Source organism: Carassius carassius, chromosome 48 (genome assembly GCF_963082965.1).
Source record: "Carassius carassius chromosome 48, fCarCar2.1, whole genome shotgun sequence".
NCBI lineage: Eukaryota > Metazoa > Chordata > Actinopteri > Cypriniformes > Cyprinidae > Carassius > Carassius carassius.
In genome coordinates, this window is record NC_081802.1 from 6,625,004 (window position 1) to 6,697,092 (window position 72,089).

At 35.5% G+C, this 72,089-nt stretch overlaps 2 protein-coding genes across 2 annotated transcripts; both read left to right on the plus strand.

Annotated features, from left to right (window-relative positions):
- Nucleotides 1-2,406: 2,406 nt before the first annotated feature.
- Nucleotides 2,407-31,880, plus strand: LOC132131159 (SH3 domain-binding protein 4-A-like). The gene is made up of 5 exons (XM_059543148.1): nt 2,407-2,685; nt 16,347-16,539; nt 16,653-19,015; nt 30,176-30,364; nt 30,462-31,880. The coding sequence occupies exons 2-5, from the start codon at nt 16,422-16,424 to the stop codon at nt 30,684-30,686; spliced, it is 2,895 nt and encodes a 964-aa protein (XP_059399131.1). The 5' UTR covers nt 2,407-2,685; nt 16,347-16,421; the 3' UTR covers nt 30,687-31,880.
- A 13,931-nt stretch (nt 31,881-45,811) lies between these two features.
- LOC132131756 (ADP-ribosylation factor-like protein 4C) lies at nt 45,812-47,068 on the plus strand. Its single transcript, XM_059543850.1, has one exon. It carries the CDS (start codon nt 46,376-46,378, stop codon nt 46,952-46,954), a length of 579 nt encoding a protein of 192 aa, XP_059399833.1. The 5' UTR covers nt 45,812-46,375; the 3' UTR covers nt 46,955-47,068.
- Nucleotides 47,069-72,089: the final 25,021 nt, after the last annotated feature.

Here is a 72,089-nt window from a genome sequence, read left to right on the forward strand (position 1 = left end):
GCATCACAGCATTACCTCAGAGCTCAAACAGAAGTCCAGATAAGGATGTGGCTGCTTGAATACCCCTGTGTGTTTCCCAGAGTTCACTTCCCAGACTGAAAAACCTCTGAGTCAATGCCTGAGAATGCAGAGCGGGCATTGAAAACTACTGCAGTCTGCACAAATACCCTCTGTGTGACGATACATGCAGATAATATCAACAAAAACAGTTTGAATCATTCTCGCTGGTTTAGAGATACAGCACGTACTTTTAAGGGAATGTATTGGGTTAAATACAAGATGTGACATGCTGTCAGTAACCACAGAAGATCATTCCAACTACTCATTGAAATTTTGCATTCATTTGCTTAAAATTGAATTCAGAAATGTGCTGCTATCATTTTTAAGCACTTACATTAATTCTCCCATATACAATTTTGAAAGTTGGAAATTATTTGAGCTATATCGTTGTCTAAAACATTGCTAAGTGGCAGGACTGTTGTTCTAGGCAGATTTTCTCATTTAAGTAGCCATTGTGAAACATTAGCATGTTGCTATGCTAACAACATGGCTCACTTCTGTAATATCTAACATGATTTGCTTTCACTGAACATTCATTTAAAGAGAGTTTTTGTTTCATCATTTATTTACAGTGAAAGTCAATGGGATCCTTTTTTTTTCGGACTGGATATATGGACAAAAACTGTTTAAACACCGTAGAGAATATCTTCTTTTGTGTTCCACAGAAGAAACAAAGTCATACAGGTTTGAAATCACATGGGGGTGAGTAAATGATGACAATATTTATTTTTGGGTGAGCTGTCCCTTTAAAAAGAACACAGATTGAAGTTGATTGTCTTGTGAGTTAGTGAGCTAATCAAGTACTAAGAGGGACATGAATGGTTTTGGACATGTACTATGGTAAAACACCTGAAACTTTGACACCATGTCAAGGAGACTAATGAACTGTGTAGTATCTCTTTATGCGTAACGATGGGTGTCCATCAAATTAACGCAAGACTTAACTCCTCTGAACAAAGTACATCACTGTCTAATGACTTTATTTCGTTCCTTTGCTACTTTTAAGACTTTTAAAAAAGGTGGGCGGGGGGATTTGTTCCACGTACTGTGAAAGCAGATAACATGGCTTTTCATGTTTTTCATCTCTTCCTCTCCCCTTTTTGCCTTTCAATTCCAATTGCATTCTTTTCTCCCTCTATCACAAAACAGACAACAAGCCCTCACCATCTCCGGAGAATGCAGGGTATGATGCCCGCAGTGAAGAGGAGTCTTTGTTGCAGTCTCAAAGATAGCAGCGGCTCTCGCTCCCTTCCCGAGACTGCAATCAAATTAATCCACCGTCCCCTTGAGCATCACTCCACAGACCCCCGAGAATTTTTGTGGATATATATATATATATATATATATATATATATCTAACACTGCATCCGTAAGCAATATTATCAGTAGGGACTGCCTTAGTTGTTTCGCGGCCTATGTGACATCAGAGCTCGGAACTGGGAGTACAACGATCTAATACGAGTGCACAGGTGGGAAGTCACGAGTTTGACTGCCGTTCCACTGCACTTTCACGGCTAGAAGGTTGTAAAAACACAGGTTACGGCTGCATTAGAATGCAGGCACTTCCTGAGACCACTTCCTGTTCATAGTCACACGACAACAAAATGGCTGCCTTCATGCTGGTTATACTCAACAAACTCCATGGCTGCATCCAAAATCGCAGTCTCTGCGCAGTTACTTCTTTTGAATAAATAGTTGCTTTGTGACCGTTAAAAATGTAACATACTACTGACATACTATGTTCCTCATGTTGTCAGTGTCATGTGACCTATTAGAGTAGGGGCACACAAAACCGATGCCAAAGAACTAGTGCTGAGGAAAGCTGACTGTGATATCACCTTGCATCGCCTGTATCAGGACAAAAAAAGTTGCGCATGAACACACCAAACAGTCTACAGAATTTTTTTTTTTTTTTTTTTTACATTTGCTTCACCTTTTTTGATTCTTTTAATGAAAGACACCAAAATATCCCTTTTCAATGATTCCAGCATTTATTTGGTCAAAATTGTAAATGTTATCTTATTATTATTATTTTATTCTTTTTATTACCATGTTTATATCATTATACCACCTTGACAATTTTAATGTATGCCCCAAAAAATAAATATAATTTTAATTACAGAATTAAAATATGTTCTTCATTGAACAGATTAGATTTGTTAATAAATAAATGAATCCAATCCCACTAAAATTAGTCATTAATATGTTTTATATTTAACAATACATTATTTCAGAACTGATAGGCTACTATATCATATTTCATATATCATATTTGGGAGCATACGTATTAAAGTGATGGAAAGCTTGATGTAGGGGATAGAATGAAAACCATCCGCATCATCACTCAGTGAAATGAATAATTGATCAGGAAAACTCTAGACGCGAGGGGAAAAGTGATTTTCATTACAGGGCCCGCGGTGACAGATGGCGAACCACCGGCTTCCAGTCTCCGCCCAGCCGTCTCAGAATCCCCGCCCCTCTCTGTGACGTCACCTGGGCTCCGGCCCCGCCCAGGTGCGATGTGAGCCGCGTTTGCCCAAGAGCCACAAAGGAGCACAAAGTGAAGTGACCAACTCAACACCACAACTGCGCGCTGCTTTGGATGAACAGAACAGGAATGCAGAGGTGAGTTTATGCCATCGTTGCGCTTTTGTGTCTGTTAGTCCTCTTGGCTGCTTTTGAATATACTCGGGTTATATTTCGAAACCTCCGAAATGTTTGCTTTACTGTCTCAGCACTCAGTGCTTTGTTGAACATGCGTTTCTTGTAACATTTCAGCTGCTTTCACAAACATCGAGTTGAACATACATCAGATGTTTTCAGATTTTAAATGCTTAAACTTAAATGGGCAGATTATATTAAGGCAACGTGAAGTGTAGGCTATAGGCTACTACATAAATAGTAAATGTTTTAGAACAAAAAAAAACAACAACTTAATTTATTGATTGAATAAACCAGTTTAATTGATGGATTGTGAATATTAATTAATTTTGATTGTGAATAGTCTCATTACTTGATATGGAATTGGACGTTCACAGAATTCCCCTTATGAACCGCTTATTCCTTTAAAAATACATAAAAATATCTGCATTTTTGATTATTTACATTGATTTCTTCAAACTTGTTTCTTTCAAATTGCCAAAAACCGTTTTAAATAAAAAGGTTTATGCCAAAATACTATAATAACTGCAGTTGCTACTACTGAAAAGTTATTAATATGCATTGTAAAAATGATTTCTCAAAGATGTAATTAAAACAAAGATTGTAGTACGCTTTACAAGTGTGTAAACTAGTAAAATTTATTAGTTGTTTCTTAGTGCAAACTATTCCTACACCATTTTTTTTCCCAGTGGTGTATAAATTTGAATACAGTAGCTATTACAGAAACTATTACCGTGGTTCAGTTTCATTATGGTTATTTGTTACCGTGGTTATCAGTGTTTGATAGTCACAACCACCCTGGTAGTCATTTCTAATGGTGAGGACATCCTACATCCCCCTCCCTCTCTGCTCCCATTCCCAGCCGTCTATCCCTTCTCCCTTTCCTCTCTCCCCTTTCCACATTCCTTTCAGACTTTGAATGGAACGGGATTGACCTGTGGCATAACTCGGCCTCGTTTTTCCACAAGCCCTCAGCTTCCCCCTCTTATATTAACAATTTATTTTCAAGTTACGTGGCGTATTAAACATTCATGGCCTGCAGAACAAATGGCTGCTGCTACTTTAGATCACGGTGTGTGTGTGTGTGTCTTCTTTTTATAATAACTTGCTAACCTTGTATGTGCTAATTTATAACCATGTAAGACGTCATGTCAGTAAAACTGATAGCATTTGTATGATACAAGGATGAAAGAGTGGAACGTGACGTAAAACATTGTTATTTGCAAACTCCACTCTAATAATAATTATAATGTTGCTATCTCATAACAGGAGGTTCATCTAGTTATGATAAGAAAATACTTTACAGCTCATACAGCACTTTTTGTGTAGGTTTTGTGGTACAAGTTTGACATTTTTGCTTTTAAATATTAGTAATGCCCCATGTTGTAAACTTTTGTTGTAAGTGCATTATTGTAAACGTAATGAAAAATGTATGTTTTACGAACTAAGTCAAAATTATTGTCTCTCGTAATTGACCCGCAATTACATGTACATGTATGCATTCAGTGCATTCAGCCTAAAATTTTTTATTTTACTAATCAATAATCGGTCTTAAGGAAGTTGTGTATGTTTTCATTGTTCAAAGTCACCTGATCCCGATCGGACATGTTTCTCAGTGAGAAGAGTTTTTGCTTTAAAAAATGAGTTGTAGAGTTCTTTTACAAGATACGTCATAAAAAAAAGACATAAAATTCAAAATTATCCATCTAAAATTTTAAAGAAGCGTCTTTAGCTACATTTTTGGTGCAGCATGCTAATTTCATTAAAAAAAAGTAAATAAGTATATAAAAATAAATAATAATTATCATCGTTATGGAAAAAACTAAACTCTGAAATGAGTATGACTACAGTATCTATATATAATAAAATAACTACAATGAATGAAATTTCACAGATTCTCTCTCGCGTTGTTCAGAAAAAACCTTTAGCGCAGCACAGAAATTTAATTACCACTAAAAATACCAAGAGTGGAGGGAAAAAAATGTATAAAAGAGCGGTAAAACCACAAGAAATAAATAATAAAACACATTTAAAAAAATCACCATTCTGAAATGTATATGGCTGTAGTCTCCTTTTTTTATGTGATACATTTAACAAAAACCTTTAACACAGGGATGTCCAAACTCAGAGTCCTGCAGAGTTTTGCTCCAACTTTCCCCAATACACCTGGGGTGCGTTTCCCAAAACAACTGTCGCAAGTTCCTTCAACACCAATAGAATTCAATGGAACTAACAACTAAAGTTAGCTAACAATGCTTTTGGAAAATGCACACCTGCATGGAAGTTTATTTTATTTATTTATTTATTTTTGCCTAGTAAGACCTTGATTAGCTGCGTCAGGTGTGTTTAATTGGGGTTGGAGCAAAACTCTGCAGGACTGAGTTTGTGCACTCCTGATTTAACGTACCCTTTAGCACGACATACTAACACCAAAACTAAAAAAATATATAAATATATAACATAAATTATCACATATTCTGTCTCTTATAGAAAAGTAAACTGTGCGATACTCATTGTCTAAAATCGTCCATGTGCAATGGACGATGAAAAAGTGATACTTTTTAAATGACAACCTTTAATGCAACCTTTAGCACAACTTGCTAATTTAAGAATCACCACTAAAAAATCTAAAAGTCAAAACTAACAAAAAATGATACACGAACTGTAAAACCACAATAAATTAAAACAGAAATGTTAAAAGTCCACATGTACCAGATGCTGCCTGGTGTGAGACATTGTCCAAAGTATCAAAGTGTATAAAATAAAGTACAACATGCTGTCCAGGGCTAAGCTTGTAACAAAGCCCAAACATGGTTTTTAAAGAAGAACCCATCATTCTGTTATTTGTGTAGTGTCCACTGTACATAACGCCATATTAGTCCAGCTTAGAACAGCAGTGTTAAAGGTCCTATGACATGAAAACTTCACTTTTTTGAGGTTTTTTAACATTATAATGAGTTCCCCTAGCCTGTATATGGTCCCCAAGTTTCTAGAAATTCTAATCGGTGTAAATCGAGATCTTGCTATCTTTCTCTGCCTTTGAGAAAATGGAAGCTCAAATGGGCTGATCTTGAATCTCCTCCTGTGTTTGCTGTTAGTTGTGGTGAAAGCATTTTGTGACAGAAAACGTGTTGCAATAATGACGAGATCACTGCATTCACGAGATAAACAGACTCTGTCTACTCAATGCTCATCACTGCAGCCTTTCATGTGATAGGACAAGATCGAAAAAATAATGATATAATCAACACTTCCACGTTTCGTTAATCTCGACAGCTGTAATAGTAAAAAAAAAATATATATATATATATATATATATATATATATATTTGAGAGGGGTTCCACATGTAATACGCATTTCGAATGCAAAGATGTCAGCCAATCACAACAGTTGTCGTTTAGTTTACTCGGAGTCTCACAGCAGACACGCCCCTTCAAACAGAGCATTCAAGCCAGAGGGCTAATATCAGGATATAAAAAATGCTTTTTATTTCAAAATTTAAAATGTAAAAATCATACTAACAATATAAGTACACCTAAGGAAACATTAAAAAGCATTTAAAGAAAAGGAAATAATCCATGTCATGGGACCTTTAAAATCCCCCTCCAGTCAGATGGCAGCAAACTGTGGAAAAAAGGCCAGGGCATAAAATGCCAGATTTATGGATTTATGTTTCAGAGTTGGCCATGAGGAGAGAATACATTGTAAGTAAATTGTGGCTTTTACAGCATTTATCCTGAGGCAAGCAGGCCTGATCTAGTTCAGCTCACATCCAAATGGCCTTTCCATTCCCATAGCTCTCCAAATATGAATGACTGTTATATACGGTTTGCGTTATGATACTATATTTAAAGAAAGCCGCTAGTTTCAGTTGAGCTAAGGGTAAGTATTACTCAGAATACCCTGGAATTATACACTCTCTTTAGCTTTTTCTGTGTGTTGGGATGAGGGAGTGTATTGTTGATGTTATCAGTGGGTGTTTTTAGCTGGGATCAGGACCAAGACCTGGGCGGTTTGTTTTCAGGACTCGTTCACACATGAGACGTTCGAATTTAAGCCTGTTGTCTAACCCTCTGATTCCTGATGATTCATCAGCCGCAGATGTGTTTATATATAAACTAGCCATCTTGGTCCATTTTAGTTCAATTTGAAGGATGAGACGAATCAAGAACTGCTCTTTTGTGTGTGTGTGTTTGTGTGCCTGAAATGTAATTAAATAAATAATATTTAGCTGGAAGAAAAAAAAAAATATATATATATATATATATTTATTTATTTATTTTTTGTAATTTTTTTTAATTGTAACATTATTTTCAAGGAAATAAAAAAATTTCTGCTGTTAAATTTGTGATTTTAAATTGTGGAATATGTATTGTTGTTTATGTATAATTTGTGCTAATTAGATATTTTAGAGATATTATTTCAACCAGGGGTCTGTGCAATTTTCATGTCATTTTTGAATATTCATACCTGTTAAATTGGGATTTAGAATTTAAATGAATTTACAAATTACAGTAACGAGGTGTAATATATACAATATAATAATACATAAAATATAATTATATAAACATCACAATCTTACCAGAACCTGCTTTAAAATAGAATTATTTCATTTTTAGCATTTGTGGGGAAAAAATAATAAATAAATTGTATGAAATACTAATATATATTATTTTAAAAGTGATTTTATTATAAGTGATATACGTTTAAATAGTTTGGGATGAAATGTGACAGGTATGTGTTATAGTGCTGTTGTTTTGTGCTTGCTTGTAGTTCGTCTGCATTCTGTAGCGTTTCTGCTTCCTGTATTTGGCCCAGAGGAAGCTCAGGGTTATGAGGGAGAATCTTGTGCTGTTTATGTTCTATCAGCTGAGGAATGATATTAAATTCCAGTCTGTGGAAACTGATTTGAAGCTGGTGGGCTTGAGATACAGCGAACAGCAGGAGCTACTCATCAGCAAAGCATTTCCTCTCTTTCTTTTTCTCTTTTCCTCTGTTGCTGTTTCTCTGTTTCTTTACTCTCTGTCTATCCAGAGCACTTCCTGTCATAGTTTGGCCACTTCCTGTTGCTGTAAACAGAGCCGTTGTCCAGACGAATGCCTGACCCTTCCCAAATGGCAATTTTTAGCATGTACTTTAAATTTTTTTTGTGCAAAAATTAATTTCTTGTAGTTTTCCATTTAATCTTTTGAGATGTTCTGGACAAGTTTTGAGAAATTTTGCACTTCGTCCTGTTTTTTAAAACTTTTGTAGTTTTTCTCATTGTGTTTTTGTGGCTATAAATTGCTCTAATTTAAAGCACAAATAATCTGTATCTGCTTCACAGTTATTATAAAATAAGTATATTAAATAAAAAAATAAGCTTAATAATTTTTTTGTCATTTAATTGTTTTATCTGGTAAATAGTTATAAATGAAATAATTAGGTTATATTGTATAAGTAAATAGAAAATATTTCTAATATATTAATATAATTTATATTTATAATTATTTAATGTTATTTATATTTACCCCACATTATTATCTAATGTATAAAAAGAATATTACATATGAAAAAGATAATAAATAATTTTTGCTGGTGTTTTATTATAACAAATAATTTTGTAATTTGTATTATTAAATATTTATAAAAAAATAATAAAATTTACTAGTACTATTAAAAATGTATTTGAATTATATTAAATAATTCTTTATTATTAAAATAAAATGTCAATATGAATTTTTGGGCATGTTTTGAGATATTCGCCCTTAGACCTGTTTTAGAAGGCTGTTGTAATCGAATGCATTAAGTACTCCACACTTTTATAAGGAGAAACGTATGTAATGTTATTTTTTGTGCTTTGATAATAGATCATTTAGTTAATGAAAGCTTCCGATGTTGAATGAATGTCTGACCAGAACAAGCACGCACCATATAATGAAGTGTTTCATAAATAGTCACAGCAAACCAACTCTGAAAGTCAGAGATTCCTCTGTGTGCTCAACTTAGACAATTTTCATTTAATCGGAAAACTTAGTCATTATCATATCCTTTGCATTTCCATCTGTTTTCTAGCCAGAAGGGACATATTGGCATCCGAGAAAGACTCTGCGATTGAAATACAGAGGCATCGTACAATACATGCATTTGAGATGCAGGCTGTCTGATATCTGAGACGAGGAGTCTGATTGGCTGTCACTGTTCTGGAATTTAGCCAATCAGGCGTTTGGTTCTATCCAAATAACTGAGAGATTGAAATGTCAGCTTGAGTTTCATTAATGCTAAACACAATTTATTTTTGACTTTCTCATCAGGGACGCCCTGATACGCCCTGCAGTGCAAAAAATGTCAACATTTGTGGTGAAGCACTGTGGATTTCTAAATGGTGACACTGATATCTAGAAGTGCAGATGGCCAATCAATTACCTTTTCCACTTGTGATTTTGATGAAACTTAAGATAATTTACTATCACAGATAATCTGCATTATTATTATTATTATTATTATTATTATGTGGTAAATAATTATGACAAATAATTTAATAATATTTATATTAAATATTAATGTAAAATGTTTTATTATACAAACTATAAAATAAATAACTAAAATATTTATATTTATTTAATATAATTATTTGACAATAGTTTTTAAAAAAAATATTCAAATAAAATGTCAACATACATTGTTAAATAATTTCAAGATAAATATTAATAACATATCAATTTAAAATTGTAATTATAAGATGTTTCATTATTACATTTTTAATTATAAATAATATATTATTTATAACTTATTTATGTGCATGTAGTTATTTTATGTAAAATTGTACTTAATGCTTATAATAATAATAATTTAGTATCAATTTTACAGCAAAAAAAAAATCAATGTACCTTTTAAATATTAATATAAAATATGAAAATTGTATAAACAATCAGAAATATTACTAAATTATTTGTTTAATATAATTTTTACAAGTTATTTATATTAAATACTATTACTAATTTTATTAATAAAATATCACTATCATATTTGTAAATGATAACTATAAAATATGAAATAAAAATATAAATACTTTTCAATTTAATTATTACTAACTTATTTAACAAATTATTTTGAACAATAATTATATTAAATATAAATCATTTAATAATATCTTTTATTTATATCAAATATTACTTAAATATATAAATGAAACACTCAGAATAACACTTAGATTATTCAACCTAATGATATTTCATAGACACACCAAAAGACACTCTAAAACTATATCCTAAAAAAAAATGTTTGGCACTTTTTGGCACTTCATCACTGCATTAGACACATCACAAATGGTGGTTGCATCATGAAATGGTGAGAAATATCTTCATGGTTGAGTGATGCAAGACGGAGCGAAGACCCCAGCAGACAAATATACACACACCAGAAAATACACACAGACATCATGTGCTTCAGGTTTTATTTAATTTCAGGCCACATTTGGTGTGTAATGTAAAATATGATTCCATTGCACCATGAACATGTTAAATGATGGATGTGCAGGGAGGCTGGCTCCCTGTCAGCACTGGTCTCCAGAGAAGTGTGTGTGCTATAATAATTAGGTTTGACTCGATGGTTTTGCTCTGGTTAGTCTCTGCAGGCTTTCTCCTCCCACCAAGGACTTCACTCTCTCCCAAACACATGCACACACTAGTGAAAACTTAGAATAAATGATTATGTGCTTGCTGAAGCACTGGAATCACGTCCTGTAGGGAGTCTGATGTCCAGTTACAAGAAGAAATATAGCCAGAAACGATACTAATACTCTACGAAGTGCACAAACGTAAACATCGCCAGCGTTTGGTTTTGTTGAGTGCGTTTATATATTCTAGATGGGTCGTGATGGTTGACTACAGTGTAATAAGTTATTTTTCAATGTTGTAAATAGACCAAAGATTATCGGAGTTTGTTTATTTCGAGTGATTCAATATGTAATGTTTCATTCAATGTGGTACTTGCAGTTTCTTCATTACTGCGACTATAGCAAATTCTGAGTGAAAACTTTCTACAATGATATTTTCCTTGTAGTCATCCAACAACATACTTGTCGATTAGATTTAAAACTTCTTGTTGAGTCAAAGTTTAATTTGCTTGTTATACTTTCGTTTGTAGTATAAGTTTATTCAGTTAGCTTAAAATAAAACGGTGAATTCAGCTAACTTTCTTCACAATATTCTCATTAAACTGTTGCCTGCCATGACAAAAGATTATATATTGGTTATATATCAACACATATCAACATGACCATAGAAAATAATAATATATATAAAAATCATATTTCCAATTTAAAAAGAAAATATATGCTGTAAGATTGCTATAGCGCCCCTTGTGGCTACACTGAGAATGCAATGTGAAGAATCTAATTGTGAATTTTCAGATTAGACATTGCAATTTAAAAAATCCAAATTTATGATTTTTTTTTGTTGTTGTTGTTGTTGTTCTTTTTTTAATCCAGGTCTGCTGTGTTTGGATGCCCAATTTTGCAGAATAATATTTTTATACATTACAACTGTAAAATTTCAATACTAATATTAATTATTTACATTTTAGTTTTATTAAAATGTATTATTATTATTTTTTTTTTACATTTTATTTATTTATTTATTTATTTATTTATTTATTTTTACTTTAACCATCATACATTTATTTTGCCTGAAAACCGCAGGGAGACCTCAAATTTGTGCTTCTCATTGAAATTGTAGGAAGGCGTTTATCACATGTTGCATTACCAAATAGATATTAAAACGTTTTATTTTGATGAATCGAGCAGCCCTTCTTGCCTACTCTGAAGCATCAAACTGAGCTTGCCTAGCTAGAATGATTTCATTCATAGTATATTTTGGATCTAACATTGAAAGAAAGATTTGGACAAATGATTGTAGACATGTTTACTGCCAGCAACACAATAAGCATTAGCATATCCATATGAGGAATGGAACAAAGCTAAAAAAAAACACAATCGTCATCATTTTCCACAAGCACAATAGTGTTGCATTGTGTTTCATAATTAATTGGGACTCAACACAGATTCAGTCCTTATAATCCCCCCTAAACGCCTCGGAAAGTCTTGATGTCAGTCGGCTTGACTGCTTATGTTGAATATGCTGGGCTTTATATGTCTCTCGGAGTGTTTGGTGGTGTTTGTGAAGATGGACGGGGGCATGCAAGTCTTCATTGTGTAGAGCGTTTCTTGAGAGAAATGCCCCACCTGACACAAAACAACACAGTTCATTTACAGAGGACTTTGTTTAATCCTTGGCTAATCCAGACCTCCCACCAGAAATGAAATCTGGCATTGCGTTCCTCTGCATTTGGAGAGGTACATTTGGGAACAAAATTCACTGGTCTTGAATTGTTTCTTTTTGTGTATTCATATATGCAAATGAAATTCTGAGTGTAATTGAAATCACAAGAAGATTGCGCTCCTTTGAGAGTTAGTGCACATGCTTTGGCACAGTGAGACATCTCTAAGGTGCTTGTACATGTGGCACATAGTTGAATTTGGCTTGCAACATTGTGTTGACAGCGAGTACTTGTACTTGGACAGCAGTAATCCAATTTTAACATGATTAAGACAATACTCTGGTTAAGAATTTACCATGTAAACAGAAAATTTTGATTACCTTAACACGACTAAAGTTATTATCGAAGTAAACGGAAATCGAATTAAGACGTGGAATATTCCTATTTTAGTCGCGTTATTGAAGTGCAGTATAGCCTTGTAAACACCGTAATCACGTTATTACTGTTGTGTAGGACTTCAACACCGCCATCGTCCGTATGTGCGTACAAATAATGAACTGCACTTGAAGCTTTTATAAAATGTAAAATTAAATACCCAAACCTGTATATAGCATAATCATGAAGACAAACTATGTTTATACGTGAAATTTCTGAGGGGACGTCGGATGGCGTCATGTGGTGATGTAATGACGTGTGCCATTAATCGATCTATGCACTATAACATATAAAATGGGAACATGAGAAGAATATTCTAAAAGCAACTCATGTAAAGACCATAATCATAGTATTGGCTTATTTAGAATAAGGTAAATTATTAGTTTACTGATGTCCATGTGAACGTAGTCCGTGTTGGACGAGAGAGGACCGGGCCTGGATTTTTATATTGTTTTATGCGGCAGTTTTCCGTGAGGGACTGCCGCTTTTACTTTCTTTTTTGTTTGTTTATTTATTTATTAAAGTTTTACGTTTAATTGTTCCTGCTTTCTCCTTCACGATTTACGATCTTTGTTACACATACACTTTTTTTTTATATAAAGTTGTGTGTGTGTGTGTGTGTGTGTGTGTGTGTGTGTGTGTGTGTGTGTGTGAGAGAGAGAGCGAGCGCGTATGTGTGTATAAAAAAAAGTCTAGAAAAAAATTTGTCAACCTTATTAATTGTACAAATTCATTTATTTGTTGTTTTTCATTTGTTCACACACTTAACTTATCCTTAAATCAGAAATAAACTTTTTTTTGGCGGGGGGATATGTTTGATAAAGAGGCCTGTAATGTCAGACTCATTTGTGGTGGTTGAACCTTGTCAGATCGAATGACCTATTCACGCAGAGATTATAAATGTCGGTCATTTAGTCGACTCCTGAAATTAACCTCTTATGGGATCTTTGAAATATTATCTTCAACACACATCCCTCTGCAATTTACCTGAGTAAACCTTTTGTTTTAGAGTCAGTGGTGAAGTATGGACTGCAGGGCAGTGGAGGGAAAAATTGCTTTGTCCTCCGCAGAAGGGTCATATATATATATATATATATATATATATATATATATATATATATACATACACGAGGTGGTCCTATTTACCATGTGATGAGACTTTGGCGGAAATCCTACTCACTTTCTTCACCCAATTAGCTTGTCAAAGTAATATAAAACTCCTTCATATCATCAATGGAACTAATAATAACATCCATTTATAACCACAGGCCATAATGTGCCACACTATCTCAAATATTCCCCCAATGCCATGTTTTGGAAATGTATTAATTTATTTGAAACGACAGTGTTTTAACGCAGGCGGAAGGATTGTTTTTTTATGGATGTGGTTATGCTGCTATGTTTGAATTGATCAATTTATTCAACCAAATACTGCATTTTATCTGTATGAAGCTGTTTGAAGAATGATGATTACGGAGGAGTGCTTGAATTTAAACTCATGAGGTTTCTGCAGAGCTAACAATGTATCTTAAGAGCATCTAAATTCCCTGGCCTCCAGCTTGAAGTGCTTTCCATTCATCTTCTGTGAGTTACGTGCCGCATCCGAGATAAGACTTCTCATTTTATTTGGGACACCCGAGAGTTGTGGATTTTCCAGTGTTTCATGTTGTCGAGGGATGGTTTAAAACATCTTTCTGGCTGATTGTTATGGGAATGTTGCTTTATGGGAATAGGGGGGAATAGGGGGACAAGTAAGCTAAAGCGGGCAGGTATATAGTTAGCTACTTGAATAAAACAGATGATTTAGTACTACTAGGGCTTTTTATCTCCAAAAAAAGTGATCCTTCAAAATGTTTGATGATAACACACACTTACAATTTGAGTGTGACTGTGAGGTTGACAGATCAAAGACTAAATAACTTTATCAGAGAGTCTGTGAAATAAGATACTAAAAAAAAGAGGATAGGAGGATACAGAGGGATTATGGGAAAGAGACACTAGTTTTCAGTCTTTGGAGTGCCCCAGGTGCTGTTATCAGAAACCATGATTACATCCTTGTCAGACTTCTAGGTTTCTAATCCATAAATTGCTCATCCTATGCCTCCTAATACCAACATTGACACATCCAACCGTGCCAGTAATGGTGTCGTAGAATATAAAATGAAATCTTATTTGTGGGTGCTGCTAGTGTTAGAAGAACCATAGAACTTGAAGCACCTCTCCAACTCTGACAGAGTCACAGGAGGTCAGTGCTGTCATTTTTATTTATTTTTCCCCCAATGCACTTTCTCCATCAGCCTCTGATGGCTTGAATTATGAATTTATTATTATTATTTTTTTTTTTGAAGATTGAACTGAAAGGAACAAAGCAAAAGTTGTATTGCTGACCTACTTCAGCATCTGTTAAATGTAGATAAAAATAAATAGACATTTAAAAGGGAATGCATCCTTCCATTTTAAATCTTTTGTGTGAACGATTTTTTAATACATGCATGCAAAAGATGCTTACCTTCTTTTGAAGAGTTCATTAGACCTTTATGTAACAGACATGAAAGGTCCTTCCAATCTTTCCATTTCCACAGAGCCTTCAAAAAAAAATTTCCACAACAAAACTGCATTGCATTCAGCTTTTCTGTACAGCGAAACCCTCATGGTATTTCAAACTTAATTTATCGCATCCTATGGTCAATTGTTGTGTCGAAATTAAATTATCATCACCTTCTCTGAATTACTTGGCCCTTTGGTCTTGTTTGATATTCATGATTATTTATTCCAACCAATTATAGCATGTTTTACATCTCAATGTTGTTTTGCATGTGTGTCACGCAGATTAATTACGCTCATTGTCTCAGACAGAAGTTGAGGCAGTCATGCATGGGAATTGAGTCTGTCTCTTAACTGCCAAAATGTTGCTCTCCTTAAGAGAGCATAAATCATAACATAAAAAAATGGCGCCTCTAATCCACAACAAGGTGCAAAAATGTATCATTTAATACAGTGCTACAGGAGTTTGCAAAAAAAAATATTTTATTTTTTTATGGAACTATGCTGACACAAGAAGTAGCTTATTGATTTTTAGGATTGTATTTATTAATGTTCATCACCCAGTAGGTGTTTTAGTTTATGGAACCAGTTTCATCCAGATATCAAGTCTATAAATTTGAATTTTACAGTGTTGTTTCCTGCAGGTAGAGCTACCTTATATTTATTGATTTTTTTTTTTAAATGACACATCTGGAAATTTATTATCTAGATTCTGATAGTGTGAATTTCAGTCTAAAGTAAACGTGCACACTGCGTAATAACACTGATCCATAAAGCCGTATGTATCTTTAAAACTACAGTAAATATCTTGTTGTGCTTTAGTAAATTATAGTATATTTTACTGAAACACAGTTTACCTTTTTAAGTATAACTGAATATTCAAATTGAAAAAAGAGCATCAGAGGTTAATGGAATTAGCTAAAAAAATTCTGCAGCTTGTTGATGATGTTTTTGGTGGTGTTTGGAGAAAATGCACAATAAGACCAGGAATGTGCATTAAGTAAATTTGGTGAATTTTGATTTAATGCTAGCATTAAGTTATATTAGCAGTCATTAAGTCATCAAGTCATTAAGAAATTTTCTGAGAGATAAAGTAGAAGTTAATTTCAATATAAACAACAATGCAACCTCTTCCAAAACAGATTAAAAGTAATCAACTTTAAAGATCTCTTAATCTCATGCGATACATTTTGAGTTAGCCTACATCTTGTCCCAGTTTGTCCTTTAGTTAAGCCACACTAATCTCTAGCTACAGTTTCTCTGAAGAGTTTTGCATTAATGATCCAATAATCTGATTGCAGCGTGTCTCATTATTCTCTTTGCATCAAGTGTTTATCCTGCCACACAAAGTTAATCAAGATTGTCCCTTTCCATTTTGTTTTCCCAGCAAGAAAAAATGGAAAACTGCCCGTGTTTCATTGTCAGCTTTGGAGCAACGGTGAAATAGCATAACCAATGCAAGATGGCCGCCCACAAGATCAGAGTAACCAACAACAACGTTCTCCCTAGATGTAAATCAGAGGGCACTCTTATCGACCTTGATGAGGGAGTGACTGAGGCGGGTCTCATAGATGTCAAAGGTCAGTTTATTGTACTGCAAACAAACTAAGAGAGTGTTTGATTTGGTTGTGTCATATATATATATATATATATTACAAATTAGAAATTCATATTAATATGTTCATCTCTCTAGTGCCTACTCCAAGTGCCTTGCGTTTGGCCCCCTCAACATCGTTTGGAACTGCACGGGAAGTGGTCGCCATAAAGGATTACTGTCCATCCAGTTTTACCACTCTAAAATTTTCCAAAGGGGATCATCTCTATGTGCTCGATACATCTGGTGGGGAATGGTGGTATGCCCACAACAACCGAGAAATGGGATACATACCTTCGACATACGTCCAGCCGATCAACTACAGGAACTCATCTCTAAGTGACAGTGGGATGATTGACAATCTTGGGGACTGCTCGGAGGAGGGAGCAAAAGAGCTGGACCTACTGGGGGAGTGGACCGGAGTGTCACTGAAGCCCTCCCTGCCTTATGACAACAATAACCCCTTCTCCATGCTCTCTTCAACCAATCCATTCCTAAATGGGTCCATGGATGACATTCTTGATCAGAACAGCAATGAGAAGGTGAACCAATGCAACAGCCTGGATTTACTTTTCTTTGACTTGCCTTCAGACTCCATCTCCACCACCAGCAACACAAAAGGGTACAGCAATACTGTATTTGATGGAACATCCACCAGCACTGATTTTGAAGCCTTGCAGATGCTTCGCAAGGACAATCCCTTTTTTCGAAGCAAGAGATCTTACAGTTTATCAGAGTTATCTGTCTTACAATCTCAGTCAAATCCTCCATTGCCTTCATCAGGTTTTTTTACAGGGCTTAAAGCTCCCTCACCTGAGCAGTTTCAGAACAGAGAGGACTTTAGGACAGCATGGCTAAATCACCGAAAGTTGGCACGATCTTGCCATGACCTTGAGTCCCTCGGGCAAAACCCAGGCTGGGGTCAAACACAACCAGTAGAGACCAACATTGTTTGCAAGTTGGACAGCTGTGGAGGGGCAGTCCAACTCCCAGATACAAATATCAGTATTCATGTTCCCGAGGGCCATGTAGCAGTGGGAGACACTCAGCAAATCTCTATGAAGGCTCTACTAGATCCTCCTTTGGAGCTAAACAATGACAGATGCTCGACTGTCAGTCCAGTAGTTGAAATCAAACTGAGCAACATGGAGATAAAGTCATTCATTACCTTAGAGATGAAGGTATCGGTTTCAACTAGGACAGAAAGTCAAATGGCGGACATTTTGTGTGTAAGAAGTGATTGCAAAGAGGGTCCTTATTCTCCTGTTCCACAAGCTTACATTTATGGTGATACAATTCAGGTTCAGTTGGACAACTTGGAGCCCTGCATGTATGTAGCAGTTACTGTCCAGACGCAACACGTGTCCTTCAATTCAACTGTTTGGGATCATATGATGAAGAAAGTTACATTGGGTCTCTATGGGCCCAAACACATTCATCCATCTTTTAAGACTGTGGTGGCCATTTTTGGCCATGACTGTGCCCCCAAGACTCTTCTAGTTAGTGAAGTTGGGAAACAAGCAAAATCTGCCCCTCCTGTTGCCCTACAACTGTGGGGGAAGCACCAATTTGTCCTTGGCAGACCTCAGGACTTGCAGATAGGTATGTTCTCCAACATGTCAAATTATGAGGTCAAGTCAAATGATCAGGCTAGGGTTGTTCGTGGGTTTCAGATCAAACTAGGCAAGGTGAGTCGACTTATTTACATGATTACGTCTCGGAATGCAGATGAGATTTCAGACTTCACGCTACGTGTCCAGGTAAAAGATGATCAGGATTGCATCCTTGCACAATTTTGTGTTCAGACACCACAGCCACCGCCTAAATCCGGGATACGGAACAACGGCCAAAGGCGCTTCCTAAAGAAAAAGGAAGTTGATAAAATAATTTTGTCTCCTCTGGCCATCACCACCAAATACCCACAGTTTCAGGAGCGTTGCATTACCAACTTGAAATTTGGAAAACTGATCAAAACAGTTATCAGACAGACCAAGAATCAGTACTTGCTGGAATATAAAAAAGGCGATATTATCGCCTTACTCAGTGAGGAGAAGATAAAACTCAAAGGACAACTATGGACCAAAGAGTGGTACATTGGATACTATCAGGAAAAGATTGGGCTTGTACATGTAAAAAATGTTCTCGTCTTGGGAAAGGTTAAGCCTATTTATTTCTGTGGGCCAGACCTTACAACCACAATGCTGATCGAACAAATCCTGAAGCCCTGCAAGTTTCTCACCTACATTTACGCCTCTGTGAGGACAATACTTATGGAAAATCTGGGAAACTGGCGAGCATTTGCTGATGCTCTGGGCTATATGAATCTTCCTTTGACATATTTTTGCAGAGCAGAGCTGGATAGTGAACCAGAGAGGGTTGCCTCAGTGCTGGAGAAACTAAAGGAAGATTGCCTCAACATAGAGACTAAGGAGAAAAAATGTTTTCAGAAGGAACTGATGATGGTAAGATTTTGTGTGTGTTTGTCTGAACTGCATAGTTTGAAAACTATTGCGGTTATGTTTCCTTTTGAATGCAGTAGATGCCCTAGTCCCAAATAGATAACCATTAGAAATTTGTCTGCAAGGTATTTGATTTAAACCCATTTTTATGAAGTCCTGCTTGTATGCATTTTCTCTTATTAATGCTTGGGGCTAATTCTGATGAGAGTGCACTTAGCTGCTCTCTGCTGCCTTTCTTATCTGTACAGCTGTGGAAACCTGCAAGTACAGCAGCCGGAACCCTGCTTGGCTCATTCAAATTCTGACTGAGGAAAGATAGCGCCTGTATTATTATTTATTTTTTTTTTTTTTTTATCACTGGGCACATGCTGTCCAGGGCTGGTAATCTTTAAGCTGTCTCTGTTTAATCTACACAATGTTCAACAGAATATAAACTCTTTGGTGTCTTTAAAGGATTGGTTCATCTAAAAATGAAAATTCTATCATCTTTTACTCGTCCCTTTTGTTCATGTTTTTCCAGACCTTTATGGATTTCTAATGTGAACTTAAATTTTGCTCTGGTCCTCACTATTGTGTGGCTGAAGAAGACTCAAAATATAATGCATATGCAACATGAAAGGCCCCTGCTCTGCACTTTTATTACATTGAAAAGAAAAGAAGTTGACACTTGATTTGATTTTTGGGTGAGCTACTCCTTTGACTCAACCACATTATTGTTAACAGAAACACAATATTGGGAATGAACACTTGGAACACTCGGAACATCACAGCAGAGAGTTTTGAGAGTGTAGCTATTTCTACCTTACATACACTTTCTACTAGCATTGACCGATATCCCATTTATAAATAAACAGGTTCGTGCCCCACTTCTGTCAGCTCGGGGCTTGCAGATCTGAGGAGACAGTGCATGGAGAAGGATATGTGGTATCACATGTTTAGGCTGGATAAAGAAATAGAGAGAGAAGAAAGATTCCAGTCTTATCTTTTGCAAAACTTGAACTTCAGCATCTTATCTTGGATAAACAATACAAATGCAAAATAGGGATTTTGACTATTCCCTGACCTCAGTGTTAAAGTGATATATCCCTGACTGGAATCGTCATAGTATATTTCCTTCCACAACAGGCAGAGCTTTTGTTAAATTTAAATTATTCAAGACTTGAGTGTGTGGTAAACATCTGTTACAGGGCGTAACACCCTAGCAGTCGTTCCCATCTCTGTTTCACAGTGTTTCTGTACATTTCTCCTTGCTGATAGGGAGCTCTATCATTGTTTCCCCACCGTGCCTTAAGTACTGACACATTCATCAAGTAGAGATGAGGCTATTATTCCCAAGGCCTGACGTCATAGGATAGTCAGTTGTCTTTGTGAGAGTAAATCGATTTAAAAAAAAATTGCAGCCTGTAGTCCCTGATGGACACACAGCTTTCCTTGTCTCACTCTTGGTATTATTTAGCGATTTGTCTTTTTGAGTTTGGTAATTACCGCCAATACTTCTGAACCTGGTGACATTTTGAGTTGTGCAGACAATAAGATGGAAGAAATTTTGCTTAGTGTTAAGTCTGACAAGCCAGCTATTAAGCTTAGCATAGCAATTTATGGGTCTTTCAAGATAATACCCGTCTGTATTGTGATTTAACAATTCTGTACACTGCCTCAGTATTTACAGTTAGCATTCCTCACACGCAAATTTGCTTAGCCTAAATCCATAATATATGACTTTTCCTATTAAGCCAAGTTTTATCAAGTCATAAATGGCAGTTTGCCACCTTTATTCAGCAAGTGGTGCATTTTCAAAGCTTGCGTTCTAGGTGGTTGGCTAGGCATTCTGGAAGCTTCCAAAGACTGAAAGAGCTTGGCAGCTGACTCAGCCATATCTAAACACTCCTGAAATAAAAACAAACAGCATGGGGGCACTCCAGACCATCAGGCTAGTAAAAACAATCTAAACTGAGCCATTTCAATGTGATTGGTTTAAATATTTGCAGTGGGTTATCGCCAGCTAACAGTGAGCCATTTTTGGGGGGTTGGTGTGGCTTCTTTTGTATCAATGTCACTACAGTCACATAGCCAAAGCGTTTTGTTGTAATATAGCTTATTTATATTTGTTTGTACTAAAATTACTGGAGAGCTCTGTGATCTCTAGTTATTTCTAAAATCGATCAGGTGTACTTTATCTCAATTTGCTGACAGTTCTGTCTCTCTGTCTGGTTTAAACTGGCCATCTCTGCCCCTAAAGGTTAAATCCTGCATTTAAAATATTCCCAACAGCTTTTGCCTTAAGACTATCTGAACCCTGACATTTTTCTCGAATAGCCATGGTGTGGTGGAAGATATTTTACATGCTCCTTTAGAAATCAGTGTGAAACATGACCTTCCCCTCTCCCTGCCATCTGGTAGCATAGCGACAATTTGATTATTTTTCTGTGGTTCTTTGACCATAACCGCAACACTTTGACTCATTTACATTTATTATTTTAAGTGAAAGTAGTGTATCGATGCTTTATGTGGCTGCTACTGTATTCAGCAGTATTGTTTAGAGTTTCAAAGGGAAATCTGAGACTTCTCACTCTCTCTCTCACCTACTTGCATTCTAATTTGCATACTATATTTTATAATTAGTTTGCAAGATTAGAATTTGTGGATTCTAAATGATAGTACAGAGCTCACCTGGTATGGTATTTTAAGTAAAATGTTAGTGTACATCTTTGGGTACTTTTTCAGGTGAAATTGCTCAAAACTTCAAAGTTAAGAAATAATGAATATTAAAGGTAGATTAAATTAAAGCTTGATGATAGAATGTTTAAATAACACTGAAGCTGTGTTAGATTTTTACATGTATTTACACACACTTCTTGATTTGAGCATTAGCCTCTAGCTGAAATTTGTATTTATGAACTTCTAAGAAATAATGAAAAATAAAGGTTTAGCTAGATGTTAACACTCAAAACATGCTAGAAATTTGTTTGCTAGTTACATTTTGAAGGCGATTTGGCTTTTTTAGCCAGATGCTACTGCTCAGATCTGTTCTGTGTTCTCTAGCTAATATAAATGAATGTGAAAATACTAGCATACTTGCTTAAATTGCTCACTATACATACTTTGTATGTCTCATTCAAGTATGCAGTACTATCTTTAGCTCATAGCTCAAATGTGCTAGCATGTCCAATTAGCATTCATCACAGTAACCTTTTTTTAGAACCATATTTCAAGACTGACTTGTGCTAACCGCACCACAGTATGAACGAATCAAAATCTGTTGGATTTATTGCTAAAATGCATCACCAGTGTTGGGTAAGTTAATAAAAAAATAAAAATAAGAGTAATCCACTACAAATTTCTAATTACTTTTTTAAAATTGTAATTTGATTACATTACTGATTACTGCATTTAAAACGTAATGAGATTATTAATTACTTCACTTTCAAGTTACTTTAAAGTTTACTTTACTTTTCAAGTTATCAAACCTTAAACTCATAGTTCTTTCATTAATTTAATATGAAACCTTTCATTGCATCTAAATATTGTAAGACTCATCTGCATTTTAGCTCACATTGTCCAGTGATTTATTAAAATGCATACTGATGCACAAATACATGATTTTTTTTTTTGTTCATAATTTTTAAAACTGCATTTGTAACTTGAAAGTAAAATAATTTTATTGACATAAGTAACTAATCAAATAACATAAATTTAAAATGTAACGCATTACTTAACTGTGTTACCAGGAAAAGTAATTAGATTACAGTAACGTATTTCTGTGTAATGCGTTATACCCAACTCTGTTCATCACTGTGCTATTAAGACCGTCCCTAATCAATAATATCTCACAACTGATATCAAGCTGGTTTTGTCGACAGAGGTCATTCATTTCCTACAGTTATTTTTTTTTCTCTGCACAGTTCTGACAGAAGACATTTGCCATCAATTTATTACCGTACCCCTCCAGACAACAAGCCACATTTACCTCATAGCTCTCGGTCAGGGCTGTCTGATCTGGGTGTCTTGTGGTCCCAGCGGTGGATCTTGGCAGGTCTAATCTATCTGATGATGGGGGAAACCATGTAATGTGCAGTGAGGCCAATATATAAATCCAGCACCTATGTTTCGTTTTTCATGGCATAATAGATGCCACGATGGAACACTTGGTAATTGAACGTTTGAGATATCATTCCATCATTGAAATGAAAGTTAATGGTGGGGTGTCTGTTGCAAACATGTAAATGTATAAAATTTCAGTAGAAAATACAATCCAAAAGTCTGAGATTTACTGTTGTAAATGCTGTTTTGTGTTTTTCTAATTTAATTGAGATGCATTCAGATTTTGAATCAGATTTTTTTTTTAAACACAACTTTTCTGTTCTTGCCTTAAAAATCTTGCTTGACTGCTATGGTCACCATTTACTTTTATTATGAAGAAAAAATATCTCCTTTTGTGTTCCACAAAAGAAAATCAGTCATACAAAAAGACATTAAGGGAGAGTAAATGATGAATTGTAAATTTTTCGATGATTCATTCCTTTAATATGTTGGCCAGAATGCAGAAAAAAATCTGATATTATACATTCTCCCATGCTAGAAAAAAACCTTTCAACTAGAAAATAAAAAATTGGCTCTTTATTTTTGTCACTAGAGAGATTGAAAATCTTTTTATGCAGTTTTACAACTAAGAAAGAAAATCTTCCATCTTCCGTCTTCCTCCCACTCATAGGATTGCCTTCCCCCCTAGTGTTTCCTTTCTTTCCATCTTTTTTGCTTCCCATGTCACACTAAACTACCGAAACGCAGGAAGCCACAGGCACAGGCATCTAAACTGTTGAAAACGAGATTGCACCATTCGTAAGCTCACCGGTCAATTTCATCTGTCCATCATTCTCATCAGGTTGTCTCTGGGGAAAAAGTGAACAATATTTTACTAAGAACGAACAGCACGGCAATCCCATTTGAGAGCATGTCTCTTATACTCAACCATTCAGCCACTATTCCGACACCCTTAATGGGTTTTTCTTAGTGATTGGAACTCTTCTGTAAAACCTGAAATTGGTTGCAATGCCACTTTCAGGCCTGAGACCCTGAGGACCAGTTCTTTGCGTTATAGTAAGTTTCTCTCAGAACTTAAGGACTACTTCAGTCATTAATGTGGTGCTTTCATTCACAAAGATAAACCAGAGATTCTTATCAGCTATAATTTGTGATTTTAAGCTGCAAAATAAGATTTTCTTATCAAAGTGATACAATTTTGTGTTGCAAAAATGAGTACACCCTCCTGAAAGTTACTAAATGAAAGAATTTTAATTAAAAAAAGTGTATAGATTTAAGACTACTTTTGATCATCAGCTATAAGTATATTGAATCCAAGCTTTTAAACACAAATAATTTTCTGCCAATTAAAAGTGTTATATAGCCCACTGAATCATACTCAGACTTAATGCTGGCAGCAGTGGAACCACTTAGGAGAGAACTGCCAGGTGACTTATTTTTTAGCATAATAGAGGACAATGGTACAAGAGGAATAATAATTGTTTTAAGTGTGAAAATATAGCAGTAGTAGCACCGACGTTCAAAAACAATGGACTTGTGACAATGCTCCTGAAATCATCAGGTAGATGATGCAGAGACGAGATGTGCAAAACTCCTCATTAAAGACCAGAGCAAGGAGGTCGTCCAGGAGTTAAACAGGACAGATGTGAAAATTGGTCACAAACTAAATTAAAAAATTTAAAAAAAATGAAAAATTAAATTTGTATTTAATTACGTTGAATTTCACCTCTGCTATTTACCTACATAACGACACCACCCTAAATTCAGTCATCTTCCCATTTGTATGTTGAATCATCGTATTGAGCCTGGGATCTGAAGTCTGATGTTATGAGAGCTGTTTGACTTTGATAACACTGTGGTAGCGGATGCTAGTCAGTTTATTCAGATGTCACCCTGCACAGATGGTACATTTTACAAAGAGCTAAGATTTGCTCTATTCCAAACAGCAGCTTTCGTACTAGCCTCATTAAAGCAGTTGGATTCTGAACAGGTGGCCCCCTGGCCCCCGGAATGTTTCATGTTCTAATTCCGGAACATTCATTTGTGATGGATAGGCACAAGAATTCTGATCAGGCCTGAGGTCCCGTTCCGTCACGATTCATTATTTTCTTTATTAACCAGGTAATTGAGGAGGCATTCTGGTCTGATTGGATACAGCCAAAAATGCTCACGCTCCGGTAGGGATTTTGCATTCCTGTGAGTCTGGAATCTGGATAGGTATTCAATTGTAAAGCAATGTTGTCAAGCCCTGCTTTTTTCCTGTCAGATTTTAATCAAAAAGATGGATAGAATGCTATTCGTGCTTTAGCAGACTTCTAATTTAATTCGCATGTTCATATTTCCTCAGCATAATTGATTGGATGTTTTGGTATGAGGACTTTCATGTGACTTTTTTTGGGTCTGACTACTCTGTTAGTGGATACTCTTTATGGGCTTGCCAGTAAAACAAACATTGTAGACTGAAACGTTGTTCTCATTGTTTATAGAGTTTTCGGAAAGGCTTACAAAGATGAAAAAACTCAGGAAGTGAATGCATAAATATAAGTCTATTCAGAGAGCAGTAGTTCACTAAACCCTCTCTGGAAATAGACTCTTGACCCTGGGCTGACTAGACACATTCAAACAATAATTAAACCATCCATTTTAGGAGTAAAGAACCATACGAGACCCATTTATGGAGGGAATAGCTGTTCAAATCATGTCCTGTGTGGTCCAGGTCTTTACAGCACGGTTGGTTTAGTATTCCTGAACAAATGATTCTTATGAATAAAAACAAACCACACAACTGGAGAAATGACTCTTATGAAGTGATTATTTTCAGTGATTTATACAGAACTTGTATGGCAAAAGCAATTTTGCCACCACTGTTTGATTTCCAAACTTATGATTCTTTTAATGAAGATCTGTTTAGTGAATAAAAGCATATAACAAACCATGTTGTCACATTTCCAAGTAAGTGGCTCTCATATTCTGGTTTATTTTAGTGAATCATAAACATACAGCATAACCAGTGTAGTCTGATTTTTGACCAAATGATTCTTGTGAACCAATAATGTTTTTAGCGAATCATCCAAAACATATAGTTTGCAACTCTACTATGCAACTCTTGCCACTCTAGTTTATTTCCAAAACTAATGACTCTTTTTCTTGTTTTCACTGAATCAAAACGAAAAGCACAACTAGTGTAGTACAATTCCAGAAGGAATTACTTTTATGAGTTTTTATTATTGTTTAGATAACAAAAAGACATATAATGCGACCAATGAAAACAAACCAGTTTTTGTTGTAGTTTTAAATAAATAAATAAAGTGTGGCCAGTGTAGTCTGATTCCTGAATAAATGAATTAACAGTTTAACTGAATCTTTTTTTTTTTTTTAATGAATCAAATGACTCTTATGAGCTGGTTACTTTTAGTGAATCAAAACAAAGTACTGTGTGGCCTGTGTGCTTTGATTCCCATTAAATGACTCTTAAAGGCCGTGTTGCAGGGTTAATTTTTCAGCGAATTTGTGCAATTTGCTTGTTGGTAATAAACATTTAAACTGTTATCCATTGTATTTTATGTTGTTGGGTATCACAAAACGGAATATAATACGAAAAAGTTGGTACTATCTTACAGCGGTTTGCAACGATTCTCCCTTCCCCCACAATGCATTGCATTACGTCACCTTGGGGAGAGAGTTTACCAAAGCCGGCCTTGAGAGCATTGAGAGTGACTAGAGAGACGAGTAGCAGACGAGAGTATTCAGATTACAGATAAATAGATAAATACATAGATAGACTAGATATATAGATAGATAGAAAGACAGATAGATAGATAGATATCAACCAACAGCGACCAAAACAAACTCACTTCCCTACAGCACAAGTTCTCCAACGCAGTTTCCATGGGACGGCACTGCCCACACAAGCACCTGCCAAACACAGGGACAGACACGCGGCTACGTTTGCAACAACATTTTTACCCGAATTTTACCAAAGTTTACCAGTACTATGACACTATGACAAAGGTTACCGGTACTTATCTGAACTAACATCATAATCACTGCCACTAGATATAAAGAAAACGTAGATTTTTCACTCGGTGCTATTCAGTATGTGTCGTTATTGTGCACTGCTGCTCGTAGACTAGCTCCAGTGCTCATTGCTGTGTTGCTAAATGATAGCAACTCACCAGGACACTTCACCAACTCTCCTCTCATTCTCCTCGGACCATGCATTTAATTGGCTTTGACGGCCATCAGTTCTAGGCAATTCCTCATTTGCCCTCATTGTCTAAATTATACGGCCGCGGGCCATCATACATGTTGGCTCTTGCCATCTCTTCCTCATCCCAGTCAATTGCCATAGTTCTAATTCTAGGCTGAGGCTACCTTTCCTCCACTTCTCCCCAACGTGACGTCATCACCGAATTGCGTAAAAAAAAAAAACGTTAATGCCAAAAACGTAAAAAACTGGTCTTTAAAACCATTTTTGAGACATTTTAAAAATGATATACATATCTTGAGTGATTTATGTACCCATTAATCGACAGTGGTGGTTAACCTGCCACATGGGCTTTAAGAATCACTTCTTTTTAGAGAATCAAAAACATAAAGCCATTAAATTTGAAGCAATCGGTTTAGAGATGTTTACAATATATGTTGTAGAGTTTACATAAATACAAATGGATATTTGAGATCTTTGCAAGTAAATATCTGAAAGACTCATTAGTCAAGGTTAGCTGAAGATTTTGTTTGGAGCAGTAATGCTATGCTGTACATTTCTTGCGAGTCTTCCAACAATAATAAATTAGAAAGCCATTTGGCAAGAAAGAAAATTACCCGGGGCTGTTCAGCTGAATGTATTTTTTCCTCTAATGGCTGTGACATTTTGCCGTTTCATCCCAAATGTCAGGATTCAGCAGACCTCTTTGGTGTTTTCAACAAGAGTCTTCTCTTGGCCGAGAACGCAGCGAGGGCCTTTGCCTAGAAGATCAGGCATGGATTGGCCGCCATAAAATTAAAACATGCTTAAAGACAGAAAAAGAAAGACTGAGAAAGCTCAGGAAAAAAAAAGAATAGATAGAAACATTACAACATTAATATAAAAGACTATTTGCATATATATAATTTTTATTAATAAGATGCAATTATATTTAAATATATTTTATAATGATGTCTGTATGAATGCTTTTGTAAAGAAATATAACAAAAAATAATTTCTAATATTTGTTTACATGTATTTTAATATATATATATATATATATATATATATATATATGTAACTATATTGTGGTGTTTATTCTAAAATCCATTTTCTTTTGCATCGTTAAGTGCTTCTGGGGGCATTTTCTTGGCTTTTTTTCCCCTTAAACTAAAGTGCCTGTCATTTAGGTTTAGATTTACAGAAGCATTCTGAAGTTGCAGTAAAGAATATTAATGTGTTCCTTAAACAAAAGAACCCTCAGCGCTGCAGGGGAATTAATCAGAAGTCGCCTCACAGCTTTATCATGATTTTGAAGCGATACTCCTCTGTTCTGGAAGTTTCCTCCTCACTCATTTCACTTATGCATGTACAGTGTCTCATAAAGCAATGAAAAGGAAGTCATTGACTTTATTTACCCAACAGGGAGGATGTTCTCATGACGTTCTCAAGTTCTCCCATGGCTTTAGTTGTGCTTTTCTTTCCTCTCTTCCCTTCTTCGGCAACAAGCATGAAGGAGAGCGGGGATTACCGCTCCATTCTACCGGACCCCAGGGGTCCCTTTTCATTCCAAACATGGCTGTGTCTGTGTGTGTGGCAGGAAACCGGGTCGGTCGGGTCCTTTGAAGGGTTCAGTCACTCATCCGTGGAGGCCATAGAGAGAAGACTACAAATTCCCTTGCAATTTTTTTTTTTACATATCGTATCCATACTTATTTCATGACTGAATGTATTGTTGTTCTCCTGCCACATCTGGACATTTATTTTAAAACAGTTAACTTGACGTCAATCAGATTTCACTCCTAAAGGAGGTGTCATAGTGTCACTTTCTGGTGTGTGTGCTACGAGGAGTGTGTTTGTGTTTTACTTATCTGGTTTAAGATGGTTTAAGCGGTTTTCCATGAATGTATGTGGTCCTAGTGTCATATTATTTACTCTGGTGATCAAAATTAGAGAAAAACCTTACATTTCCTGAATTTCAAGGTCACTGCTTAGCTCTATTTGAAATCTTATCTAACAGGAGTAGAAGGGGAGTTTTTAAAGCATATTTCATAAAGTAATTGTATTCTGAAGTACAGTATAATTAGTGAACACTTACGGATATCTTCAAGTTATTGGTGTTAATCTGGCACCTGATGCTTATTTCCTTAATTATATGACAAGTCCCATTTAACTGGCAGCATTCCTCTCATTTTCATTAAGATTGCAAGATAGTGGGCCGCTCTAAGGTGACTGAAACCCTGCGACAGGAAGTTGTCCAGATGAATGCCAAAGGGATGACCATTTCAGCCACTGCAAGAGAAGCTGCAGTGATTTTATTGAATATTTTAGCTTTACAGTGACACTAATTCATTCAAGTCCCCCAAAAAGGCTGGTCATCCATGTAAGGCGAATGAATGAGAAGACAGGATATTTCAGCAGAAAGAATCAACTCAGAATCAGAATCAGACTCGCCTTTAAGTTCCATTATAAATAACCTATCAGTCCTATTTGAGTCATTACATCATTGTGTATTATGGTGCTAGACAGATCTCCAGTTATGTTTTGAGGACATCAGAATATCACCTTATAGAAACTAGCGATGTTCTAATAACTGTTCTACTGAAACCTTCTAATGGTGAAATGATGAATTATAATGAACATTTTATGCAGTAAAAGGACAGCAGTAATTTTAATGGTGTTGCTCATGAAATATTATAATCTAAAAGAATGCAAACGTTTCGGGTCAATTGTTGCTTAAAATATTAGTGAAATTGCAGTGCAATATTTCAACACCTTATTTGTAAAGCTCCTAAAAATAGAATTTTTGGCCCACAAATGTACGTTTTTGGCCTGTTTTGTTACTATTGTATGTTTGTAGATACTTTAAATCCTTTTACAGAATCAATAACTATCATTCTGGAATATTAAGCTATTTTTTTTTATCGCTCGCTTAGGCTCTTTTGAAGATCGATTGTCAGGGTTTGGTGGCCCGACTCATTATGGACTTCGTGTTGCTGACGATGGCTGTGGAAGTGGCTCCTCGCTGGAGGGAACTCGCTGAAAAACTCGCTCACGTATCGAAGCAACAAATGGAGGCCTATGAGGCTCCACACAGAGACAAAACTGGGATGGTGGACAGTGAGGTGAGGACACAAAACTTCATTTTCAGTATAGAAGAGTAGAGTTCAAATTCATGAATTCGATAAGGTAATAAAATTGCCATTTATCTTATCATTTCAGGCCATGTGGAAACCAGCCTACGACTTCCTGTTGACGTGGGCCGCTCAGATTGGCGACAGTTACCGCGATGTCATCCATGAACTGCACATGGGCCTGGACCGAATGAAGAATCCAATCACCAAACGCTGGAAGCACCTCACCGGCACCCTTATCCTTGTCAATTGCCTTGACTTGCTTCGAAGCTCCGCCTTTAGCTCCGCCCCTCAGGATGACTGTGCCATTTAGCTCCACCTCCTCACAATAAAGTTTTGACATCACCTCAGAAGACTGCTGAACTTTTAATGGACACACACTTTTCTACATTACCGTCAGCTGTGAGTTTACCTCAATTCAATAGGCGTGAGGACTTCCTGTACCCATCCACGTCCATATAAGGGCATGCGGAAAGCCAATACAGCCAAAACACTTTTGTTTTAAGTGTAGATATATTTTCTGAAGGTGTTTTTAGCAGTCTTCTTCTTTGTGATATCTTTATTTTTTATATCGGATGGCACAAAGGATATTTTTACGACGACTTTGACGTTTTACACTATTTTGTTCCGAAAAAAAAAAAAAAAACATTTACATTACATCTTTGTTCATTACTGAAAACGAAGGACTATTTTGTGACATTTATCCATGTTTGTCTTGGTCTGGATGTTCTATATTTCATTGCCAAATGCTCAAGTCTCCCACGTTTATGATTTTATTCCACTGATTTGTTGTGACAGTTGCTTTGCACAGAAAGACAGATTAGTTTTACTAGAAACACAAAACACTACAGACTGGTTATGAGAGAAGGAGCAGCATATGGTGTCTTAATGAGATGGGAAGTTCAGACTGTTTTGTCTCTTCAAGCTTTTGCAAGTTTGCATATGTATGACCAGATATCGCACCATGTACTAGGTGTTAAATCGCAGTGTTGCTTTAGTTTCAATAGTGAGTCATTCATTCATTGTTTTTGTCAAGAAACAAATGCAGTCTGATGAATAAATGAACAGATCATAGGGTGATTTTATGACTGTGACAATTTTTTGTTCTACATTTATATTTTTTTGTACCTACAATTATTCATTTTTAGACTTTCATGTTCTTTGGTTTTAAGTTCTGAAAGCTTTTTTTGTTGGTTTTAAAAAATAATAATCATTTATTTTACATCATCTTGTACATGTCGAGATTTTGTGCTGTTTTATTTTTGGAGCAGTATGTAGGGAAAAAGTGAATGTATGTATTTATATATAAATATTCTGGTGTTTTAGAGTTCTGTCACATTTGTAACCTTTTTTTTTTTTTGCTAGCTCATCGAGTTGTTTGAGAGTAACTGTTTGAGAAGTTATAATTCACACATTGTCTTGCAGCTATATGTTTAACAAGAAAACAATTGAAACATGCTGTCCCATGTTGTTCCCATGGATTCAATAAAGCAGCTGTAAATTTAAAGTTTGTCAGTTCTCTCTTTATTGCGACTATTTTTCATAACTGTAAACTTTGACTTCAAGTTCTCACTCTATTCTTGCATCTATTAACTATTTCATATTGTTGCAAATTTCTTAAAAGTGCTACTTTATATCTGACCACTGCAACATAATTTCTTATTGTGACTATTTCTCATGATTGTGTCGTCACAATGGACATTGCGCTGGGAGTTTGATTGACAGCTGATCTGACCAAACATAATGCCAAACCTGACATTTTATCCAACAAACAAACCATACAGGAGAATAGGTAAATGTCGGTTGACATGATATTGAAAAATGCTGTGTACTGACATCTTTCCATGTTTGAAACAAGACAACCGTCTGATGTTCATTCATGTTTATATTGTGCTATTACTAGTAAATCTGTTAAAGAGCCACAAAACGGTATTTAATATTTGATTTTTTTTTTTTTTTTGCTTCTATCACCCACTCCTAAGATATTATGACCACTTTAATGTGCCACTTGGATTGTTTGAGTTTTATGCATTTAAAGAGTCTGTCCTTCAGTGTGTGTGTGTGTGTTGCAGTCTACCTCCACCCAGCTTTCTGCATCCCTAAGTACTTCAATAGAGCTGACTGTGATAATCAATTAACACTATTTAAATTTCTAAATTAATTACAAGCTTGCAGAAAGTCGAATGGGCACTATAAAATAAAGACTGTTTTATTACAATCATAATGAAAGAAGAAAAGCATGATGACTAGAGTCAGTAAAGACATAAATGCAGAGCAAACCAATCAAATCACAACAACAAATGCTATATCCTTTATGAACAAATGGGTAGGTCCAGTTGATTGATACAGCAGTATGAATTTACACAATATAGTAACAACAATGATGCCAAACATCTGTTCACAATAATGTCTTAAATACAAAGAGGGAAATCTCCATGTGTTTCTCACACAAAGCCATCATATGGCTTCAGAAGGTATTTATAAATAGCGTATGAATCACACAGAGTAATTGTAAGATACTTTTATGTTGCTTTTGAAGCTTGTACTCCGTGCATGTTTTATAAAAGAGCAATTAGAAATAGTCAGGAGTGACAAGCGTGTGAGTAAATTGCTTTAATCTTAGTTTAAATGCCAGATGCAGTATCTTCTAGTTGGCACTTCAAATGCTTAATATTTTAAAAAACATTAGTTAGATTAGTTTTATAAATAACTAATCAAACCCAGGCAATTGCTTTCACATAATTAAAAATCATTATTTAGAAGGCTGTTAAATGCAGTAGATGACAGAAGTATTTTAAATTACTCAAATGAAACTAAATTAAGGGCACAACCACAGCCTGAGCAGCTGGAGCCCCTGCAGTAAATATTTAGATATTTAAATATTTCAGAGCTGTCGAGGAATCTGATGTGCTTGATTTCATTGTTTGTGATGTCTACAGTTATCATGTCAAGTGTCAGTCACAAGATTTGTTACGGCTAGAAACCGAGCGAACTGACAAACATTCCCTTGAGTCCTGTTAACATTTTTCTTTCATCTTCATCGCACGTTCTTTGAAGTCAGATGGCAGCGTGTTGTTACGTTTTAAAATACACAAAAACTATCAAGAACATGTCCAAACCATGTTTTACTCTGAAATCAGAAGAAAGCATAAGAAGGTTTTTTTTACTTAAAAAGATAAATAAAATAAAAAAATGTCAAGACAGCTTTTGAATACAAATTATTCTTGATTGGCATGAAAATGTGATGTGGACATGTTTTCGAAAGATTAATTCAAAGCCGAACTTCTATGAGAAAGCATTAAATAGCTATTTTTTTTAATTAATAAATGAACTGAGTGATGTAAAGTTGTCCTCTATTGAAATGTTAAGTTTAGAAAAAGGTGTTAGATCTGGAGGTTTTCTTTCATCATCTGATGGAGACTTTTCATGTTGGTGGCTTAAAAGTGTGAGGACACTCCGAGGAGTAAAACATCTCGAGATGCAAAGAAGAATGAGTCTCTAAAGCTCTTCTTCACTTTTCTGTTTTTTTCACACCCTTCGCTTCTCCTAGACCTCAGATCGTGAGTGAAATTCAAGTGTAGATGCAAAACAAGTGGAGGACATAATGAACTGTTGAATCAGTGGAAATGGATCAACCAACCAAATAAACACCCCAAATTCTTGTTTTCTTTCACACAAGACAACCCCATTAATTGCTCTTTCTTAAATAATCCTGTCATGCGACGCCCTTCCTTTTAATAAGCTCGCATTCCTGCTAATGATCAAAGGCATACATCATTCTGATGACATGATTGTCTGACAAAGGCATCCATTGCAAAATTAGGTTAATTAAATGTTCCGGCAATGCATTACACGTCACAATGGGAAGCTGACACTGAGAGCTTGTGCGCAAGGATACGCAGCCTGATGCAGGGAAGCATTCCACATGGTTCCCCGGATACGGGTGAATGCTTGAGGCTGACTGGCTAAAGGAGTCATGACTTTTTAAAGAAGCTGAAAAAAAATTACAGGGAAGGTTTCAAAATAATATGGACCTGATTAGATTTGTGGTTTAAATGGTGTGAAATACAATACCTAAATGAATCAGTTTTGTAGCAACCCCATTTAATCTAGATTTTTTTTTCCACTGAAATTGATTGGGCATGTGACTTTGAAATGGCTTAACTGATGTGTCCAAAATGGCATTCTGTATACTATATTTGAGTTTGAACTTACTTTACAATGATTAAAAAAAGTATATTCTATATATAGTACGAATATGGCTAGTATGAATGAAATTTGGACTTACTACATCCGCAATGTTGATGTGGTCATGTGACCTAAAATGTCAGTTGCATTGCTTCACTGCCATTCACAAATCCTCTCCCGTGGCCTCATGGGAGGGTAAAGTGTCCATACAATCAGGACCGTAGCTGGGGTTTGCGGGGCCCCGGTGCAGGTTGTACCAGTGGGCCCTGTTTGAAATTATTTAATTTATATGTTCATTCTATTTATTTATTTGTGCTAATTGCACAATGTTTAAGTTGTTTCATGTTTGTAGGTGTCCAGGTACAGAAAACAAATAATTAAATATAAAATAGCACTGCATAGTCTTCACTGTAAAAATTTAATTAACAGTCAAACCAAAATGTATTCAGACACCTTCAACATTTCTTACATTATCACAGTTTATTTGCTCTAGTTTATAAAATGGCAATAAAATATGACAAGATCTCAGAGTTAAACTGTGTCAGAACAAATTCATCTTGAAAATGTCAGATAACTTGGATAGAAAGGTGTGTAATGGATTACAATTAACCAAAACTTCAGACAGTTGTTAGTATGACTATATTTACACAACTATCAATACTTTGTTGAACAATTACCAAGCAATGCTTAATTTTGTTCAGTCTGTGGTGTGAATTGCATTAGCAATTCAGGAAAAAAAAACACGTAAGCAGGTCAGGTCAAAGTGTCTGAATAATTTTTGGTCCCATTTTTTTCTATCAATTTCACTAGTACTCTACTGTATGAAGATTTTTTGGGTATGTCACAGCTCGCTTTATTTTGCTATACTCACATTAATTATAGTGTCCTGCACCTACTATTAAAACGTAAAAAAATACATTTTGGTTTGACTGTGCACTCATTCTTGTTAAAACTACGAAGTAATTCAGTCAAGAGCAGTGAGTGATTTTCTCTCTTTCATTTTCTTGGATTAACATTACAGCAGCTTTATAGCTAAATTAGGCGCGGTCACTTTAAGAGACAATGAATGCATCCAATATAATAGGCTACACATCCGATTTTTTTCTCAACTGTTCACTTTCACTTAAGACATAACCAACAGTTTTTTCTAACATACTTTCCAAGACGGGTATTTTGACATATTCTGTATGTTTTTGTCAGTACAAGAGCAAAAAGAGGCAAGTGTTTTGAGACGCATCTCTCTGCTTGAGCCTGAACACCACGGTGCTGAATTGGGCTCTTTCACATCCTTTTCTGTTTGTTTAAACTGCGATTTGTATTTGTTCGTTCAGGTGCAGTAGGAAGTTCGAGGAGAAAGGAGAGCTGGGTTCAGTGTCGCTGTCTGTCAGACGCTAAATTCGCCCATTGACCATCATGGCCTCCTAACAATCCCCATATCTGCTGATTGGCTTCATCACTCTGTCTCCTCTCCACCAGTAAGCTGGTGTGTGGTGGTCGTTCTGGTGCACTATGGCTGCCGTCGCATCATCCAGGTGGATGCTGCACACTGGTGGTGGACGAGGAGATACCCCCTGACTATGTAAAGCGTTTAAAATGCCTAGAAAAGCATTATATATATATATATATATATATATATATATATATATATATATATATATATATATATATATATATATATATATATATATATATATAAGGAATTAATAATAATAATAATTATTATTATTATTATTATTATTTCGGATGCAATGAATGTAAAATAAATCCACTTTCATTAGACTACTATAAACTGTAATTATACCTGTCCTGGAGTATGATTGTAAAAATATTTACGAAAATCTTTCCCTGATAGCACACGTACATCACAGAGACGTTTAGTTGACGTCCGCAAGACATATTTTTGAGTGTTTGCTCCTCTACAATATATATAGCATTTTTCCTATCAGATGACAAATAGACATTTAGAAAATATCTTTAAGATGTTTGATTTAGAATGTATGTAAAACTGACATCTTGCAGACGTCTATCAGATGTTTGTACAGAGCACATCTTTATCAGACATCTTGCAGACGTTAAGTGTGCTATCTGGGTTTAAAATATAATTTTAAAATAGTTTTCAATGTTCATTACATTTTACATATTAAGAATCAAGTAAAAAAATAAACACGGTTTTATGTTCTTTTTAGGCACAAATTGTTTCTTGATTGAAGTTATACCCAAACAAATGGTATTTTTGAATTAAGTTATGTAATCGTGCATTTATGTATAACATGTAAAAAAAAAGAAAAGTGATTTTTTAAATAATCGTCTAAAGTGTCATTTTTAATGTAGGCCTATTTTAATGTGTCTTAATGTATAAAAATTTTATTGAGAAAATTACAGTGCACCTTTAAACAAACCTATTAGCATTTATGATATGTTCAAGCTGTCTGGCTCATTTCAACATGTGGGTAACTTGATGCATTAACCCCCCCCCCCCCCCCCCCACCCTCTCAATAATTGCTTTCTACACCTTTCATAATGTGTTGTCTCTATGACAACCCTCTACAGTACAAACACAAACACAGCTGCTTGTCAGCAGTTTGTGAGGAGTAACGGTTTTGTGAACACACACACACACTCACACTTATGCACAGCCTGAGGTAGGGGACAAATTTAAATTTCCTTTCTCAGAGTTCAATACCCAGCATCCTGTGAGTCATTAACACCCGTTTGTCCATAGCAGCAATGAAAAGCGAGTAAACAGCCTAGTTTAGTATCCAATTCTTGCAGCTAAACAGACAAAAAAGGTTTCCTGAGGGAGTCGGGTCTGTCTTATATTCCTGTTCGGACAGTTCAGTTCAGTCCTGTGAGGAAGTGTTGAAGGTGAATGATGTGCAGGTGGAAGAAACAGACTCGGAATGCAAAGTTAATAGAGTGCTATGGATGAATAACAGTAAGAAAAATAAATAAAAAATAATAGCAATCACTAAGTTAAGTCGGCCTAAATGTATTTATACGTATTTTTGACATTTGTGGAAGGCGTAGGACCTTAAAATGTTTGACCAATCAGATTATTCGGTCCGAATATTATGATAGGCTGTCCTACCAGCCTGTAATATAATGTATTTGTAAAAAAAACATTTCAAATCATTTTGTTGCCATCTGATGCGATGCAATCTTTTTTCAAATGAAAAAAAATATCAACATAGCCTTAACAACATTACACAATGAGTGGTTGTGCACAATAAGCCCAGAGACATTTAAGCAATTAAATGGTGTCCATTTGTTTTTATTGTTGCCGTTAAGAAGTTTCAATTCAGAAGAAATGGTTCACATTTAACATGTTTGACCTTTTCATAATTACAAATGTATTTCAGTTAGGCTATTTCCAGCCGTAAAGCCCAACAAGCACCTCCCCTCGTTTTGGCATCCTTTTGAATTTGAACTCTATCTTCTAAATCTGTGGCAGGCAAGCAACGCTAACTCATTTACAATTTCACAAGGTGTCCAGATCGTGCTCGCTGAGTTTGCCCGACAAAGCTCATTTCCATGATTACACAACACATGCAAATGCTCGGTGACAATGAAAAGAAATGCACCTGGAAAACTGCATCATTTCATGATGGGAAAACATCATTTTGAGATTGAAAAAAGTTATTTTTACGCCCTAGAGATAATGCAAGTCATGCATGCGTGTGCATGTCAGTTCGCTTATATCTTGTTTTTACACTTGTATGAATTTGGCAAAATACATTTTACAAATCAATATAAAAAAATAAATATTGTTTTTATAATCTATTTTTAAGTATTGAAAAATTTAGAAAATATTGTTTTATATTTATAATGTACATTTTCATTAAATATTAGCATTTTTAATATATATATTTTTATAATATATACTTTTGACTGACAATAAATTTGATTATTATTTTATAATAAATATCAAAATATGTTGATTATATTGTTTTAAAACGTATTATCATCCCCATAATAATAATAATAATAATTCAAACAATAATTTCCAAAAGCTTTTGCTTCAGAATAAAATGTCTCAGAGCTTGCTGGCTGCTTTACTGCTTGAAACTCTTTAATGAATTTTCTTAACACCATTGAGAGAAAATTTGTGAGAATAATACTAGAAGCAAGGTTGCTGAGTGGTCACTGTTACGCTCTGTTGCAGCAACAAAGAATTCAGTCCAATCTGGTTTGTTTTTAATTTGAGAAATACTCTCCAAGGTCAAGTCCTAAGGCTGGCGGACTGCTGTAAAAAATGATCTGTGATGCACTCCAGCATTTCTTTCAATTCCCTCGATCTGTGTGAGATAAATGAGCTCTCTTGTGCCTGCAGTTTGTCACTGGGACAACCCTTTAAATATGAATTCCATTCTGGATTTGGCTCGCGATGGGTTTTGGACTGATGTGACATGCTTTGATTTGTCAGACGCTGTAGAGATGTGGCACAGTACACTGTCCTGTCCTTCAGGGGATGTAGTTGTGACTTTGTGTGTAGAAATAATGTTTCAGAGAAGTTTGAAGCCTGTCTGTATCAAACAGAGACTGATATTTGTCTTTGATCACATGGAAATTGATTCGGAACAAAGCTCAACTTAAAAATGAGGTCATATTGAAGTATTATGTAGTCACAGTTTTTGCTGAGTAAGTAAGTTATTTATATATGAGGCAGATGCTGAATGTATGTGGAAGTGTGCTCTGACGATGACAGCAATGGTCAAAATCATCTGCTCAAATTGATCCCTTTTAATTTTCAAAATGTATTGAAATATGCTTTATTTTATTCTTCTGTAATTGTTCTTAAAATATCAAGAGAGTTTTTTTTTTTTTTTTTTGCTATTGCAGAAGTTGCTGGGTATATACAGTACAGACCAAAAGTTTGGACACACCTTCTCATTCAAAGAGTTTTCTTTATTTTCATGACTATGAAAATTGTAGAGTCACACTGAAGGCATCAAGGGCTATTTGACCAAGAAGGAGAGTGATGGGGTGCTGCGCCAGATGACCTGGCCTCCACAGTCACCGGACCTGAACCCAATCGAGATGGTTTAGGGGTGAGCTGGACCGCAGACAGAAGGCGTAAGGGCCAACAAGTGCTAAGCATCTCTCGGGGAACTCCTTCAAGACTGTTGGAAGACCATTTCAGGTGACTACCTCTTGAAGCTCATCAAGAGAATGCCAAGAGTGTGCAAAGCAGTAATCAAAGCAAAAGGTGGCTACTTTGAAGAACCTAGAGTATGACATATTTTCAGTTGTTTCATACTTTTTTGTTATGTATATAATTTCATATATAATTCCACATGTGTTAATTCATAGTTTTGATGCCTTCGGTGTGAATCTACAATTTTCATAGTCATGAAAATAAAGAAAACTCTTTGAATGAGAAGGTGTGTCCAAACTTTTGGTTTGTACTGTAGGTCCGGGTCACTAAAGACCCATTATATGTAATAATGATTGCCAAAACATTCATACATTTATGTGATCCAAAAATGTTAATGTGGTCACAGGGCATCCAAGATGTAGTTGAGTTTGTTACTTCATCCGTACAGATTTGGAGAAATGTAGCATCACATCACTTGCTCACTAATGGATCCTCTGCAGTGAATGGGTGCCGTCAGAATGAAACTCCAAACAGCTGATAAAAATAACAAAATAATCCACAAGTAATCCACACCACTCCAGTCCATCAATTAATGCCTTCATATAAAAAAAAAATTAATTCAAGACATTTTTTACTTAAAATATGAGTCTTTTATCCATAATATTGCTTCTTCAGTAAGAGTCATCTCACCTGATTCTGGAGAGAAATATGCACAAATCAAGCACTGTTTACAAGCAAAAACAATCCTAAATAGTTCTTAACAAATATGCCGGTAGGCTACAGTGGATGGACATTTTCATTGGAAGAATCGTTATTATGTATACATTTTAACGTTAAAAGGCCTTGATGGGACTCCTGCACACAGGAGTTGTCTGGATTATTGTAGTTTTTCTATCAGCTGACTCTCATTCTGACGGCACCCATTCACTTAAGAGGATCCATTGGTGAACAAGTGATTTAATGCTACATTTCTCCAAATGTGTTCTGATGAAACAAACTCATCTACATTTGGATGGCCTGAAGTTGAGTACATTTTCAACCGAGTTTCATTTTTGGAAGAATTGTTCCTTTAACATGCAATTAAGTGTCTGAAAACATTACATTCGGTTATCACTTAAGTATATTCTTTCTATAATAAGTACTCCTAAAATACAAAAGCAGAGATGCATGGCATCCATAGAGGAAAGTAGCGATTATTGCTGAGGTACTCATTCCAGTTTTTGGCTTGATTCATTACAATTTAGCACCATCAATTAAACATGTTATTTAAACCAAACTCTTATTCAGTCTCTACTTGGAGGTGGGTGCCAAGACACAATGAGCGTTGTGCATGCAGAAAATTAATTATGAAGTTAATCATGAAGCTGAGGGAAAATTAGCAAGCTAAGCCCCAAGACACCAAGCTACAGTACAGAATTTAATTATCAAACAGATCCAGCTATTGATCCTGGATGATCATTGGTCAGTGCAGCAATGGTGTGCTAAAACACATAATGCAGTGTCTTTTATCCCCCCGCATTATGTCTTTCAAAGCCATTTATCTGTATTCGTAATACAGAACAGCTTCAAAGGCCTTATTGCAAAAGCAAGTGTACTGAGTCACGTAGGAAGCACTTTGTAACTTTCAGCACTTCACAAACTTGATTCCATCTGTTTCAAAAGCAGAATAACGAGTTTCAGAAGACAGCGTCTCTGGTGTGCACTTGCATCTGTTGTGAAAAACATGAGTTTCCTGCTTGGCCAGGCTTTGTGGATAACAGTTGGACAGTATTACACCTGAGCGAGTGCAGAGAGAACCGAGAGAGATTGGCAATGTTGTGGGGGATGCTGGGAAAGAGAGAAACATAAAGAAAAGGACTGTACACAAGACAAGCAATAAGAGTTTTATCTCAGATGTTTCTCCTAAATCTATCAAATTAATTATAAAAATTTCAGAGTGAAAACTATTATTCAATATTTTTTTATTAATGTGCATAGCATAACTCAAATAATCTAGAAGAATAAGATGAGAAAATGTGTAGATTTAAATGTAACCCCCTGGGATCAATGGCCATGCCGGGCATTTCCAGCTCGCTTAATTTTATTGAAATAATATAGTAATAAATATTTTTAATTTGAGTAATGCTTTAGGAGATTGAATACAAAAGAGTTTTCAGAAAAGTATTGATCATGGTAATGGTGCAGGGTCCTTAGAAAACTACATACAGCATTTATAGGGTTAAAACAGTAGCCTTGAAACAGCTTTGCTAGCATAAACAATTGAGATACAAAAGAAATCTAATTTGATACGCCGGTGGTTCCAGAGGGTTGATCACCCTGATCTAATGTAAGAACGCTGCTCGTGTCTTGTTTGATCTTACAGGATCTTCAAATTCAAAATCGATGAGTCTCACAGGAGCAGAAACTAATTAGTAGCACATCCCATTCAGGCCTGTTGCTCAGTCACGCACACTCTCTGCATGTTAATGCGGCTCCTCATCTACCTGTTCCTCACGCAAGAGCTCTTGTGGGTAAAACAGAAAGGAGATGTGAAGATTCTGCTAACAGCAAATTTGTGGGTCAAAACACATTAATGTAAGAGGCCTCTTTGCAATTCAAGAAAGTGAGAGGGTGTTTCAAAGGAGATAAATATGAAATGGTAGGGTCTGTTTGCTTGCAGTTTGTCTGAGGAACCTCAAAGGAACTCCCTGAGGAGGTCCTGGTTTCCATAGCGAGCAAAGAAGGCAAGATGTTCCTGAGCCGCTGGAGTTAGATTAACCCTGAGGATTACGTCCCCTTGGCATTTATAAAGCTCTCGCATATTCAGTTTGAAGTGTTGTAAGATCCTAAATCCTTCGCTGTTTTAGTCCACCATGGAAAAATTTGCTTGATTGAAGAATGTGAAAAATAGGGCCGAAGTTAGAGTTAAAGTTTTGAGTTAGTTGCATGTTTAATACCATTAAATTTATTTACATTTAACAAAATTAAATGATCTAGATAAATGATAGATAGATAGATAGATAGATAGATAGATAGATAGATAGATAGATAGATAGATAGATAGATAGATAGATAGATAGATAGATAGATAGATAGATAGATGCATTTGCACCAATGAGACCACCTTTGCATATTTGTGTGTGTGTGTGTGTGTGTGTGTGTGTGTGTGTGTGTGTGTGTGTTGTTCTATTGCCCTAGTCTTTCTTCCCCACTGCTGGCTGTTGAAGTGGACAGGAAGGACTAAAGTGCATGGACCTGCTTGAGCTCATTTAAACAATGTGCAACTTCAGTTAGAAGTTAAAGTCTTGGCGTCCTCTGTCTTAAAACACTTCCTGATTACTTCACTTCCTGTACAGGTCAATAAAATCTGTAGGGAACAAATAATACATAGGAAAATGTGCCATGCCACGCTTGAGGAATGAGAGATTATGCTAAATTGAATGATATTTGGTGTTACACACTGTATTAGCACAACTCATGTACTGTTTATAACAGTTTCTACATAATAAAAAGTTTTAAGGAGTCTTTAAAACATTAGATTTTATGTTATTTCTGCTAGAAAATGTTACCCTTGACATATTAAGGATAATAGTTAGCTTCCGCAGGTGCTGCTAACAGTTTTGCTACAAGCTGCATGTATAGCGCGTTCAAAACAATCTGCAAATACACTGTAAAAGTCCGAGCAATCTAGCTATGTTTTTTTGTAAAGCCATAATTTTGTCATAATAATCACAACTGAGATTTCAGTGATATTTTGTCCATTGAACTAGGAAATGTCCCCGGTTTTCATTTCAGAAATCTGGTCACGTTATCATAGCTGTGTATTTTACGTTTGTAATTTATTAACTCTCCGTTGTCCGGTTAGCATCTAGCATCTATCCATTTTAAAATGTACAAAAAGTAAACATACTGAATCTAGTCCATATCCTAACAGTGTGAGAAAGCCTACTATTATTACTTAATATGTGTTAGCATGTTGCTAAGCTAACAATGTGGTCCACCAATTTTGTATAAAGTTACTCTCAACTTCATATCAACTTCAATATTCATATCTTCATATCTGCCATTTCGAATGATTAAGAACTCGTTGTAATGACTTCTGGGACTTCTTAGAGGTCAACTGAAATGAGTAGTAAAAAACCCAGAAAGAAACAGATTTTGGAGCAGCAAGTAGGCCTATGTATGCGGAATATTACTAAGGCACAATTTTTGAAGTCTTGCTCTTCTTTGAGTCCCAGTTGAATATGAAACAGGCTTTGATCTGGATTGAATTGTTCGGCCACAATAAACGGTTCCATCTCCTCTGTAAGACCCACATGGTGCTTCCTGAGCCCTTTCCTTCCACTTGGAGGCCTGTCAGAATGCCAGGAACTCCCTATTTTGTTTTCTTCCCTAAATTCCCTTTTTGTGACATCCTTTAGTGAGTGAAAGTGAAAGTGAAGTGACATTCAGCCAAGTATGGTGACCCATACTCGGAATTTGTGCTCTGCGTTTAACCCATCCAAAGTGCACACACACAGAGCAGTGAACACACACAAACACTGTGAGCACACACCCGGAGCAGTGGGCAGCCATTTATGCTGCGGCGCAGTTGGGGGTTCGATGCCTTGCTCAAGGGCACCTAAGTCATGTTATTGAAGGTGAAGAGAGAACTGTACATGCACTCCCCCCACCCACAATTCCTGCTGGCCCGGGACTCGAACTCACAACCTTTCGATTGGGAGTCCGACTCTCTAACCATTAGGCCACGACTTTACACACACATACACTCATGTGTTCTCTTAAGACAGACTGGATCCAGTCGGCTTGAAGCATCTGTGTGCAAGCGGTAGGGTACATTGTTAGAACTAAGACTTTGTAAACCATCATCTAAAAATAATGGCAGTAATGACAAAACTAATTAACATTATGAACACCTTTGAGCATAATCAGTAATTATGGTGAAAGTTACCTTTTTTTTTTATAACACAAAGTGAGCACCAAATCATTTTTTTTTCTGTTGATTCCCTGATACAATAGTCTTGAATTTTATACTGCTGCCCATTGAGGTGGATACAAATGTTTTTGGTCAAAACATAAATTTTGGTCAAACTTTTTGGTCAACTTCTGCAATCCTGACATCTAGTGGTAGAAAAGTAACACTACACATTTGGCAGGTAACAACTGAACAATTACAGTTAGATTGTGTAATAATTCCCCAATAATAATAATAATTCTTAAAAATACTGTAATTATTCATGGCTTCATATATATATATATATATATATATATATATATATATATATATATATATATATATATATATATATATATATATATATATACGTGTGTGTGTGTGTGTGTGTGTGTGTGATTTAAGATTTTTTTCCCCCACAGAATAAAAACAGTAACAATAATAATCAACTTGAAATTAGTAAGGTATTATGCAGCTTTAGTACATTTGAGTTTTTTATTCACAACTACATGATCTTCCTCCTCTCTCTCTCTCTCTCTCTCTCTCTCTCTCTATCTATCTATCTATATATATATATATATATATATATATATATATATATATATATATATATATATATATATATATACACACACACACACACACAAACACACACACGCAATATGATTTTTAATATCACAGGAATCATGGATGTTACTTCATGACTGGTTTCTAATGGATTTTTAATGTAGTTGCAGTTTTACAATTTTTTTTAATAAACATTACTTTTTAGAGGCTATACATATATTTTTCACTAGATGTCAGCAGACTCACATTATTATTATTATTATTAAAAACAGCGTGTTTAGTCTACTGGGCAAAGATGGCTCACCATAATAATAATTTAGAGATTTTTAAATTTGAATTTAAATAAATACATGTCAAAATTGAATTTTTTAAATCATAATTACAATCTTCAGACCCTGAAACTATAAAGTAATATAAGTAATATACAAATTAAACTAATAGCAGTTCTATATATAAAAAATGCAAATATAAAAAGATTACAAATATTAGTTTAAATATATAAAAGCATAAGCATTAAACAGGGTTTCTTTTTTTTGGGGGCTGTACATGGAGTGGCTTTACCTACAGTGTTGTGAAGTGACTTTATGAACTGGCGTCTCCGTACTTGTGCTTGCCTGTGTGGGAGGAGTTCACACAGATTTGTATTCCTCATGCACACTCACAGACAGCAGCAGCAGCACTTCAGTGTGAGACAGAGCACAGCGGGGAAACCTCCATTTACTCTAACTGTCGGCTTGTTTTTATCACCACTGAGGAAACGCCTCGCTCCATGACCTTACTGTCTCCGATTTATGCTGCGTGAGGAAGAAATCTGATCAGGCTCTTCATAATCATACAGAGGCGATAAACGGAGGTCTGCGGTCTGCAGTACAACATATCATCTGAAAACAGGAGGAGAACCCAACGCCCTTCCCAGACTGACCATGCATACCTGCGTGGGTTGATGTGTAATTGAGATTAAGGATGCTTTTATGCGTTTGCATGGATAAGCATGGACAGTTGACACGTTGAGGTGCCTCTCTTGTGCATGTTTCATTGATCATTTTACAGGATCATAACCTGGTGGTTTTTCCTTCAGTCTCAAAGTCATCAGGTTTGGAAGCTAAATAACCAATGAATTGGGAGCCTGGGAGCCTCAAGCTGGTCTTCAGATGCTAGTAGAGGCAAAGATAGGCGAGGCTGCTATGTGATTTATTGATTGCTACACATTCATCATAAGATGGGGAACGGTTTCTCCAACATTGCAGCATTCCAGTCCCTGCACATTGTGATGCTCGGATTGGATTCGGCCGGTAAAACCACTGTACTGTATCGGTTAAAGTTCAACGAATTCGTCAACACCGTTCCCACCATTGGCTTCAACACGGAGAAGATCAAACTCAGCAATGGCACCGCCAAAGGCATCAGCTGTCACTTCTGGGACGTTGGTGGACAAGAGAAGTTAAGACCCTTGTGGAAATCCTACAGCCGCTGCACGGACGGTATTATTTACGTGGTGGACTCCGTAGATGTCGACCGACTTGAGGAAGCCAAGACGGAACTGCATAAAGTCACCAAATTCGCAGAGAACCAAGGAACTCCTCTGCTGGTGATCGCAAACAAGCAGGACCTTCCGAAATCCCTGACGGTCGCCGAGATCGAGAAGCACCTGGCGCTCCATGAACTGAGTCCTTCCACTACGTACCACGTCCAACCGGCCTGTGCCATCATTGGTGACGGTCTCCATGAAGGAATGGACAAACTATATGAGATGATCGTCAAACGAAGGAAATCTCTTAAACAGAAGAAGAAACGATAGACAACTGCAGTCTTGTAGAGACATTTAAAGGGATAGTTCACCCAAAAATAACAACTTTGTCATCATTTACTCACCCTCATGTTGTTTCAGACCTTTATGACTTACATTTTTCTGTATTTGTCAGAATGAACATTTGGACCCCACTGACTTTCATTGTATGAACAACAGAAACAGACATTTTTTTTTAAAATATCTTCTTTTTTGTGTATTGTAGAAGAAAGAATGTTGTAAAGGTTTGGGATTACATGAAGGTGGATAAATGATGACAGAATTGTCATTTTTGGATAAACGAAGTGTTGCCATTAAAGGCATGACGGGTTTTGCCAAACTGATCTCACAGCAATTTGTACATATTTTATGAGGTGGCTAATTTGTATGAATTACCTACACCTAACCCCGCCCCTAAACCTATCCATCACTGGGGTCTAGACAAATCATACAAAATCGTACGAGTGAGGTCATATGAATTTGTACGAATTAGCCACCTTATAAAATATGTACGAACTGGTCGTGAGATAGCATTGGTTTTGCATTTGAGTGCAGGATTTGGTAACTTTCATTAATATCATTTTGCTCAACAGATCTTTAGTTAATGTACATTCATAGTGTCTGAAACATTTGCAAAAATATTAATATTTGAATCTACATGAACTCTTGATCTGTTAAAGTTGATAGCTTAAATACAAAGACTAAAATAAAGGATAAAGAGTAAAATAAAATTACAGAAAATAAAACATTTTTTTTTTTTTTTTGCAACACAGCAATTTTGCCTCAATTAATGGCATGAGTTTGGGGGCAGGGCTCTCTGTTTTGTCTAACCAATTGCCGACAAGTTTGGGAAACCTATCGAAAAACAATCATTGTTTTTGCAATTCGGTTTTGGTGCTGATTGTTTAACACTTTAAGAATGTTTCTAATTGAAGTTTTTGTTGAAAGCTTCTATAATGCGTTACTGAAGATAAAAAATAAAATAAAATAAAAATACAAGGGAAATAAGTAAATAATATGCTTACATATAGAACCAAAAACTTATATAGCAAGAAAATATAGAACTAGTCAATAATTTAAAATGCATTAATATGAGAGAAAAAAATGGGCTGGACCCATGTTGCTGCTTGATATTTACTCCATAAATATCGATAATAAACGCTAGCCTGTGCTTTGAAGAAACTCTATACGAAGACTACTTTTGCTATGACATCATTACTTAAACTGAATGCCCACATCCACCTTTATGTAAATGTTAACGATTCAAATGATAATTTTGTACATTTATTTTGCTCTTCTTGCATAACTAGCAGCACATTTAACCATATAGTTTCTGTTTGTTTTCCTTTTTTTATTCTTTCTGTCTTTCTTTTTAAAATTAGGTGCCCTACAGGCCTTGACCATGATTTATGGAAGCTTGTTTCCACCATGGAATATATATATAAAGTCATATTTGTGAGATACAAACTCTTCAGAATTCTGAAAAAATAGACAAAATTGTGAGAGATAAACTCACTCGCAATTCTGTTTATTTTTACTTCGCAGAATTGCGAGAATTCCGTGGCTGAACATTACTCCCATAATGTCCAGATACATTTTTTTTTGCTTAAATGCTACATTGAACTACAATCAAGGTTGTTGTATTATGAAACCATGTAGTGAAATGAAGACTGTTTATGCACATGATGCCAAAAATATTAAAAATAAATTATACTCAAATATACATAACGTGTAGCATTCTGTTGGTGTGCATCCTGACCTAAACACTTCAGGAAAGTCTGCATTCAGCATTATCGCAGGCGGCGTGCCTGTTTTCTGTAATTACAGTTGCAGTTTGGTACAACAGCCATCGCCCATAATTCCCTGAGCTGTCAGATCTACATGATTTCACAGCGCTGGACGACGCAAATATCTTTGATTTAGCTCCAGGCTGGCCGAGGCCCACACGTGCTTGCGTTTGAGCGTGGCATACTCTCGGGACCGGGATAACGACCTTAGCGCTCAGCGAGATTGAAAATGGATATTAATAGGAGAATTCACCCATTGTGTAATTAGAATAAGCCACAGTGGGCCAGAAAAATCCCTCTGATGCTGGAGTGACTGCATGGGGCATAGAGGCGCACAACACAACACCTGCTGGGTGGGGATAAACACAGATGTATATACACATGGCAACATACTGTGGTTTTTAAATAAAATGTACTTTTACCAAGCTGTACTGAGGTTTTAATGAGAATTAGCTTTATATTTAAACGTTTAAAGGAAAAGTTTGCATGCAAGATGCTGCTTTAAGAAATCCCTTTAATGTTTTAGAAATCACATTTAGTCATAAAGATGTCTGCTGTGTCATTTGACAAAAAGGAACACACAAAAGATTCACAGAAATATATAAAACACTAAGATTTTTAAAAATGTCTTTTTGAAAGCAGTCCTTATGCTCAAAAATACAATACACACAGTAACGTTTTTAAGTATTATTACAATTTAAAAAGAACCGTTTTCTATTTTATTATATTTTAAAATGTAATTTATTACTGTAAGTTGGTGCTCAGTTATTAATAATGATTTTTATTGAACGGTTTTCAGTGCTTAATATTTTTGTGCAAACAGTAATACTATATAGTATATATAAAAAAAATCTGGATTTAAAAGAATTGTTAATAATTATTCTTATTTTATTATATTTATTTATTTTTTACGTTTGTTTGTTTTGTATGTAATAAATGTCCTAATGTCTTTACTCTCACTTTTGATCATTTTAAATGCATCATTGTCGAATAAAAGTATTACTTATTTTAAAATGGTAGAATAGCATGGTTTTTAATTTTAATATTGTTTTAATAATGTTTTACATTTTTATTTGTAATAATACTTCAAAATAGTACCAGTTTAACTGTATTTTTGATCATATAATTCAGCCTTGATGAACATAAGTTACTTATTTCAGCTAAATTTAAAAAATATATATTGGAAAAAATCTGACTAATACATAACAGTAAATGATCTTTCAACTAAAACATATATTTTTTTAAATGTATGCAACCAACCTCAATACAAGATGATCATGAAATCATGTAAAATATTTCTCCTTTTTATCATCCCCGACATCCTCATTTGTCATTGACCCATAAACCAATATAACTCAAATCTGCTTCTATATCTGTACTGCTTCCTCTTACATCTCTTTCACAATCACAGTAACTGTGTGTCATTATTTCAGCCATATTAATTACCCATCCTCTAAATGAACCCATGGCCTTGAGTGTGTAATTCTGTAAAAACTGGAAAAGGTACATCACAAGATGAAAGACTGGCTCTGAATAATCCAGAAACCCACCGAGGCGACAGGAAAGATGATCGATAATTCATCTCATCGTCCACCTTTCTAAAAACCCAAGCTGTGGGAATGACAGGCTTTTTTTGGAGCAGGTAATGGGGTCCTATAAATAGAGCTTAATAATTAATGTGGCACCCACTGGAAATCCTGAGAAAGACCAGAAAATGGGACGCTCAGCGCTGATAGTGTTGGACAGTCCAATGCGTTACAATGCGTAAATATATATATATATTTTTCCAATGAGCTAACAGTGGTCATATTTTGTTGTCTTAAGGCGGGGATTACTCATAATTTTATCTATTTAGGCAAACTATCTGACATCATCAGTAAACAACACTTAAACAAGACAACAAAAATAAACAATGATAGATGTAAAACATTATTTTGCTATATTTTTTACTATGGAAACCATAGTTCTCAGTACCTACTGTTGAAGTAAAACCATAATTAATGAATATGGCGTCTCCTGACATTATATGTGCACTTACATGGGACATTGTTTGTAAATATTTTATTGCATTAAGGTTTTTAATGAATGCTGAATAAATATGTGGCTTTCATGACTGCAAATGCAATAATAAGTAGTAAAGGTACTACTACAAATACTACAACTACTATAATATAAAAATATAGTTCCCAGTTTCTTTAATTATATACTACATGTGTTGATATATACAATCACATTGCTGAGTTGAAGGATTTATTGCTACTCTCTCCCCATACAAACAAGTTATTAAAATGCCATTTTTTACTGTAAACATGCAGCCAGTGTTTTGTTTTACTGTCCCGAGTTGTTTGAGTAATTGCATACTAACTGTATGTTTTCTTGGACCAGAGAAGGTCCTATTTTGAACTGCTAAAAGTCAAGCTCAAAATGGCCATGAAGGAGCAGGGGAAATGGTTTCTCTGTGTTTGAGAGAGGAAAAAAGGAATATCTATTTGGGTCATATCGAAGGATTTGTCTATTATTAAACGCTGTTTCCCGTTCGCCTCTATCCCGTTTTTTTAGGTGAATCCATTAAGCTTTCAAAACACACCTGGCGAAGCAACTTTTCAGTCTTTGTGACTGAAATATTTGGAAGTTTTTTTTACTCGTCGTGACTTGCCTGCTCGTGATTCCTGTCTTTTTGTACGACGCTTGTTTTACTGCTCTTTGCCTTCCACCTTTAATCTCCCTGTTCTGTTCTCCTCCAAGCGTTGTCTTTCTCCGTCCGCTCACCCACTTTTAGACTCGTCATTCTGCAGCTAAATAGATTGAAATAAATGGAGACGTCTACGGTAGCAGAAGAGATGCACTCAGAAACGGGGTAAAACCCTCTAGAGAGAGAGAGAGAGAGGAATGTATTTATACATTTACTGTCTCGCTCACACACACTACAGCGGATCACATGAGAAAACTGATGTGGTTCACTGGTCAAATGAACTCAAATGGAGCCTGGTATTAGAAATGACTTCAGCAAATGGTGCAATCCTTGAATACAGTACTTTGTTGATCCTCAAATCCTGTTTTTTTCTTGTTGATGATGCTTTTCGACGTTGTAAATATAACAAAAGTTGAGTACATCTTACTAGAAAATACTACTTGAATTTTCATACTTCAAAATGATACACTGAATTCAGTGGGTTACTTGATGTTTCTTTTTAATTGTTTCTGAGTGAAAATTATTCCCACTATTAAAAAAAAAAAAAAAAAAAAACGGTGGCACGTACAAACATAATGCAACACATGATATTAATGTTGACCTTATTTCTTTAAAGGAATAGATCACGATAAAAAAATAAATGAATGAATATTTACTTCTTCAAAACTATATTTTATTTTACATTATTTTATACAAACATCAAACATTTTATATTTTATATAATTTTCAAAAATATATAACAGATTATATACATTTATATTTTACAATACGCATTTATTATTATCTGTATTTTATATTGACATATAATTACATTTTATTGGATTTAAAATAGTGATACATTATTACTAATAAATACATTGTATGAAATGTTACAATCATTAAAAAAATAAATAAAATACAAATTTGATTGAGGAGTTTGTTTTTGTAATCTGTCATAAGAAATAATCCAAAAATAATATATAGAATACTACTGCTACTACTTATAATAATTGTATCAGAAATTACTCACCAGCATTTGAGTTTTCAAATGTGTATCTTATACAATAAAATATTTTATATTTTATATAATATTTAATAATGCATATCATAGATAAAACGATATACATTGCACAGTTGTATTTTAAAATAGATTTAAAATAGTAAAACAACAACAACAACAAAAAACTTAAATACATTGCATAAAGTGTTATAATTATTTAAAACCAATAAATGGATGGGGTAGTTTTCATCAACAGGAAAACTCCCTTTCTGCTGGTGTAAACAAGGCCACACTGAACACGGGAGTGTAATATTATCCAATAATATAATGGATGCACTTTTCATAATCCCCACGGATTGTCTTTCCACCTCTCTGCATTTTCTTCTACTTTTGTTGTGCAGACACAGATATCTTCCTAAAGTGAAATTTATCATTCTCCCTTCTGTTCCTGTGCCCTACTTTCTCACAACTTCTTCACCCACCCACCCATCCTCTCTCACCTTCCTGTCATCTTTTTCTGTCTTCCTCTTTCACCCAATGCATCATTCATTTCTGCGCTCATGGATATGGAAGACTCTGCTTTGCCGCCGTGTTTGTTTACTGCATATTGTTGAGATCTGATTAATCCTGCTTATAGTTCAGTGCTATCAAGTCTCTCTCTCTCTCTCTCTCTCTCTCTTGTTTATCTTCTCATCCTGTGTGGGTGTTTTTGCAATCGGGCCACTTAAACCACACCATCTGGATTAAGTCTATGGGAATGTGCCGTATATGCTGTCTTAAAATACAATGGAGCTTTAATGTTTTGTCATCAGTTTTGAGCTTCCAGGGGATTTGTGTTTTGTTTATGACACACTGTGCTACGCCTCGGGCCCTTGTGCTGAAAAAGTCAAATCAAAGGGCTTTGATTGGCGACAAGGTCATATGACACTCATATCTACACTATGCCAATAATCCAATGTCAGAAACCTCAGTCACAAACCATTTCCAATCTATATACAGACAGCTGGCCAGAGGGAGAGATGGATGGATGTACTTCAAAATGCCACTGGCTCCTGAAGCCTCATAATTCCACATATGTTCAGCTTTAGCGCAAGATTATTCAAGTCTGAGATTTTGTGAATCGGGAGGTTTAACACTGTGACTTCTGACCTGTAATACCCGCCCTCAAAAGAGCCCAGCAGACCCCCCACTCGAAGGGATTAAACGGTAACACCAGTTTAACATCTGAGTCATTTCAGCTGTTTGCCAAGGCTTAAAGAAAGTCCTAACTCCCAAAGCAAATGTCAGGACAGAAATGGAGTTCTCAGCATGGAGACAAATATTCACTGCACTGGCTCCCTATCAAACATCGTATAGATTTTAAAATATTGCTTATTAATTATAAAGCCCTGAATGGTTTAGCACCTCAGTATTTGAATGAGCTCCTTCTACATTATAATCCTCTACTTCCGCTACGTTTTCAAAACTCAGGCAATTTGATAATACCTAGAATATCAAAATCAACTGCGGGCGGCAGATCCTTTTCCTATTTGGCGCCTAAACTCTGGAATAACCTGCCTAACATTGTTCGGGAGGCAGAAAAACTCTTGCAGTTTAAATCTAGATTAAAAACCCATCTTTTTTAACCTGGCTTACACATAGCATACTAATATGTTTTTAATATCCAAATCTGTAAAAGGATTTTTAGGCTGCATTAATTAGGTCAACCGGAACCGGGAACACTTCCCATAACACCCTATGGACTTGCTACATCATTAGAAGAATGGCATCTACGCTAATATTAGTCTGTTTCTCTCTTATTCCGAGGTCACCGTAGCCACCAGATCCAGTCTGTATCCAGATCAGAGGGTCACTGCAGTCACCCGGATCCAATACGTATCCAGACCAGATGGTGGATCAGCACCTAGAGAGGACCTCTACAGCCCTGAAAGACAGCGGAGACCAGGACAACTAGAGCCCCAGATACAGATCCACTGTAAAGACCTTGTCTCAGACGACCACCAGGACAAGACCACAGGAAACAGATGATTCTTCTGCACAATCTGACTTTGCTGCAGCCTGGAATTGAACTACTGGTTTCGTCTGGTCAGAGGAGAACTGAGCCTGGTTTCTCCCAAGGTTTTTTTCTCCATTCTGTCACCGATGGAGTTTCGGTTCCTTGCCGTCGTCGCCTCTGGCTTGCTTAGTTGGGGTCACTTCATCTACAGCGATATAGTTGACTTGATTACAAATAAATGCACAGACACTATTTAAACTGAACAGAGATGACATCACTGAATTCAATGATGAACTGCCTTTAACTGTCATTTTGCATTATTGACACACTGTTTTCCTAATGAATGTTGTTCAGTTGCTTTGACGCAATGTATTTTGTTTAAAGCGCTTTATAAATAAAGGTGACTTGACTTGACTTGACTGTTTGGACCATTGTGTCTGTGAAGCTGATCTACCACAGGGAAGGCGGGCAAGACAGGACAGTTAAAATAGTACTGAATAAACAAGATGTTTTTTGTTCCTGTCAGTAAGCTGACACTCTTTTATTGTGCCCCAAAGGCTCTCGGTCAAACTGATTACTGAAACAGGCCATTAAAAGTAGAGCTCTTTGTTACGTAACATACTTGTAACAGGCTGCAGTTCACTGATGTCCAGCAGGTTCACTGATATTTGTTCTCAACAGCACTGTGTGTAAGAATTTCCACAATTTGTAGAGAAACAACTCAGTTACTCTTCAGTGCTGGAGAAAGTTACTTTTAAAAGAAATGAATTACAATACTGCATTACTCCATAAACTGTAATTGTATTACTTAGTTACTTTTTATGGAAAGTATTGCATTGTTACTTTTGCACTACTTTCTTTTTCACCTGAGCTTTGCCCCCCCCCCAAAAGAGTTTTATTTTTGCCAACTTTTAAGGTCCTTCCACATCAAAAGTGAAATTAATAAGCCTCAGGCTGAAGGAAATGCATCTGATCTGCACTCCCAGTTTCTCTCAAGACAGGAACATGAGGGGTGTCAATGAATAAATGGAAAAACAAAGTAACTTGCATTACTTACTTGAAAAACTCACAGTACTTGTAAATTCGTAACTCTCAATGCCCCCGTTTTGTTTTGTTATGTTTTTTGCTTAAGTTGTTATGCTCTCCAATGTACAAAACATGTATTTCTAGCCACTTACAAATCTCAAAATTAAAGTGCTTAGGATGCGCTGTCGTTTACAGCACTAAATCAACTCTAAATCCACACTTTTCTAAATTTTGCTACCCTGCTCCTTCGCACGAGTGCTTGTAAGAGCGTGTTCAGACAGCATGGAGAGTTCAGAGATGGGTGAATCCCTCCTTCCCAGGTGTGTGGCTCCACATGTGTCTCCCCACTCAGCCATGCTCTCTCGGTAGAGTTGTGTTTCTGCAGAAACATGTTTTATTTGCATCAAAACAAGAGCCTCATCTGAATACTGAAGCTTTCCGGTGCATTTCATTATCACTTTATTTAGGAGAGCAAATGAATCATTTGGCGTGGTGTGGTAGGGAGAGATGCCATGCTGCAAATCTCCTTTTGATAATCATTTCATCTCATATTTGTGATATCTCATTCTTACCCATCAATCCATTCATTCTTCAAACCGCTTGTAGGGTTGTGGGTCATTCCTACAAAGTGCGAGAAAGGGGCAGCTTCATCCTTTGAACGTTTCATTATGTCTGCATAAACCATCAACAGCTTTTTATAACGAAAGAGCATCTTTTCCGTTAAATATCTCCTTTAAGGCGGAAACAAATCAAGGAGATGTTGAAGTAGGCCTACTAGCCAAAGATGGTGTATAAGCCACATAATTTGTCGAGTACATCACCATCAAAGCCAAAAGTGTTGCATAACATCAACACTCTGTGAACATGTTCCTCCCGTCTCAATTTGTAGTTGCGTGTTTTCCATCTTAATGCTGTCCAGCTTAAGACTGTCTTTGGTGGTAACGGTGGGGACGTGCAGCTGGTGTTTCTGATGTGGGTTCGTTTCCTGCTAGTTCCCGGCTAAGTGTTTGAAAAGGTTTAGTGCTGATGCCAACACAGAAGGTGTTCCTGTGGCTCAGTGTTCCCAGGGAACACACGTTCTAGTAAAATAAAAATGTATAGCCTAAATGCACTATAAGTTGCTTTGGATATAAAGTCTGCTAAAACACATAAATACTCATAAATGCATAAATGCTAAATGCATAAATCTAAAATGTAAATGTGATGCCAGCACACCCATGCGGTGACCATATTCAAAGATTAAATGAACACATGCTTTTATAAGCAAGCAATACTGTTAACACACACATAAGCACATACATATATGCACGTTAATTTATGGTAAATATCTCATTTCTGAAGGTCAGTGGGTTTGAAACTAATTAATAACGTAAATCAGCACATTTATTTTACTATACTTTCTGTCAAACTATTTTCACTGCTCTTTCCAGGGACTAGGTCAATATTAGCCTGGTGAGTTTTCTTGGAAGTCGTTGAGAAGCCCTCAGCTTGAAGAAGAAAAGTAGTCTGGAAATGTGCCATCTCATTCACTCAACAACTGATTCTGGGAGAGCACGACACTTGTCAGCAAGCAAAACTTTCTCTCCGGGCCTGTTCGGTAAAGGTCAGGGTTCAGTTGCAGCAAAACCCTTATGTTAAGTAAACCCTAAGCTGTTATTGCAAGGGTATCATGATGGATAAGGTTACTAAAGGGTTTTTTTAACTAAAGGGGTTTGTTTCAACAAGATCCTGTATGAGGACTCTACTGGAAATGGAAGAGGTTACTGCTTTCTTTAAATCTGTGTGCATCTTTCTGTAGGGCTTTTAATTTGCTTCATGTATCCACCCACATTAGTCATTTTACTTTTTCTGAAGTCTAGTCCAACTTATTTTGTACAAGAATTATCCACAGGTTTGCTTGACTGAGATGTATATTTGGCATGTTGTGACTTTAGGTCATGGGTGTCCAGTCCAGTTCATGCAGGGCCGCTCTCCTGCAGAGTTAGGCCTTATTCACACTAATACATTTTCGTTTGAAAGCGCATCTTTTTCTCTCTGTTGTTGTTGTTTTTTATCAAGGAAAACTGAGCTTTTTGAAAACCCTCTCCAAAGTGGATACATTTGAAAATGCCGTTTTCGCGTTGTAGTGTGGACTGTGAAAACGGAGGCTTTTGAAAACGATGACGCAAATTTTAGTCATGTGACACATATTATACCAATAGATATCCATGTTTATACTGGTATTGTGCATGTTATGTGCTATGCACTTTGTCACTATTGCTACAGATGTGTTACTTTGTACACTCTACATATCACATTCCTGCAAAGGTGAAAGCAAATTTACTCGCAATTGCTATTTGCGGCAAAATATGAGGGCAGTTACGTTTACATCAGACATACAATTGTGAGTGTGTGTGACCTGGACGCGTCAGTGAATGGTGGGTTCTTTTCATAAATAAAATAATCCTGTCAATGTACCGTTTCACAAGGTTCGGACAGCACCAGGTGTATCACACATTTACAGGAATTTGAGCTGATAAAGCGAAACAATATGACTTTCATTGGAATGACGGAACAGCCGATCATCTTGTTTGGAATGTGTGTGTGTGTCAATGGTAAATCATAGACTATCCCAGATGTCAGGTCAGGAGAGACTGTATCACTGTCTGGAATGTAGAAGGGCAGGATGGTCCATGTGAACAAGAGAAATTAAGTTAATTTTCAAAAATCAACAGTAAAACATTAATGCTGGAAGTCAAGCCTAGTCCATACATTGTCAAATCCGATTGAAATTTTACATATATGCAAAACCATAAGCAATTTATTTCCCTGTAAAGTGGAATCCAAAAATTTTATTACATTTAAATTTAAGGCCTATAGTATGAAATAATTGCATCAACTTACTTAAATCTGAAAAACGTTTTTGTTGTGCTGCATCTTGGTGTTCAATTGCAGTTATGAGGAAAGCAAGTTTATTTGTAAAGAAATACATATACTACCTCAGGCAAAAAGACACATATTTTAAAGGTAACATCATATTAATTGCTGCTTCCATAAGTAAAATAATAATAATAATGCAACTTTTTTTTGCAATGTATAAACGTTACAACCAAGATCAATGAAAGTGAGAAAACAGTATTGATTCCCAGAGGAAGTTTAATGATTTATATCTGGCCTGTAGGTACAAAATTAAGAATATGGTGTGTCAAGCTTCTCTGTTCTTTGGCAAAAAACCCAGGCCTAGAACAGCTAAAAAGCTATTGTTCCTGGCATCTGTTCCTTCCTTTTGGCACATTCACCGCTGATACTGCATCTCCCACTATGACAAATCACAACTAACGGAAACAACCAGCAGATCGCAAAGCTTAGACATGTCAATTACCATGGAACCCTATTTCCCCTTGTTTATCTCTTTGTTTTTCTTGCTATCTCTGTCTCCGCATCCCTGTCAATTATTTCTGTTATGAGACCCGGGACAAAAGCCAAAGAAAGGGAAGAGATGAGATGGGCGTGCTGATGCTGACAGAATTCAGTGGTGTTCTGAAGAAGCGATCTCTACTTTGGGATGCCAAAAAAATAAAAGCTTTAACTGAATTGAACTCTGCAAGAATTTCTGACAAGAAGCGAGATCTCACAAAGATACTTTCAGACAGTGGCATATTGCTCTGAAAAAACATTACCAGGTTAACTTCATACTCTACATCTGAAATAGCATGAAACTGTGATGGAGTCAGGTTTGACTTAGCCGTCCTGAGAGCTCTACCTTTTAGCATCAAAGGATGTATATCTCCGCAAGCTAACTGAGGGGTAATAATATGATATTTGGGCAGTGAGATTACACTGCAAATCTGTGCAGTTCAGCCAACCAGATATAGTTCTGATCACCAATTAGCTAATCAGAGGAGACAAAGTTATGGGACTCGACTGGAGTTTCCTTTGAAAACTTAGCTTAACCAAGTTAGAGTCCAGAGCCCCATCTCATCTCTGGTTGAGAAAATGTTAAAATGACAAGCAATCCAGCAGAGATCAGAGAGGCAAAAAGGGCCTTTGGTCTGTCTTGCCGTTTGGGGTTGGATTTAATTCGACAGATGGTCTAATTTCTTCAAAGTGGATTAGATGAGGCAAGAAATCACAAGTTGCCTTCATCTCAGTGGGTATTTTTTTGGTCCTAATTTTCTTGTAATATAATTTTTTTTTTTTTTAATTTTGATTCATCGTTTGACTTAGATCTCAATGTGTCTCATGTCTCATGTCTAAAGATCTCAATCAAAGTTACCATAATTACAAGATGACATTTTGGAAACATCTTTCTTGTCGCCAAAAAGTAACAACTTTAAAGGTTAGCCATATGCTTAAGAAGCATATTGGCCATCTGTAGGATATTTAGAAAAGGATATTTTATCTTAAAATTTTAAAATAATCCTCACAAGATGATACATTTATTTGAAAATCAACACTTTGAAGACATTTTAATTTATAGATTATATTTCTACTGTAATGTACTGTTCAATTCGGGATGGTACACACTGATCTGGGTTGAGTTTCAGAACCCAGTAGTACACTTACGAAAAATAACCATTATTTTACTACAAATAAAACCAAAAAAACATGATCACTATGGTAACCACAGATGTTTATGATACGTTAACCAGAGTTAACCATTGTATTTGTAGTAAAACTGTGGTTATACACATGGTTATCAATACGTCTAAAAAAACATGCTTACTACACTTTTACTATAATAAAACCATAGTTAATTTTTGTAAGAGTACCCTTGCTTGAAAGGCATGGTTTATTCCAGAAAGTATCAATCAATAACATTATTGTGCAAAGAAGAAAGTGCTACATATTATTGTGCGTGGAAATAAAAAATTCTAAAATACACTGTTATATGTTTTTTGCAATACAAATTATATACAATAGCAACATGCTCAACCAATAATGTGAGTTTAGGGTGGGGCCATCTATTGGTATGACCAATGAAAGTCCTATATGACATATAATCCAAATAGAATGTAAAGCAATGTTTAATTAGCTAGATAAAGTGAATAATATAGGAAAATATGAAATATAGGTGAATACAGCACACTATTTGTAGGGTGGTTTCAAATGAAAAATTCACGAAAGTCCCTTCCACAAGGCTCTTCACAAAGAATAAAACTATTAACCAAGTATGAACAAAAGAACAAAGTATTTTTCCTTTTATGAAGATCGCTGATCCAGGGTGGCTATTAATTGGTGAGAAATATTAATTTAATGATTTAAACAAACTCCACACACAGAGACAGTACCCAATTTAAAATCACTGGTGATCTTCTACTTATTAAAAGTTATAATTCTGACACGAATGCTGTGTCATAGTTAAAGCTCATTTTTTCAAACTCTGTTTCTGACAATGTTTCTGGCTGACAGTTTTGCCTCAGCTGATATGACACCGGTTCTGTTGCCAGTGTTGTTGCGTAAAGAGCTCCAAATTGGCTTTTGGAAAGTTGCCTGGGGTCAAAATAGTGAACTGCGTCAAACAGGAAACAATGGCACATCGAACTGACGTTTTAACATTACAAAAAAAATATTTTACTAAATTTTGGCAACAGCCTATAAACAGCACATGTCAACAAATCAGATTCATAACGGTTATTTTTGTCTTATTTTCCATTTACAGAATCTAAAGTCCTTGAAATGGGATCTATTCACTTGAGAAATAATATGAAAGTAAGACTGGTGGTCATAGATTGTATCTGTAATTTGAGTGTTTTAATGTGTTTATTTTGTTATATTTGTACTGTAAACAAGTCAAAAATATAAGTTATGCTAAAATAACAGTATTTGGTCATTTATATTTAATAGGTAGATGCCACATTCGACCGCTCCAAAAATGTAAACGCGTCCACCATCTTGGAACGGTATATATGTCGTTACTCACAATACAAATCAATGAGTTTCAAAATGCCACGACATTGTATAGCCTCTGGTAGTAAAAACTGTCAAAATTTTAATTCCTGAAGAAATTGGTTCAACTTTCAGAGGTAAGAATGTGTTTGTGTTTTATATTATGTTGTTTTAACTACACATCACGTATAGCTGTACATCTTGTAATATGGTGTTAATTTAGCAAAAAATTTCTACAGCTATAGATATTCATAAATACATATAACTAGGGTTGCAGATACTTGCATCTTACCTGCTTTGACCATTCCAATATGGCAGATTGCTTACGTACAGCGGCCCAAGAAACAGCCGCTAATAACTATTGTCATTTTGCATTATTGACACACTATTTTCCTATTTAATACTATAAAGTGCTTTGACACAATCGTTATTGCTAAAAACACTATATAAATAGAGGTGATGACTAAACATATCTATGGTATTTGGTATAAAAAAAACTGATGCTATTTTCTGTTTCACATGCTGTATTTTTAAATAGTAAGCAGTAAATACTGTGCAATAAGCATTATGATAGTTTTCCAAATATAGCCTGAGCGTGTGTGTTTCCGCAGATTATGGACATGAATACTAGTTCACTTCCAGAAAAAAGACAGGTACTACATGCTGGTAAAATAATTTAAGATCATTGAAAAGTCATCAAGATCATTGAAAAAAAATGGTGTGTGTGGTCATGGTTTTCATGTTCTGACTGGTGTGAACTGAACCCAATTACAGGTAGCTGCACAAGAACTAGAGTGCTAATCAGAGTACACTAGCATTTCTCCATAATGTAGCCATCAGGTTAGAGTGCTAGCGAGAGAGAAAAGAAATAACTCCTCCGTCTGCACAGGATGCAAGTGCCCAGACACACTGTTGTGTTCAATGGTTTCCCTGCAGCACAATGTGTAATGCTAGAAGCTTGAAAACAGAACAGTAAAACTATAGCGTCACAGCATTACTGCACCATAAACCTGTGTGTGTGTGTCTTCATTTTCACCTATGAAATCATTTTAATCGCAACCCTGCCAGAAAACTGCTGGCAAAACGCTATCTTTTTCCCATGCTCAAAGCTTAATCTACTCCGCCCGTTTCATCTATTGAGCTAAATGGTGTTTTAGCATATTGTAGCAATCGAAGACTTTGTCCTGATTACTTAAATTTGTGCTTTGGCTTTAGACTGTTTAACCACGTGTACCATGATTGTATTAATGTCTCTTAGCTATATGCTAATAAGAGTTTCTGAACTAACTAGCTGCAACTCTTACAAAAATTTTATGAAATCGATTGTGGGGGGCCTGAAAATGCAAACTTTTGAAAATGGGTTTCAAAGTAGACATTTTTGAAAACGATACCATTATCATCTCAATGCAAACTACTAAAAATGTTAATTTGTGAAAACGGTGACATCATGGGCATGCATATTATGTGTTCAGTCTATAGCTATGTGCGCAGGTGGGTAGTGTTTCTTTACAAAGTGACATCACCAACTACTGGATTGGCAAGTATAATACAGGGTTTTTTTAGTTGTTGTTTTTATGGATCCACGTGAATGGGATCGTTTTGACAATGTTGTCATATGTATGCAAAACTTTTCAAAAATGCTAAGGAAAAACTTTTACATTTTTAATACATTTTTGTTGCGTAAACATACCCTTAACTAAAATAAGGGAACAATTTACTACAATATGGCCATGATTTACCTAAAAATAAGGGAAAAAATTAGTACAACACAGTTTACCAAAATTAGGGAACATTTACGTAGTACAATGTGGGCATGTTTTAACTAAATCACAAGAACATATTAGTACAGTGGTTCTACTTTTACTAAAATGAGGAAACAAATTAGTGCAACAAGGCCAAGGTTTAACTAAAATGAGGGAATTAATTAATTAAAACAAGGAGGGAATTTTTTTTTACAAAGTGGCCATGATTTAACTAAAACAAGGGATAGAATTACAACACGGACAACATGGCCAAGATTTAACTACACACTCTGGAAATGTTAGCTACGTTGTATATACCATCTGTTGTTTTCCAACGAGAAAATCTGAGACGACAGAAACCCAAGATGGGTCATCCTGATTAGTAGAGTCTTTCTAAGGTGGCACTGCATAGATTAGAGGGAGAACATAGCATGTCATCAGTGTTGGGAAGGTTACTTTGAAAATGTAATAGGTTACAGATTACAAGTTACCCTGTTTAAAATGTAATAGTAGTGTAACTTTTTCAATCACTTTATTAAAGTAATGTAACTAATTACTTTTGAGTACTTTTTGATTACTTTTCTAAATTTGTGAAAATTAAAGAATAATGAATAAAAGCATATACATCAACTTAAATACAGTTATCTAATAAGCATGTGTCGTATTCTGTGTAATAAACTCCTGAAACATTGGTGTTTTTTTTAAACTGCTGTCTCTTTGCATATGATATGATGATAGTTTTCTCAAAATAAGTAAAATGCACATGAAGTGACACAGAGCAGTTCTAGAAATTATGTTTATGTGCTAGTGTACTCCTATATTGAGGCAGCAGAGGTTGAAAACGCTGCGAGCTTCAGTAGGCCAATGTGTAGTAAATGAAGCCATGTCTTTGCCATTAATTTACAGGAGGGGCGGACTGGGAAAAAAATTCAGACTGGAAAATTCAAACTCATACAAACAAATTCACGGACAAAAATATTTTTTGTATGGACCTGACATAAAAAAGGTTTAAATCTTTAATTTGGGGACATGCTAAATAATTAAAAGTTCTCTCCTGAACTGCACCTTCACTTCCATTTTTCTCTTCAGTCTCTTTATTTTGCCCTGTTATCCGTCTCTCTCATGACTTTAATACTCAAGATTGAACAAAACTATACTTTACAATACAATACTCTACAATATTACAATATCTTTATAGAAAAATCCTAATACTGTACACGAGTCATGTTTTCCTTACAAAAATTGACCATGCTTTTTTTAGCCTATATACAATAACCTTTTTTTTTGTTTTGTTTTTTTGCAAATGGATTTGTATTTATTTTTAAATAACTCAATTTGTAAAATCATTTTAAATTTTTGGTTACCACAGTTAAACAATAGTAACTATTTTCTCTGGATTTATAGAAATATATTAAAACGTTAATTTTCGTAAGGGTTGTGTTGTTGTCTGTCCGTAGCTCCCCCTAAACCTATAAAAAAAATCTGATTGTTTTTCAGCTAAATTACTACTGTAACATTACAACTGATAATAATGATGTCCTTAATATAGTGTTTTGAGTGATGACTGATGAGCAACGTGCTGCTGCTTGATTAATTAAATAAAAAAAACAAAGAAAAAAAAGCATCTTTACAGATGAAACTGACCTGAAACCCTGAACAGTATAGTTCTGCTTCTCTGCTCCAGCTGTGCGCTTCCAAAGTCCACTCTCTCTCTCTCTCTCTCGACTGAGTCTGATCCAAACCGTTTGGCGGAGGCGCGGAGAGCGCGCGAGTCATGACTAACACTTCCTGATTTATTAGAGATTTAATTATCAAACGGCGGATTCGCAAATGATCGCTTTAGTACATTCGGCAGGCAATTATACAATAATGATATTAAAATAGCGGGCAAAATCGGCTGCCAGGCCACCGGGAATTGTCCCGGTTCTCCCGGTGTCCAGTCCGCGCCTGATTTCCACAGACACGCAGAATGTGCAGGAGTCATATATTGCATTTTTGGGGCTTAATATTCACAGACACTAGTCCATGTCATGTTTTGATTCAAGTGTACTGACCTACTTTTGATTTAGTCATCCAAAATGTGGCATATTCCGTCCGCGTTAGGCATTCCGTTTTTAAGACTGGATTCTAAGAACCAGACTGTGTTTCCGCATCCCGGAAATTATTAGGGCGTATATCTCAGAATAGTCAGTGCAATTTGGGAAAGAAATCAGTTAAATCTGTATGTGGATGTGTGTAAATATTCAAATGTAATCCCCTTTGTAATCGTTAAAAATTTCATAAGTAACTGTAATTTAATTACTCATTTTTTCTTAGTAACTGTAACTAATTACAGTTACATTAATTTTGTAATTAAATTACGTAACGCCGTTACATGTAACTAGTTACTCCCCAACACTGCATGTCATTTACTCAGAAAGACACAGAACACACACTTATAGCAATCGGTAAACGGGTGACTAAATCAGAAGCAATGCTGATGCTGCTAAACATGTCAGTGCTAAACATGAACATGTTGAGGCGTCTTCTAAGGTTGGAAAGATGCAATTGAGTTACATAAATAAGTTTAAAAAAATTAAAATAAAAAAAACATCTCTGCGGGGTCAAATATTCAGTTTGAGGCAGACTAGAAACATCTACAGTAAACATGTCCTGCCCTGTGCTTGCTGTTTGTGAAGAATTTACGGCACTTAATGACAGACATCAGGACAGGCTGTTGATCTAGTTGTAAAAGCCAAGCATATCATTTGGCTGTTTTGAGGGGCCGGGAGCTGGAAGAGTTGCCTGGTGTGAAGTCGCATCAAGATGAAGTTCTTTCATCCTCCTCAGGGAGGAGAGCAGACAACTGAGAGACTGGGAGTGAAAAGAGAGGCACTTCTTTCAGCCATACTTAAATGCTTTAAGCTGTAGAGAGAATGAAAGACCAAGATAACAAGAACACTGGTCTTATTTTTAAAGACATAACACATTTGTTTGGTCCACCATTTTGCTGTTTCGGTGCTTCCTATTGAAACAGGAAGTTTGGACGGGACATCTCGGTGTGGACAAAGTCTTAGCAATGCTTTTGTAAATAGCCATTGGTCTTTAGTTTGTCATAATGGTGGACCATTATTTGCTACTTGCTATAACTATAGCTTGCAAAAGTAGGTGAAAAGGTGGAAAAGCACTCATGAATTTGCAACTTGAACATATATTTATTGTTTTTTTTTCTTAAAAAAAGGAAAATAAAAATGTGTGAAATAAAAAAATAATATGTACAGTATATATATATATATATATATATATATATTAAAAAAAGTGATTTTACCATTAAAAAAAACTATAATTTAGTAAATTATACTGTTTTGTGTCACTGAATGCAGTTTTTATTTTTTTTTTAGGTGATAATGTACTTGTTTAGACTTCAAATATGCGGTTTGTTAATAAAGATAATGTCTATTTGAAAATCTGCTTTGAGCTTTTCGGAGATGTGAGCTCCAAGGAAATTTGTCTAGCAACTTTTATGATGGCTGTTGTTGTTGTTTATTAAATATTATTATTTTGTATAAATAATAGTAGTGTTTAATTACGGTGTATAGAAACTGTTTTTTTTCATGATGGTGATTTTTTTTTACATTGTTCTGCCATTAGATGGTGACAAGATACTTTTATGAGTGAGTCAGAAGTAAGAATGTTTTATTGAAAAATATTGAAATGTCGTTGTGAACAAAGAACTTTCAACAGCAGTTTGTAAGATGAAGCCAAAAAATGCACTGAGCAGCCCTGTCATCGGAAATCTTAACAGATGAAAGGAGAGTATGACAAAGATATCGCTTTTCCTCAGCAGACATTCAAACTAATGTTTTATTGTGAATATGAGATTGAACTGAAGAATAAATGCTGTATCAAATGCCGGTAAACACACTCACTCAGTCCACCTCTCTGTCTATTAAAAATACTCTATTCTACATAATACAGTGATAGAGTAAGCTTTCAACAAATTAACTCAACGTTCCTTCATTAGTTCTAAAGTGACAGTTTTGAATTAGTAATGGAGGTTTGAGCTCAGCTGTTAAAATGTCAAACTGAGATTTGAATCCGTGGCGGAAGGAAGTAGTTCTGCACAAAGGTTTTTTTTACAGACACCTCGTTGTTGTTTCTCATACATTTGCACACTCGTGCTGTCGAACCGTTATATAAATGTAATATCACACTCATAGCCAGGAGATATGGCTGTATATAGGCAATCTGTGATTACCTGTGTCTTATTCACACATACACACACATACACAATTAATGGAAATACCATGATATTCTTTAATAAACTTGCTTTTTGTATTGAGTACCATAGTACTGTATATGGATATAGCAATCAAAACAGTACCATAGTATTACCATAATTCTACCACAGCACAAATGATTTTAAGAACTTTAAATAAAACAAAGATTATTGGAGTATGATTTACAAAAAAGAAAAAAAATATATCAATGTTTATATGTGAAAACATTACACAAAAACAAATCTGGTGTAGAAAGAAATTCACTCAGAAATTGCTAAGAAATAAAACCATTATACATAAACCACAAGTATTGCGTTGAAATAAACATGGAATTTTGTATTATTCCACTAATCACTGATTTATTTACAACTTCAACTTGCAGAGTGCCCTTGCCATTACTTTGTAATTATTTGTGAAACTCACTAGCAGTTTCTGAGTTAAAATTGTTTCTACACCATTTTTTTTCAGTGCTTCTGAACTGCTTCTGAACTCTAAGGCCAACATACCTAAATAACAAGCTTAGAAAACCGACGGAGGATGCGGATTAGGAGTAGATCTGCTGAGAGCGTCATTCGCATTGATGGACTATGTGGTTAATCAACAGATGCCAATTGCAGAAGCTGTGATCGGTCGGAAAGACGTTGATTGTGAAGCATACTTGGGGGATATAGTGCAAACACTGTATTCTTATACAGAATCTCTCTCACTCACACACATAGAGCACAATCCTGACATCCCTCATTCAATGAGCCACCTGGTTGCTAGGCAACTGAGTTCAGCCACCAGTGTCAAGAACTCCCAATTCTGCTGTGATCTTGTGTGTGCATGAATTCCTGTAAGACTGTGCGTAGCTGGACACTGAATGATTGAATCTTGAGCAGGACTGGCCCGTGTATGTCTTTAGCTAGTTAAAGAGTTATCCATATAGAGGAACCACCAAACACACGCACATACACGTTAAAGGTCTTTAAATATTGGCAAGTGTCACAGCCTTAGGCTGAAAGAGGCCATTTTTCATGCTTCAGCACTCTGTGAGTTTCTCCTTTCCGAAACTCTAATGCGTTCAGTAACTGTCGCTTTGTCACTCTACCATTGACAAACTACTAAAACAGGCCGGAGTCAACTAGCGTTTAATTACCAATTTAAAACAAACACACCATGTTCACAAAATGTAGCTCAGTTTAATAGTTTGTACAACTCAAATTATTAATCTAATCTAAAGATATTCTACCTCCCTTTTGGAATTTCTTTAAAAACTGAATCCCAACATTAAAGGGATAGTTCAATAAAAAAATCAAAATTGGCTGAAAATGTGTTGTCCCTCAGGCCAGCCAAGATGTTAATTAATTTGTAGAAATTTAGCATTACATCTTGCTCACCAATGGATCCTCTGCAGTGAATGGGTGCCATCAAAATGAAAGTCCAAACAGTTGATAAAACTCCACAATAATCCATAAGTAATCCACACCACTCCAAACCATCAGTGGACATCTTGTGACATGAGAAGCTCTATGCAATGTAATGCTAAATTTCTACAAATCTGTTCCAATGAAGAAACACCCTCAGGCCATCTACAATGTAGATGAATTTGAATAAATATTAAGTCAATTCTGAATTCTGACCCGTAAACAGACAATTTTAGATACATTGATTCATTCTGGAAATGTCTGCAAAAGTGGTTTGGGAGGTTATCGCAATTCTTTGTCAGAACAAATGTATTTTGAACCACTGAACAACCGGAAACTATGTTAACTTTGGTGTTAAAATTTTTGGTGTTAAAACATTATTTGTTTCCTACGTTAAGAATGCACACAAGTCTAATCAACTAGCTGGTTGAAACAAACAGCTGTATCTAGAAAACAGCTGGTCTGTGTTCTCCAAATCAAATCGTTGTTGCTTTTCTTTTAAATACCTTTGTGATAAAACCTCCATATCTCTATAAACAGTTAATCTGGGCTGTGAATGTTTGGCAGATGACCTCTGTTCACCCTTCACCACAAAGGGCTCACCCTCCTTGGCTTTGCAAACACCAGTAACAGCTGTGGAGCAAACAGTTACATCGGTGGGTCGAGGCAATTGCAAACATCTTTTGACTTGTGGGCATCATGCGATCATTTTGAATGAATTATAGACTGATCCCTATGGTTTGATGAGGTCTAACAGAATCATCACATGGCCAACAAAGACATCAATCTTACAACAAGCTTACAGCTGCATATATTGAATATATATACAGTATATATATTGAAAATGTATCATATGGCATATAACATGGATAGGAAAAGTGTTGTAATAAAACAAACCTCTACAGACAATCTAAAGATTCAGAACTACTACAAGCAAAGGTAAAATCTTATAGAAAACAATCTAACTTCTGAAAAAAAAACAAAGCTATAAAAGTTTTCAAATAACATTAAACAAAGACGTTTTTGTAAATTACTTTGCATAAAAGGAGGTTAACTTTAGTTTTGTTTGCTTCAGGTTAGGTTACATTCAATGTTAATAGGTTGTTAGGTTAACATTTGTTAAATATTTACAGCACTGTCTGGAACTTTAAAGTCCTACCCCTAAGACCGAGGCGAAGTTGATTTAGGGTCAGAATTGTTATACCAACCCTGAGAACGACCATGTTTATTTGTGTAGATCAAACCGGTAGTCTGAAAAAACCTCATGTCAGACGTTTTGGTGGAAACCAGCAGATTATGGACTCTGAGTTCATGTGTGTTTGAAGATTTCGCACACATTCCATTACCTTACCTAAACCTTTTTCTTACCTTGTCTATTTTTCTTATGCTTTCACAGTTTTGTTTCACAGACTGCTCTCAAAATATCTTCAGAAATTAAAATGATAGTTTTCATTAACATGATTCATGGACGAATTGGTCAATAAGGTTTGTAAGCTCCAAATGTAATGGCACCACTTAATCCCAGTTCAAATGTAGACGATAATGTTTAACAAGAATGGGTCTTGACCTTGAGGTGAACTGGGACCCTTCTTTCACGAACTTGCCTCTAAAGGTGACAGTCAATCAGGTGATTCATGACTAAACTGTACAAGTCTTTTGAAGTCTCAGAAAGTCGACATGGACTGTTCACTTTTAGGCCATACCAAAAAAAATAATGATAGAATTGCACATGACATTGATTTCCAAAGAAGGGCAGTTAATTACCTTAAAGGAATGTTCTGGGTTCAAAATGAGTTTTAAGTTCTGTATAAATCAGCATAAAAAATAATTTAAATAATTTCGCAGTTTATAAAAACACCAAAAATCATATTTACAGAATATCATATACAATTTCTTTTTTAAAATACAAATTCTTTTAGAAGTAAAAAACAAGATTAAAATGTATTAAATTTATGTTTTATTTATTTTTTTTATTTCTACTTTAAGTTATTAAACTACGATTTTACTGTGTTAATAATGTGGGCAAAAATTAAAGGAAACATTTAAGAACGATCTGAGCCATATCTCAAGACCAGATTATTGTAGAGACTTGACGACAAACTCTTTTGACACTTTAGCAACACCCTCAACATGACAGGTACTTTGGCACAGCCCAATAGATTTCACATTTACAGTTCACAAGAAGACCTAAATAAATTTGACTAATCTCTTAGTATATCAAAACAAAACTAAAAATTATTTTCAGATATGCATGAAACGTGATAAACGATACCTTTTAAAAGTGTAAACAAGATATAAATGCTTGTTAAGTTTGTATGTTTTCTACATTAGACTTTCACATTTCTAAAAAGATAAAGGTTCTTAATTGGCATCTATGGTTCCATGAAGAACTTTGAACATCAATGGAAACGTTACATACCACAAAAGTTTCTTTAAAGTGGAAAAAGTTTCTTTAGATTTTTAAAACGTAAAACGTATATACTGTATATACTTTTTTTTGATATGATATGATATTTTATATACTACATCACACCACACATAAGTAACAGTCTGAATCTTTAAGAGAGCACATGGTCATACAATGGGATGTTTGGACCAACTGAATTAAATATTATCCATAAAATCACAGTTGGTTCAAGCAACGTGATTTTAAACTTCTGTAATGACAACCATAGTGCATATGCAATGTTGTATACACTTTCAGGTGAAACACTCGCACACACTCATATTACACACTCGTATAAAACCCTAGTCTCAGCTTTGACCTGTTTCTGAGCCGTACAGAGTAGCTCTATAGATTAACAAGACTGTCAGAAAGCACATACATTGAGTTCCCCAGTAGAGCTCCGCTCTGGGGCTTCACATTTACACGCTTCTTCAGAGCAGCTCGTAAAAAGCTTATATACTCTAGGAGCTTCTACTTCTGACCTAAATAAATGCAAGTAAGACAGCTAAATGATTTCCAGTGTGAGTCTATGTGTGCAGGTGGGTGTGTAAGCATGTCTTTGAGGGTTACAAAAGGGTCAACACTATGAAATAGTGTTTGATTCAAATATGTTAATAAAGGTAGCATTGAGAACAAAGGCAACATGCCAAATTAGCATTTAACGTGCTATATTCCTGCATGGGAAAATTAACGCTAGACCTTATGAAACAAAAACAAAATGAATGGCAGTATAAATTGTTCATTCAGAAAATTAGAAAAACAATCTAATTCCGCTCTGAATTAAGTTTATCTTTCTGACTCATTGGCATATCTTTTTTTTTTTTGCTTAAAAAAAAGAAAGAAAAAGAAAGAAAGAAGAAATGTGCTTACACATTTTATAAAATTTGTTAGAAAACAAAGTAATTTTGCTTCTCAAGTAAATATATTTTGTTATTAAGATATTTGT

Excerpts from the sequence above, each read along its gene's own strand:
- LOC132131159 (XM_059543148.1), top strand. The coding sequence starts at position 16,422 with ATGGCCGCCCACAAGATCAGAGTAACCAACAACAACGTTCTCCCTAGA. Across the intron at positions 16,540-16,652 it reads GGGTCTCATAGATGTCAAAG|TGCCTACTCCAAGTGCCTTG; the intron begins GTCAGTTTATTG and ends TCATCTCTCTAG. Across the intron at positions 19,016-30,175 it reads TTCAGAAGGAACTGATGATG|GCTCTTTTGAAGATCGATTG; the intron begins GTAAGATTTTGT and ends TCGCTCGCTTAG.
- LOC132131756 (XM_059543850.1), top strand. The coding sequence starts at position 46,376 with ATGGGGAACGGTTTCTCCAACATTGCAGCATTCCAGTCCCTGCACATT.